The 72,089-nt window shown below is 39.6% G+C and overlaps 1 protein-coding gene across 1 annotated transcript; it reads right to left on the bottom strand.

The window, feature by feature from the left end:
* Positions 1 to 1,589: 1,589 nt before the first annotated feature.
* Positions 1,590 to 26,866, bottom strand: LOC139154903 (rab9 effector protein with kelch motifs-like). Its single transcript, XM_070730003.1, has 8 exons — positions 26,796 to 26,866; positions 17,155 to 17,376; positions 14,081 to 14,160; positions 10,980 to 11,058; positions 8,163 to 8,209; positions 6,535 to 6,655; positions 6,217 to 6,403; positions 1,590 to 5,124 (listed from the first exon to the last, which is right to left on the bottom strand). Exons 2-8 carry the CDS (start codon positions 17,336 to 17,338, stop codon positions 4,437 to 4,439), a joined length of 1,386 nt encoding a protein of 461 aa, XP_070586104.1. The 5' UTR covers positions 17,339 to 17,376; positions 26,796 to 26,866; the 3' UTR covers positions 1,590 to 4,436.
* Positions 26,867 to 72,089: the final 45,223 nt, after the last annotated feature.

Genomic DNA, 72,089 nt, shown 5'->3' on the forward strand with positions numbered 1-72,089 from the left:
CAAACAGCCAGTTTCCGCAGTCTGATCCATCCAGCAATTTACCTCCATGCAGCTTTAGTTTCACTTTCCATTTTAGCACGTGGGCTTGGTCAATCAATCAACTGAGTGTCAGGAGGCAGATAATCAGTGGCTTCTGCTAAGCAGGCTCTGCTGCTGTTTCCTGCAAGGAAGTAAATTGCTGCAGGCAAAGATCAGAGTAGGGGTGGATGGGTGAGGCTACATTTGGTATATAAGACGCACCCAGGTTTTCACACTCTTTGGAGGGATGGGGGCTAAAAAGGTGCATCTTATACTCTGAAAAAATATGGTAATGTGATATGGAAAACGGAATGCTATTACTATCAGCATCACATTTATCAGTGGGTAAAGTTTACTTGTACAGTGACATAGAATTACAGCTATCGCAACATAAAGAATTAAAAGCCTTTTGTCAATAAAACAGCCTCCAGTGCAGGCTTCAGGTCTCTAATGGGGCATCTGGAAACTGCCTTAATGTCTCCTGTAATTGATGAAAATGGACCAAAGCAGCAGATTCTTTTGCTTCGACTAATGAATACAAAATTGCAGTTTATATTTATTAGCAGCCATTGTTCATTGCCAAGGGACTTAAATTAGCTTCCATTGTTAACGTCAATCTTGTTTGATTGCTGAAGCTTTTCCTCCGGTAACATTAAAAGTTTTTCCTACAAATGCAATTTGCCTGCATGCATAAAACCAAAAGTCATTCCAGATTTGTCTCTTATTTCTTCACGTCACACTTGTCTCTCTGGGCAAAGATGCCCCAAGTGGAACAACACTAAAGCGTCTGTGATTATTGAGGCAGAACAGTTTGGATCTCTTATTAACACTAAGCATTAACATTCCTCTTGGAGCAAAATGTTCACCTATTCTCTCTAAAACAGAATGCATGTGGAGTGACCACAGAGCATTCTGCCATAACATTCCTGATGTGATTAATGTTTTGATTACAAATTCCTTTGTTCTCACATGTTTCTCCTAGTTGGACAAACTTACTATGAAGTATGTTAAGAACTTCCATTTTGATTGTTGTTTTTTTAAAGAAAAAACTCAGACTAACTACTGTATTTGTATCTTTTTAAACAATGTAGTTGCTCAAAGTATAACTTATTTTTTTTAAGTATTGGATGTATGAGTATATGTGTGTGTGTAATAAGTAATGCCAGATGTACAAATTATGCTAGAATGATTGCGCTAAACACTGTATAAGGGAACAACAACTGTGATTTGTAGGCCACTTGGAACCAATCATAAAAGTTGTAGCTTATTTCTAAATACAACGCAATTGTACAAAATATCTGCTTAAGTGTTTTTTCTTCTAGCAGAACAATGTTCTAGCTGCTGATCCATGAATGCTGACAAAATCATCCGCTTCCTTAAGGATATCCTGGTTTGGAGTAATATCCTGCTTTTCCCAGCAGAAGTGGCCTTACATTTCTACTTCCTGGTGATAACATATAAGTGAATGTTAACAAAAATAGCTGCAATAAGGAGGAGAAAGGAGGGCCCTATATTTGACTTTTCATCCCTAATGGGAACCATCAGCATACAAATGAAGAATCAACAACTCATCTTGTTTCCCAGCTGTAATGCCCCAGGAAAAATGTGTCTTACAACATATCAAGTATTCAGTCATCTCCAGCCAAGCTGCAAATCATTCAGCAAGCCTACGTATTTGCTTTTTTAATCCTTAATATGCCGCCATTACAAAAATCAGAAATACATATTATTAACAAAGTAATTAAAAGCACAGTGAATAACATATTTACAAAATTAAACTAACATAGTTTAGCTTGGATATAAAGATTCATGCAGTATAAAAATATAATTAATAAATATAACTTTTATAGCATATAAAACAGACATTTTCTTAAAAGAAAAAAAGTATCAAAAAGGCACCATGCGGGTTTTTCCTGATGCTGTATACACTTCATGATTTTTCTCCTCGAAAATTAAGAAAGCGTAACTTTCAAGGGATAATTTTCTCACACTGTAACGCATTTCATATAGACTGCAGTTGAATGAGTATTAGCAAAATCACTTCGGATATTGCTGTGATGGCGCAAAATAAAAATATAAAGGAGCAAATGAAATGCTTAGATGATTTTGCCGATTTCCAAAATGTTAAATTGGTGAATCTGGAAAAGGGACTATCAGAAAATCCCTAGAGCTCCTTAAGTATATCCTGGTTTGTAGTAATATCCTGCTTTTTGCAGCAGAAGTGACAAAAAGAAGAAAAATAGTGACAAATCTCTTTCATACTCATCACAGAAAATACATAGCCATGTCTATGAAATGACAGAATCAACCCAATGGGGATTTTTTTTTATGTTAAACTTTTACTTTTTTTCATGTTACATTAAATCAATAAAATACTAGGCCAGCTGAAAACCATTTTCCACTTTCTATTCTGCACAAACCGCATCTCCCTGGCCTGAAAAGCTGACCACCCATGTTCCACTCTGTGCCAAACTTCTCTGTTGGCTGTTTGCCAAAATCCTTCTTATTTTGGAAATGAAATATGTCTAGGCGTTGTGTGAACTACACAAGAAAAAACAACAACTAAGCATCACTGCAGGACATCAAAACATTTGTATGTGATATGCATAAGGCCCAGTTGTGCTTGCGGTTGCATATCTTGTAGGCTCCTGCCAGAATGCCTAATTTCACGCAGCTCCGCGGCTCTGGAACATGAGTGCAGGAGCAAGCGCAATTATGTTTCCTGCACCTGTGCAGGTAGCAAAATCGTGCATAGCGATGCGCATGTAGGTGCATTTTTTGCTTCCCCAAAATGCGCCTGCACGCGTGTTCCTGTGCACGATTTTGCTACCTGCACAGGTTCAGGAAGCATAATTGCACTTGATCCTGCACTCATATTGCGGAGCTGCGCAAAATTAGTTGCTCCGGCAGCAGCCCACCTCTGCTGGTAGGAGACAGGATAAGAGGATAAGTGTACCAAAGAGAGGCTTTATTCTGATGCCATCCATCAATGCATGGAATACTGCAATTTGAGTGGATGAATGTATTTTGATCATATTTGGAGATCAATTTCTAGGCCACTTTAAAGTTATGGAGGGTGTTGTAATGTAGAAGTAATTGCCTGCATGCTGCTACTCTCTGGGTTGTCAGAAAAAGCCACAACAACAATTGGAGAACCTTATTTCGATGTGAATTAAGATTCTCTGAACTCTGTTGCAACAGACACAAATACTTTTATAGATTTATAAAGTTATATTGCCCTGGAAGTTTAATTTGCATTGAAGGAGCTAATATAGGAGCTGATGAATTTCGTATTTAGGGGAAAGGCAATTTTAAATAGTGCAATACAAGCATATGCTAAGAAACAACCCCCCCTCCCCTGTTCAAATATTTCAACTGCAAACTCAAGAATACAGAAAGCAGGCACCTGGTTAGTCTGTTAGATAGCCAAACAATCTAACATATTTTAGAATCCACAAGATTATCCTACAGTGCAAATGCAAAATATTGGATTTGCTGAATAAATGATGGTTACGTTTTTCGTTTTCTTTGCTTGCATAAGCATGTGAGCCTGCCATGCCAATGCAGGATGCTGAACTGAATTACGATTGCCTAGCTTAGTCATGGGAATGATTTTGCTGCATCCTTTACACAGGCAATCTGCAAAGGGCTTTGAAATGGCACATGCACACAAAGAAATGAATGCAACCAACGGCTGCTGTTGCTGCTTCCCAATCATACTGCCTCATCTACATCTGAAAACAATAATAATAATAATTTATTGGATTTGTATGCCGCCCCTCTCCGTAGACTCAGGGCGGCTAACAACAATGATAAAAACAGCATGTGACAATCCAATAATAAAACAACTAAAAACCCTTATTATAAAACCAAACATACACACAGACATACCATGCATAACTTGTAATGGTCTAGGGGGAAGGAATATCTCAACTCCCCCATGCCTGGCGGTATAAATGAGTCTTGAGTAGTTTATGAAAGACAGGGAGGGTGAGGGCAATTCTAATCTCCTGGGGGAGTTGGTTCCAGAGGGCTAGGGCCGCCACAAAGAAGGCTCTTCCCCTGGGGCCCGTTTAGTCGACGGGACCTGGAGAAGGCCGACTCTGTGGGACCTTATCGGTCGCTGGGATTCGTGTGGTAGCAGGCGGTTCCGGAGGTAGTCTGGTCCAAAGCCATGTAGGTCATGACCAACACTTTGAATTGTGACCGGAAACTGATCAAGTTGTCTGCAGAACAAAGAGCTGGGGGGGGAGGGGGGGCTCACAAAACTAAATGTTTTATGGATTCCTGTGTATCTCGGGGTCATATAAAATGTGAATTTAGGTTTCGCGATACAATGGGTAATTAAGAACTGCCAAATGATTCTTCCTTAGAGGCTGACCTCACTGAGTTTAGGCATGTCTGCTGCCTCTTGATACTTAAGTTCTGTTTAATTCAATTTGCCAAAATGAGATTGGAGATGAACTGGACAGTGGTTTACCGCCAACAAGTAGCATCACAACAGAGGATTCACAAATGTCTCCACATTCATTTTTCGGAGTGTCCAAGCTTGACCCTCCGTCTGTTAGATCCATGGTGACAAATGCCTGTTTCTTGGCTATGTTGAGATACGAGGTTCTTTCTGCACACAGCAACTCTGCTGCCAGATCGGAATTCAATTCTGCACTGGATGTGGTTTGATAGGAAGTGAACCCTAGAGAATCCCTTGAAGACTGGCAAAATGTTTTCATTTCTATGTCGGAGCCACCCTCATTGTTGAGTATCTGGTATGTGGGCTCCTTGTGAAGATGCTCCAAGAAACAGGAGTGCTGTTTAGAAAGAGTCAGTAGCTTTGAACAACCTTTTTCTTTAGACTTCAAGCAACCAAGCGATCTCAGTGAGTAATCTTTATCAGCTCCTTGGAAACCAAATCCAGTTGGCAGCATCTGATGATACGCTTTGGAAGAAAGTGCCAGTGGGCTACACAATTTTATCCACGTTTGAGAGGGGAAATGATACTGCCACAAAGTACCGTTTGGGTTATTGCTGGAAAGGCCTCCGCCAAAGACTAGCATGGAATTTTCCAAGATTAAAGCCGAATGTCCCACCACTCTTGGGGGTCCCTGGCTGGAGGAAAATACAGTAGAGATAAATCAGCACAACAATGACACTTATGCTCATCAAAATGGGCTCAATGCTTCTCTCAAGTAAGGATAATGCATTGAAAAGTTATGAACCACTTTCTATAGTCCATCCCAAACAGTTCCCATAAGTTATGCATTTGGTTATTGTTAAAAAGGCATGTGAATATTGCCCATGCTCCTTCAATTGTCTCCTCTATGCAGTATTGGCTATTATGATTCATCTGTCACTTCAGGATTTTTTTTCCAAAATGTAAACACTATCCATTTATAACTGGGCAATGGCCAAAATAAAAGGGATGAACTATGTAATCAAAAATGTTTGCTTCTAGAAAAATAAGACCCTCCCTTCCAACGGTACCCGTATTAGAAACTTCAATTCTGTATCAGGGTTTTTCTTGCCTGTGCCTTCCCTTGCCACTCAAGTCCGCCTAGGACAGTGATGGCGAACCTGTGGCACGGGTGCCATAGGTGGCACACGGAGCCATATGTGCTGGCATGCGAGTCGTTGCCCTATCTCAGCTCCAGTGTGCATGTATGCCAGCCAGCTTATTTTTGGCTCACACAGGGCTCTGGGAGGGCATTTTTGGCTTCCAGAGAGCCTCCAGAGGGGATGGGGGAGGGCATTTTTACCCTCCCCTGGCTCCAGGAAAACCTTTGGATCCTGGGGAAGGCGAAATGCAAGCCTACTGGGCCCACCAGTAAGCTCGTGTTGGCAAACAGGCTATTTCCGGCCTCCAGAGGGCCTCTTGGGGGTGGGGGAAGCTGTTTTCGCCCTCTACAGGCATTGAATTATGGTGTGGGCACTTGTGCATACATGATAGCACACGCCGACACTTTCAGCACCCAAGGGAAAAAAGGTTCGCCATCACTGCCCTAGAACAATCTCCTCCCTGTTATCAATGAATGTGCAAACATCTTTAAATCCCAGCTAACATAATTGGAACGCTCACGGACTAATGCGTAAAAAGTTTAACTTGCATAACTCTAGGAAAAATTGGCAGGAGAGAAACAGTTGTATCTTCACCCTCTTAAACGCCTTTTGCAACTGCTAATGAAGATACATTCAAACACTTACCTTCTCCTGATACTGGACCAGTGGCTGGCTATAAAATCCCACATCCAGAAGTCCTTCTGTTCGCTCAGTCCCATTAATCCTCCAAACAAGTACATGCCATTGCCATAAACCACAGCAGAATGACCATGTCGGGGACCTGGGCTACTCCCATTGGATGCAGCTGATAGTCGGGCCCATTGTTTGGTGTCTGAAGGAAGATGATTATTAGAGTTCATTACCTTTTAAATAGACACAATACATTTTGGATGCTTCAAAAGGTTTTCCCTCACATCTCGCATTATATACCCATTAGGTGACTGCTGAGAAAGTTTAACTTACCAAAATGAAAGGTCCAGAATTCTTGGGAAGCACCTTTAATGTCAATGTACCCCCCATATATATACATATTGCTCCTGTAGACCACAGCACTGTGGCCCTTCCGATTAACAGGAACTTGAACCTAGAGATGGAGAGTGAAGACAAAATGAAGCAACCATCCTTAATTATCGTTGCCATCATGCCAATAGAAAGCAGGCAATATCCTTTCCTAAGGCATTCATATTGTCTACTTAAATGGAAGTCCTTTATGTCCTCCCCAGCAGTTCACATTTTAGCCACATCCTTCAAAAACAGTGCTCCTTTACAGTTTATTTACATTTATCACTACTCCCATAAAAAGGATTGAACATCTCCATAAATTAATGGACATGCATATGTATGTAGATATAAAGACATAGATGGATGGAAAACCGACAGATTAGAAAGAGACAGACGGGGAGAGAGAGGGGGGAGATAGGTAGGCAGGCAGGCAGGCAGGCAGACAGACAGACAGAAGATAGATAGACAGACAGACAGACAGACAGACAGAAAGATGATAGATAGATGATCGATAGAAAGAAAGAAAGATTAGATAGATAGATAGATAGATAGATAGATAGATAGATAGATAGATATGGATGGAAGGAAGGAAAGATAGATAGATAGATAGATAGATAGATAGATAGATAGATAGACAGACAGATGATAGATAGATGATAGAAAGAAAGAAAGAAAGAAAGAAAGATAGATATGGATGGATGGATGGATGGATGGATGGAAGGAAAGATAGATAGATAGATAGATAGATAGATAGATAGATAGATAGATAGATAGATAGATAGATAGATAGATAGATAAATTAAAACTATAGTTTGTGGAGGAGGGAGAAGAAATGTTTCCTATATCATACAGACTATGTTCTACTGCTAAACAGGAAGTCAAAACTCTCAAAATATACCTTCTGGCTAGTTCTATGGAATCATGATTGTAAGAAAAATAAAGGGATCTATGCACGTATGTTCCACCTTTGTTTTTCCCAGAGCCACATACAAGACCATGCCCTTTAGAGACTAGGAATTGAACGGGGCTCTCTTGGTTGGTCTGAGTTGAATTGTGGCAATGAAGATGCCTTCTGCTCCCTGGGTTTCTCCACATTTAATACAGGAAGTCTGGTGTTAGTTTAGTTCCAGCTGGTATAAGTAAGTTCCACCTTACAAAATACTAAAAAGCACAAGCTTTTGTGAACCACAGCTGACTTCAACATATGCACAGAGTAGCTAGTCTGATACAGGAGGAAGGAGGAAGGAGATGGGAAAGGAGAGTCGGGTTAGTTATGGGGAAACTCCAGTAATTTTAATAAGGAATTCAATCTGTGAAATAATTGCATGCATAAAATTAATTGCAGCCAGAGAACCATTCTTTTTTCAACATTCAGATTTAAAGAGATTCATTTCCAAACGTGATGTGTCAATAATGTGAATATCCCAGAAAACCCAAAACATCTTCACCTTAAACTTACCTTGCTATCTCAAGGCTGTGACTCATCCAGTCTGGAGCAGTTTTCAAAGTATGCAACTAAGCAAGCTATCTGATCAACAAAGCAACCGGTTTCAAGGAAGATTCATTATATTCAGTTGTGTATTCCTTACCTTGTCCGCTACTGCTGGGGGCCGGCAGGCTATCCACTTGGTTGCATCTGCAGGTGTATAAAATGTCAGTCATAGCATTAACCACAAGAAGGTGCTACTGTTCTGCCTTGCAGTGCTATGCAGGCACTAAAAGGAGAGATAGGCAGGAAAAGTTGCAGGCTGTATTTCGCTTACCAACAACACACAATATAAATACTCAAGTCAGCAAATTGCAATGTTTTCTTCATTACTGTTTCTAAACAGCAAGGCAAATATTACAATTTAGAGCTGTTCAGGTGTGCCCGGCATCAATTCCCACAATTCCCAGGTTTTAACCCTGCTGCTCAGTTCGAGAAAACTCCCTAATCTTATGTTCCCGGGTCTATTTGACCCGGACTGCAAATTGATCATTTTAGGTACTTATATTTGGTCTTTTTGAAAACTCTTTTCACCTGGAAACAAGTTTGAACATTTCTGCACACAATGGAATGAAAATTGAACTGAAAAAATTAATCCTTATTGGTTTATTTTGCACATAAATGTGCCTCCCCCCCCCCCCGTGTTTGTGGATTTTTTTTAGGTTTATAAGGCCGGGGGGGTGGCCCATTTGTGGCAAAAATAAACCAATAAGAATCATTTTTTTCAGTTCATTTCTATTTTTCTTATGTTCAGGATTGTTCAATTTAATATATCAAAACTTTTGGGGGAATATTCCTTAGAGATTTGTAGCCTAAAAAAAGTATAAATTGAAACAAAATTCAGAAAACATGGGGGGAGGGGCTTTTTGATAAAAATATAAGCCTCAATTTTTTCAGTTCAATTTTCATATTATTATGTTCATAAATGTTCAAACTAGTTTTCCAGTTGAAAAGGTTTTCAAAAAGATCAAATTCAAGTACCTAAAAAAATTCTTTTTGGTCCGGTCATATACGACCAGAAACAGACTCGAAGTGATGATTTTTTTTTGCCCAGAAAACAATTAGCCACCACCCCAAAAATATTGTTTTGATGATCAGCAATGTTAAATTGAGTAAATGAATGCATAAGATATTAAAAATATTTCGGATTTGAAGCCTGCGTAAATATAAAGTGAAAATGTTTGCAAGCAGCCAAAGGGGGGGGGGGTTATTTATGATTGTAAACAACCAATAAGAAACATTTCTTTCAGTTCATTTATATTTTTCTTATATTCAGAAATGTTCAAACTACCAATCCCACACCAACTTTAGTAAAATTGAACACATTTTGCAAGCAAAACTATCCATAAATTGAAAAATATTTCACAAAAACGGGGGGGGCACGCATTCTATCAGCAAAATAAACCAATAAGAATTACTTTTTTCATTTCAATTTTCATATCATTGTGTGCAGAAATGTTCGGACTACTTTCCAAGTGAAAAAAGTATTCAAATTGACCAAACATAAGCACTTCAAATGAAGTGTTTTCGGTCCGGGTCAGGGTGACCCGGGAACACAAGAAGTGTGACTTTTTCTTTTTCAGCAAGAAAGAAACCCCCCACCCCCCCAAAAAAAATTCTCATAGAGAGAACCCCTGAAATGATGAAAAGTCATGAAATTTCAAGTTTCAGATATGCAGGGAAAACTTTTTACAGGGACTCAAACTTGGCTTCACATACGACCCGAACTGAGCAGCAGGGCAAGTTAATATTAAATACTACAGGTTTGAAGCCACTGAAGGGTATCAATCTAGAACAGGGGTGTCAAACTGGTGGCCCATAGGCCGGATGCATCATGCACAGGCCACACCCACTTCAGCTCCGTGAATGGGGAAAATGTCACAAAATGTCAAGTGACGGCAACGTTGCCATGACGTGGCAAGTTTGATCTAGGAGTGTTAAACTCAATTTCATTGAAGGTCATATTAGGCTTGTGTTTGACCTCAGGGGGGGGGGAGCTAGGGTGGGCGTGGTCAGGGTGGGCGTGGCCAGCTTGATGTCACTCATGTTGGGGGCAGCTGTGGTGGCCCAAGCACTGTGCCGGAGAAAACAGGCTCCAGAGCCCCATTTTTGGCAGTGACGGCCTCCTGCAGCCCTCTGGCAGTGAAAACAGTGTTTGCTGTTTTCAGTGCCAAAGGGCTGTAGGAAGCCATTGCGGCCAAAAATGGAGTCTGGGAGTGCCATGAAAAGCCCTCATGAGCTCCGTTTTCCCTGCCAGAGGCACCATGGGCTGGTCCTTTACTGTTTCCAGGGCTGCCCCAAGGGCTGGATCTGGCTGTGGGTCTTGTGTGTCAGGGTTCCATACAGCATCTAAAATTAAATCAGAGTCCGAGGCAGAATATTCCTCAAAGTTCCATTAACAGAGCCATGTTGGCACATCTGAGTGAAACCTGAATCTGAATTCCCCCGGGGTTTACCTAGTTGAATGTTCAAGCTCTTGTCCCCACAGACTGCCCTCATGTAATTCCCCCTCCCAAATTCCCACAGTATAAAATGCAAATTAAAATACTATAAAGTGTGGCAGGCCAAAGACCCCAATGAAAATGACTTCAGCCTGACATTGAGTTTGATACCCCTGATCAAGGAGGTTAGGTCAAGTAAGCCCAATTTAGACAGAATAATTGTCTGGCTCAGCTTCTGAGGTGGGATGGGGGAGTTGTTGTTATTACTATTGTTGTTGTTGTTATTATTATAGTTACAGCATCTCCTTAGCTCTCCATCCAAGCATGCAAGAAGAGGAGGAGACAATTATTGGTTTGATATGTTAATCTTTCCAGAATAAGTTGTACATGAATAAAAATACTTTTGATACAAGCTAATACATATTTATGAAATACATGCATAAATATATCAGAAGGATAAAACGTGTCTTGTTTCACACCTGTGTCATACATCCATAGAGGATTTTTCTTCTGTGTGAAAGCTGAATCCACCATTCCACCAAAGATATACAGGATATCCTGAAAATACAATAATCATTTTCCAGTTAATCACATATGCGTTTTCTATAGTTCATTGCCATTCAGTGGGAGATTCAAACCGACGTCTGAAAGCTTCATTTCTTGGTTAAGCTTAGTACAAACATCTTCAAGCTCCTATATTTACAATATTTGAAGAAATCCACTTTGGAAACTGAAGAGGTTTCCTAGCTTCTTCTTTTGAGAACTCTTCTTTATAATAGTTGTTCTGTCGGGCTCTCTGGTAGACTCCTCCCAAAAATTCACAGGTACAAATTTCAGACACACACACGTTTGAAAATTCAAAACAATGTTCTTTATAATGAAAATTCACTTAAACCAAGCCCTCTTTTGGTATAGCAAAGAGCACTCCTCTCCAAACAAACTGGTAATTTATACAAGTCCCTTATCAGTTCTGAGATACTTAGCTTGCAGCTGTGAGGCAATTCACAGTCCTTTTTTCACAAAGTGAAACACCCTTTGCCCTGGTTTAGTTTCAAAGCGGGGGGAAATCAGCACATAAAAAGTCAAAGTCAGTAAAGCAGGCACGAAACACAATGATCAGATAATCCTCCACAATGGCCAAACCCACAGGCTGCTATTTCTAGCAGCCTCACTAATTACCACAGCCCCACCCAACCACAGGTGGCCTCATTTTCTGTGATAATAATCTCTCAGTTGTTGTTGCCTATGCATCGCTCTCCGCATGTGTGGCTGTATCATTAACTCTTGTTCCGAATCCAAGGAGGAGCTAGATAATTGATCTCCTTCTGAGCTGTCTGCCACACTCTCCTCCTCCCTGTCACTCATGTCTTCTTTTTCAGAGGAGCCTTCATCAGCAGATTCCACCGGGGGGAAAACAGGCCTGCAGCATGTGGATGTCTCCTAACTTGAAGCAGGGGGATACAGAGTAGGCCCATTATCAGGTGGAGGCACACTAGAACCATTCATTTTGACTAGGACTAAAGTGAATCCAAGATACACATTTGATCATGAAACTCCATGAGTGAATGCACATCAATCATTGTGTCAACCTAACTCACAGGGTTACAGAATCTCGAGTTCCTTCAAGAATGGCAGAATGCAAATCTATGCAATATATCCATAAGAACAAATAAGCTAATGAAATGCCAGAAAAAAAGGAAAACAATCTAAAGGTAGCCTTAGACTTGCCACTGGATGTTTAACAACCAAAGTTAAGGGTGTTTTATAACCCATAAAGCACTTCCAACTCCGCCTATCATAAAATATTATGTCAAGTTAAATGAATGGAATAAAAGGAGAAAATTAACAAGTGGAATTTTTGAGAGACTAAAAGAAAATGGTTAAAGAGGGGAAGGTTAGTGAAAAGGAGGAAGGAAAATAGGGTTCATATTAATAGATTTAGGGAAATTATATTAATATTATTAATTGTGGGTGGTTAATCAAGCTAAAGGGTTTTTATGTAAGATCTGAAGATGATACGTTTATAGTAAGCTAGAGCAGCAGATGGAATGTGAAAAGGTAATTTAGTTTAATTTTAAAGACAACTTCAATTAAATTAATTAAATTATGAAATGAAGAAATGCAGTGGTATAGAAAATTTGAGAAATGTATGTAGTGGTGAAGAAATAAGACAGTTAATTGAAGTTATTGTAAGAGATTAGGAATTTAAGGCAATTGGTAATATTAATTAAATTATTAATATTGATTATGTATTGAGAAGAAAATGTTAAGATAAATAAATATGTAAAGAGAATATTATGGCTGAATTTGAAAACACAGATGATGTAAAATAGATTATGTATATGAAAAGATATGTAAGATTGATCTGGACAACACTTTGTTCATAAAATATGTGTTTGTGGGGGGCACAAAAATTGTATTAAAATTGATTTTGTTTTTTTTTTAAAGTAAAACACTGTGTCATCCCTATCATATGGCTACATTTTGGCTCACATTTATTTTGATTGGAAGCTACTGAAGTTGATCATAAGATAGCAATAGCATTTAGACTTACATATCGTTCACAGTGCTTTACAGCCCTCTCTAAGTGATTTACAGAGTCAGCATATTACCCGCAATAATCTGGATCCTCATTTTACCCACCTCTGAAGGATGGAAGGCTGAGTCAACCTTGAGCCGTTGAAAAACAAACTGTTGAACTGCTGGCAGCCGGCAGTCAGCAGAAGTAGCCTGCAGTATTGCACTCTAACCCCTATGCCATCAAGAAGGGTGACATGACATGGTCATGTGGCCATGGGATACTGTAACTTTAAAAGTTCTACGACCAGTTTCAGTATCCCATGGTCACATGATCCAGGATTTGCAATATATTTTTGCCAGTTTCCAATATTATTTATTAGTTTCGGGGACGGAGGGACGGGACAGAGTCTATTTAGTAGAGTGGATTTGCTTAAGAACAACATGATTGACCATATGATTCAGAATAACAATCACATGATTTGCTTAATGACTATGGTAGAAATGGCCCGAAAATCAGTTCTAGTCACATGGATACCTCGACTTATAACTGCAATAATTTACAACCAAAACGCCAGTCCCAACTGTGAATCCCAGCGGCCGGTTAGGTCCCACAGAGTTGGTCTTCTCCAGGTCCTGTCGACTAAACAATGTCGTCTGGCGGGACCCAGTGGAAGAGCCTTCTCTGTGGCGGCCCCGCCCCTCTGGAACCAACTCCCCCCAGAGATTAGGACTGCCCCCACCCTCCTTGCCTTTCGTAAACTTAAAACCCACCTCTGTCGTCAGGCATGGGGGAACTGAGACATTCCCCCCCTTGCCTATGTAGTTTTGTGCATGATATGACTGTGTATGTATTTTATATATTGGTGTTTTTTTTCCTTTTTAGACTTTTTAATGTTAAATTGTTATTTTAGATTTTAATTATTAGATTTGCTACCATGTATTGTTTTTATCACTGTTGTGAGCCGCCCCGAGTCTGCGGAGAGGGGCGGCATACAAATCTAATTAATATTAATAATAATAATAATATTGTATAAAGCAATGCATAGCTACTATAGCTTGCCTGATAATCCACCATTGTGTGCTCTTCCAGTTCTTCCGGGCCATCGCTTGAATTGTCCAGTTCCTCCCATTCATTACTCACTGCAGTAGAAAGAAAGCATATGATAACAATCAAGGCAGCTTTTGGAGTAGCCTTTGCACTTGCTCTCTTACCAGCAGGATCTGCAAATCAAATCACATCCTGGATGAATGGGTTAGGGCAGTGATGGCGAAACCTTTTAGGCACCGAATGCCCAAACTGTGCATATGCGTATGCCCAAATTGAAATGTGCAAACGCGTGAATGTGAACATGTGTGGATATATATGAGTACACACATGCATGAGTATGCGCATTTATGGACATGTGCGCATGCATAGCAGAGACCTGAAGACCAGCTGGCAGGCCATCCCGACATCAGTAGCAGGGCAAGAGGTAAGGTCTTTTTCTTTCATGAGCTTCTGTTTCATCGGTCACAGGGAAAAAGAAGCTCACGAAAGAAACGCCACGGAGATCTGACGTGGGGCGATGGTGTGCATGCCAGCAGAGATGGCTCTGCATGCCATCTATGGCCCACGTGCCATAGGTTTGCCTAACAAGGTGCTAACAATTTTCCTGGCTTGCAGGATTTTTTCATTGCTACTCCGAAGTTTTTTCCCAGCCCTATGTCTTTGTAGGCTTGTTTTCATTGCTATTCCCTCCGAAAAAAGTTTTTTTTTTCCAGCCCTAATGAGAATAAAATAATAAATGAGAACCTCGAGGTTCGACTACTGTAATGCTCTCTACATGGGGCTACCTTTGAAAAGTGTTCAGAAACTTCACATTGTGCAGAAGGCAGCTGCGAGAGCAGTCATGGGTTTCCCTAGGTATGCCCATGTCACACCAACACTCCGCAGTCTGCATTGGTTGCCGATCAATTCCCGGTCACAATTCAAAGTGTTGGTTATGACCTTTAAAGCCCTTCATGGCATCGGACCAGAATATCTCCGAGACCGCACGAATCCCAGTGACCGATTAGGTCCCACAGAGTGGGCCTTCTCCGGGTCCCGTCAACTAAACAATGTCGGTTGGCGGGCCCCAGGGGAAGAGCCTTCTCTGTGGCGGCCCCGACTCTCTGGAACCAGCTCCCCCCAGAGATTAGAACTGCCCCTACCCTCCTCGCCTTTCGCAAACTCCTTAAAACCCACCTTTGTCGTCAGGCATGGGGGAACTGAGATATCTCCCCCGGGCCTATACAATTTATGTATGGTATGCTTGTGTGTATGTCTGTTTAATAATGGGGTTTTTTAATATTTTATATTGTAAATTATTAGATTTGTTATAAACTGTTTTTATTGTGTTGTGAGCCGCCCCGAGTCTACGGAAAGGGGCAGCATACAAATTTAATAAATAAATAAATAAATAAATAAAATAAAAGGATGTGCAGAAGCTGACCAGACTAACGACTCTAGCTAGATGAATACCTGGTAGGTAAATTTTCCTCCCCCAAAACTACGATGTGTCTTATACTCCAAAAAATACGGTATCTCCTGATAGCTCCCACCACCACCACTAGCTATCTGCAGAGGAATAGGTATAACATCAGAACACAGGAAGTGTTTGACATGAGAGAAGGAGAAGAAGAATTGGCTCAGAGTTACTCTATAGTGCTATTTCGGCCTTGTTCTGGCCTCATCAGCTAGCCATACCCTTACTGGGATTTCATCCTGGGGCTTCTGCCTTGTAAGGCAGAGAATTAATCTCTAGGCCACCAGATCTGATCCCTTCAGCTTTGTACCAGGGAGGGGATATATGTTTTTCTGTTGGATCACCCTGGTATATTGAAGGAACGTCACAGTTCCTTTTTGCCTATAGGCCCAACCCAGGGCCATTTCAAGGCAGTCAATTTATTCATAGCCAACAAACTATATTCTGTATGTATCCTAGTCTCCCTTAAATTTAAAAATTCAGCAAAAACATGTGATACATACAGAATATAGTTTGTTGGCTATGAATAAATTAACTGCCTTGAAATGGCCCTGGGTTGGGCCTATAAGCAAAAAGGAGCTGTGACGTTCCTTCAATATACCAGGGTGATCCAACAGAGAAAAACATATAGCCCCTCCCTGGTACATATATATATATATATACTGTGTTTCCCCGAAAGTAAGACAGTGTCTTACTTTCTTTTTACCCCCAAAAGCCCCACTACGTCTTACTTTCGGGGTATGTCTTACATTGGAAAAAAATTGAAAGGGTCGCGTTCCCGAAGGCATCTCCCCAGAGTCCAGAAGGGCAGCCGCGGGACAGGAGCCTCGTGAGCCCTTTTCCAAGTTTAACCTCAGGGCTCCAAGCGGCGTGCACGCGTGGAGCCACAGATGCATGTCGGGGAAGCGTGTGTCTGGAGGGGAGGAGCCGCTCTGCGCAGTTGGGCAGCCCCACCTGCCTGCCGGAAAGGAGGCGGGCGAAGGAGGGCGCAGCTCCGGCCGCTCGCCTCGGAGCTGGTCGGCCTCGCTGGCCGCTTGCAGCCGAGCCTCGGCAGGACTCGGTTGCTGGGACGAGCGCCTTCGCTGCAAGCTGCCGCCCGCTCGGCTCGCTTCGGACCAGCACCGTCCTTCGCTTTGCCAAGCCGGGGAAGAGGCGGTGGCGGCGAGGCGAAGGGCGCGCGGGGAGCTTGGAAGCGACGTCATCGGGCTCCCCCCCCCCGGCAATACCCCCGTGTTTCCCCAAAAGTAAGACATATGTCTTATTTTCGGGGTACGGCTTATATTAGCCAACCCCCCTGAAACCCCTGATACGTCTTACAATCGGGGGTGTCTTACTATCGGGGAAACAGGGTATGTACGAGGGAGGGGCTATATATATATGTCACATGTTTTTGCTGAATTTGAAAATTAAGGGAGACTAGGATAGCTCTATTTCGGCCTTATTTTGGCCTCATCAGCTAGTCATACCCTCACTGGGACTTGAACTTGCAACCTTTGCCTTGTAAGGCAGAGAATTAACCTCTAGGCTACAGTATCCAATCCCTTCGACTGTATGTATGTATGTATTTAAGTTTTGTTTTTAAAACTATTCAATAAAAATTATTTTTTAACAAAAACAGAGTGCACCTTACCTATTTTGAATCTCCAGAAATCACTCAAGCTAGTGTTTCTCCGGCCACCATAAACATAAAGGAACCCCCTACAGATGCAGCAGGCATGTTTGTATCGATCGCAGGGAGAAATTTTGCTCTGTTTCACTGGGTTCCATGAAAATGTTGTTTTCCTTTTCATCCCTGTGTTAGCTGGAAAACACATCCATGTGGAGATCACGTCCGCCGAACAGTAGCTCCAAGCTAAAAAGGAAACGCGAGTTAAAGAAAGGAGACAAGGAGGCAACCACAATTTGCTTATTAACTAAATTGGCATAAGCTCACCAAAAGTTACTCTGGGTGGATAAAAATGGCATATTTTGTAGACAATGTAGACAACCACATTAAGAATTAAATAATATTTTTAAAAAACTAAATAAACTGAAGTGCACAGATGTCAAACTTGCCACGTCACGTTGCCATCAAGTGAGGTTTTGTTATGTTTTCTCCCTTCATGGAGTTGGGGTGGGCATGGCCAGCGCGTGATGCATCTGGCCCACAGGAAACCAGTTTGACAGCCCTACCATAGAGGATAAAAATGGGCATCACAGTGGAACAATCTGGACGTATCTTCCTTTACATGATGAAAACATTACTCAGAGTAAATGTGTTGTCTACGATGTTAAATATGTCACATGAACGGAGAGAAGTTGAACCTGTTCATACAGTACAACGTGATTTATTATATCTAGTATCGCAACATGGATTAAAAACAGCAAATCCCAGGTACAGGAAATTAGCAACTCTGATTAATAGACCCAGGAAATCCCCTTTCAATGAAAAAAAAAATCAGCAAATACCCTGCTTTCAAATGAGAATATTTATATATGCAACCAAATTAAGGAAACAAATTTATTTCAATGAAAAGGCAAAATGTCCTGTTTCTTTTTTTTGCAGTGTATCAGCTTTTACTGGGATTTTAATCTGGGGCCTCTGCCTTGTAAAGAAAGATCTCAGCCATTAAGCTACAGGCTCATCTCCTGTATCAGCTTGTACCAGGGAAGGGTTGTGTGTGATTTTTTTGTCGAGTGTGTGTGTGTGTGTGTGTGTGTGTGTGTGTATATATATATATATATATATATATATACACACACACACACACACACACACACACACATACTGCATATATATATATATAACCATTATTCTTTTTATCAATAGGACAACAAATTAATTTTTACAGCGACATTACTTTGTGATGCAAAACCCCAACCTGAAAATTCACTCAAAATAATTGTTGTCTCCTGATAACACAATTAGGATGATCACCATTTCACTGCAAGTTGGGCCAAGATCAACCAAACATAATATTGGACATGTGAAAGAATTAAAGGGCAAAGGACTCCCTCAATGGCAAGTAGTCCTCGACTTACAACCCTAATTGAGCCCAAAATTTCTGCTGCTGAGATAGACATTTGTTAAGTGAGTTTTGCCTCATTTTATGGCCTTTCTTGCCACAGCAGCTGTGACCTGAATTTTCCATTGACTGTTTGTCAGAAGGTCTCAAAAAGTTATCATGTGACCCCAGGATACCATAACTGTCATAAAGCCATAAATACCTGCCAATTGCCAAGTGTCTAAAGTTTTGATCATGTGACCATGGGAATACTACAATGGTCACAAGTGTGAAAAACAGTCATAAGTCACTTTTTATAAATGCCATTTTAAATTCAAACAGTCTCGAATTGGTTGTAAGTTGAACTACAGCAGTTCTTAGAAGCCATGGGCTCTCAATTCTACAATTGTTTTTAAAAGCAACCCAAAATTCATAGTGCTGCAAATTCATGCGGCAAAGCAGCCATATTGTTATCCAATTTCAGCAACAGCATATTCTGATAGAGGGCTGGATTTTACAACCGGTTTTCTGAGTGCGCATTGTGTTTGAACTTAGCTCTAAAACTTGCATTCTACTGCAGTCCCGATGAATAAAACAGCTGAGGCGGGCAATCCGTTCTGCCGTGCCTATCAGCTGGTAGAAGATCATTCTGATCCTCAGAACAAACAAGTTCACTCTCAGCTGATCATTGAAGCAAGGGTTTCGCCCGAACCAGTCCGAACCAGTAGAATCCTACCCCTAACTTTGGGACAACCCATGAACTATAAGCTGCCAATCCCTGCTAAAAAGCAATGAGCAATAATTTGTTGCCCCCAAACATAACTTTCAAGAATGGGAGACTCATTTACGGGATTTATAATCTAATGGATGACTCCTCCTCCCACCCAATGCCCTGCCTGATGTCACATCTCTGCTTTTCAACTTGACTGACATCATTCTCTGTTTATCTTAGGGTAGCAAAAGACCTTGGGTGAATCATGGATGCTTAAAGTACACTACAATGGAGAAAAGTAAGTAAAACAATATGTGGGGCTTAAAAGATTCATTTGAAAAATCAAAGAGGAAGTAACAATTTTTAATTCTACTCCTATGGTGATCAATCAATATAAAAACTGACAATAGTGAACAGAATGAAACTATATCTGTGTCATATTTATTTATTTTGTCATGTTTATGTAGTGTATTTTATTTATTTATTTATTTATTTATTTATTTATTTATTTATTTATTTGATTTGATTTGATTTGATTTGATTTGATTTGATTTGTATGCCACCCCTCTCCGTAGACTCGGGGCGGCTAACAACAATAATATAAAACATCATGTAAATCCAATACTAAAACGAATACTAAAAACAATTAAAAAACCCTTATTTGTAAAACCAAACATACATACAAACAAACAAACATACCATGCATAAATTGTAAATGCCTAGGGGGAAAGAATATCTCAGTTCCCCCATGCCTGACAGCAGAGGTGGATTTTAAGGAGCTTACGAAAGGCGAGGAGGGTGGGGGCAATTCTAATCTCCGGGGGGAGTTGGTTCCAGAGGGCCGGGGCCACCGCAGAGAAGGCTCTTCCCCTGGGGCCCGCCAAACGACATTGTTTTGTTGACAGGACCCGGAGAAGGCCCACTCAACAGGTCGCTGGGATTCGTGTGGCAGAAGGCAGTCTCGTAGATACCCTTTTACGGTGCCATGAAGGGCTTTATAGGTGATGACCAACACTTTGAATTGTGACCGGAAATTGATCGGCAACCAATGCAGACTGCGGAGTGTTGGTGTTACATGGGCATTTTTGGGAAAGCCCATGATTGCTCTCGCAGCTGCATTCTGCACAATCTGAAGTTTCCGAACACTTTCCAAAGGTACCCCCATATTGGAGGTGATGACCCTTTGAGAGCTGTATGCAGCAAAATTTCATTTTAATGTATGCCAACTAGTGTACATTCAAAGTGATAACAAAGTTATTCTAAGTCTTTTAAGTTACAAAATTAAAAGAAGAAACCATGTTGTGTGAGAGTAGGGATGAAAAAAACCCAAGCTCATTCAGCATACAGGAGGACACAACAAAGTCACACAAGAAATACTGCCAGCTATTAAACTGCTGGTATAATTTTTCTTATGAAAGAAACAAATGGGATTATATTGGAGCCAACAATAACATAATGTACTAAGTCACCCCGTAAAACCAGTTCTTAGTCTGTATGAATACATTGGCAAGGCAACAATGGCCCAAAATGATCTAAACACACAAACCCACATATATATAAACCCGCATATGCCAAGACCTTCATATATATAAGTGTGTGTGTGTGTGTAGTTATAAATAGGGATGATCACATGATCCCAGGACAGTATAACTATCATAAATACGAGCTGATTGTGGAATGCCCAAATTTTGAGCATCTGGCTATGGGGATGCTGCAAAGGTTATACTAAGTGTGAAAAATAATTATGTCACTTTTTTCAGTGCTGTTATAATCTGAAAAGTCACTAAAGAAATGTATGTAGGTTGAGGACTACCTGTATTAGCAACTGTGATAGCTTACCATGAATGAATGGATGGCTGCAATTATTTTAAATTGAAATGTTTTTATACTGATTCATGTTCATTTTTGTTGTGAGACTCCCTGAGTTGGATGGTAGGTAGGTAGGTAGGTAGGTAGGTAGGTAGGTAGGTAGATAGATAGATAGATAGATAGATAGATAGATAGATAGATAGATAGATAGATAGATAGATAGATAGATAGATAGATAGATGATAGATTAGATAGATAGATAGATAGATAGATAGATAGATAGATAGATAGATGATAGATTAGATAGATAGATAGATAGATAGATGATAGATTAGATAGATAGATAGATAGATAGATAGATAGATAGATAGATAGATAGATAGATAGATAGATAGATAGATAGATAATTCATGCTTCTTTTCTTAGAAATATATGCATTCATTTATTTTGGTATCTTTCCCAAGGAAAGCTTTTCAGCTAGAAGAGAATTATAAGCTTCTTTTGAGACAGAAAATAATCTATAGTTCTTAAAAATAAAGCTGCTATTACATGTCATTTTGCACTGTTGTATTACATTGCACTTTACAATCTACTTAGCTAACATGACATCTCTTTTCAAAATAAAACTTTTTGGGGACACACTTCAAGGCAATTAATTGTTTTTCACCAATGAGCTGTCTGAGTAATAACTACTTTTAACTAATGGACAAAATAATAATAATAATAATAATAATAATAATAATAATAATAATAATAATGGAAGTGGAAAAGGTGGAAGGTGGGAAAGTAATATAGATATAAATAAGATTCTGACAGGAATTTCCACACACACACGCCTCCCATACACCCGGTGTGAGGCTGCCTCCCGAACACTGCCTCCCATACACTGGCTGCTGCTGTTGCTACTGCTGCCTCTTCCTTCCCATGCTGAAGGGCTCCCCTCTCCTCTCGCTCGCTCGCTTTGTAGCCGGCTCCTTTCCTTCGCTGTGGTGACTCCTCAGCTGCCCAGAGCAAAGGGAGCGTTTCTTTTCTCTGGGCGCTGGCAGAGGTTTATTCCCTGTCCAAGCATTCAGAGAAAAGAAAATGCTTTGTTCGCTCTCAACTGCCAAAGCCTCCTTAAAGGCCACCAAAAGGCTCCTCTGGCAGCCCAGATGGCCGGGATTAAAGGGGGAATGGCAGGAAACCGGCCGGGTCTTCGTGCCGCTCTCAAATTTCCTGGGAATTTTTTCCGGGCTCGGGTTCTTAAGTAGAAAATGGTTCTTAAGTGTTCTGCCGGGCTCTATGATATGAGTCTCCCGAAAATTCAAGGGTACAAATTTCAGACACACACACACACACTTGAAAGTTCAAAAACAATGTTCTTTACCACAAAAATTCAAAAGAAACAAAGCACCCTTTTTGTATTGCAAAGAGCACTCGTCCCAAAACAACCTGGTAGTCTATACAATCCCCTTAATCAGTCCTTAAGTACTTAGCTAGCAGCTGTGAAGAAACGTCACAGCCCGTCACAGCCCTCCTTCTTCCACGAATTGAAACACACACACTTTGCTCTGCTTTGGTTTCAAAGTCGTGAAAAATCAACAAACAGCAAGGCACAGTCCTGAAGAACAATGATCAGATAATCTTCCACAACGGCCCAAGCCAGCATGCTACTATTTATATCAGCAGCTCTAATTACTGGAGCCCCACCCAAACACAGGTGGCCTCTCTTATCTCCTGTAATATTTCCTCAATTGGTCTCTTCTATGCATAAGTCTGCACCTGCGTGGGTCTAACACTTCCTCATCTGAATCAACCAAAGATAATGGAGATTGGCTTCCTGGGCTGTGTGCCAAGCCCCCCTCTTCCAAGTCACCCCCACCTTCTTCTTCGTCTGAGGAAACTGCATTACCTGACTCTGTCGGCAATAAAACAGGCCTATAACATGTTGATGTTTCCCCTGCATCCACCTCCACATTCCTTGGGGCAGGAGCTGGGCCAGAGCCAACCACAACATTAAGTAGAGGCAAAAAAATCTTGAACAACCGTTTCTTATCTAGAAAAATTCTTAAGTAAAGGCGTTCTTAAGTAGAGGTACCACTGTATATATATAAAACATACATAAGCACATGCATACTAGGACAAACTGCGTATCTTTGGCCTCCAAAAGAATATACTGTATTGAGGTGATTAAAGTCAAAAGTTTTATATTATAGACAAGCACTAGGCAGTAAAGATTAGGATAGCCAATGGTGGGATTCAGAAATATTTACTACTGATTCTGTGGGCGTGGCTTGGTGGGCATAGCAGGGGAAGGATACTGCAAAATCTCAATTTCCTCTAGATCAGCTGGGACTCGGAAGGCAGTGAATAGATAGGTGCGGGGCCAGTCAGAGGTGGTACTTACCAGTTATCTGAAATTACTCAAAATTTCCACTACCGGTTCTCCAGAACTGGTCAGAACCTGCTAAAATTCACCTCTGAGGATAGATCAAGCAAACCACTTAATCCATCCATCACTTTCAGAGTTTCAGTATGTGATATGGCAAGAGATCCAATCACAAGTAAAACAGACCAGAGAAAAAAGACCAGGTTATTCTCCAGATAAGCTTCAAAACTGTTTTATCAGGAGCTATATTATTTGTTGCTTCTAAGGTAGAAAGATGCAATGGCGTAACAAATCACTAAGCATGATTCTTCCCTTTCTGTTCCTCTTTCTCTCCAGTTTTTTTTTATTTTTTAAAAAAATTATCAATTACTGTACATGCTTAATATAAAGTTAACTGGAACTACCAAATGTTTGCAAATTACCTCTTCTTATTTTGTATCTGCAATGCACAAGGGGGTGATAATAAATCCATTCAAAAGATAGGAGGCTTTTGAACCTAAAGTATAGATGACACTGTCTGGTTGCAAAAAAAAAAAAGGGAAATATTTAAGATGAACAATTCTAAAACAGGAGAGTGAAAAGGTTGGGCTTTCTTTGAATATCAAGGAAACAAAGTTCATGTCTATTAGAGGAAATTAGAGGAATTAAAGACAAATGATGTCTATAATAATAATAATAATATTTTCTAGGCTGCAGTACTGGTAAAGATAATTGTGCAAAACAGAAAGAATGGTGAGCAACAAGGAGTGCATATAAACTCATGAATAAATGTGCCATTTCAGACAAAGTTTAGAATGGTCAACATATACAGTACTAGGGCTTATATCAATGGAGGAACAAATTTAGGAAAATGATTTGCCTACTGCAACTCTGGAAGAAACTGCTTCACACTTATGGGACATTCCAAAGGACCAACCATTGAGTACTTGAGAGGAAATCAAGATCAGATATTCATTAGAAGCAAGGATCTCAATGTTAGACACATCATGAGGACTAGTGGTGGGATTCAAAATTTGTTACTATTGGTTCTGTGGGCATGGCTTGGTGGGCATGGCATGGGAAGGATACTGTAAAATCTCTATTCCTACCCACTCCAGGGGAAGATTACTGCAAAATCCCCATTTCCTCCCAATCAGCTGGGACTCGGGAGGCAGATTAGATGGGGGCTGGGCCAGTCAGAAGTGATATTTACCGGTTGTCCAAACTACTAAAAATTTCTGCTACTGGTTCTCCAGAATTGGTCAGAACTTGCTGAAACCCACTTCTGATGAGGACTGACAGAAAAGATAATGCTGGACAAGAATGGATCAAAGGAGAAGCCAACAGCACATGTGGCGGCTAGGGAGACCATGGGGAGCTATACGAATACACATTCAAGAGCTCTATAATGCAGTAAGAGGTGGGACAACTTGGAGAGCTTTTATCCATAGTCACCAGGAGTTAAGAACAACTCTAAAGCAACATAAAATTACATGTTTAGCCACATTGATAAATAAATTCTGTTACATGTTTAGCCACACTGATGGACTTCTTTATTTATCAAATGTATTGACCTTATCAAAGAGTAACTCCATAATATCTTGGGCAAGCATTATTTCTCTCTCACACACACACAAATTAGATAATTCTAATTATATGAAAGTAAAACTCTACCTAAAGAAAAGTTCTGCAGAATGTTAATAATCCTCAAACCCAAAAGACCAAGAAGGAGAGAGTCCAGCATGAATTTTAAAACCAGTTTGCAAGTCTATTATTACTGTATTTAACTTTCTTTTTTGTATTTCTGACTGACATGGTGTCAGATTTCCTCTTCAGTAAGTTAACAGTACATATTTCCCAACAGAGAGTAAATTCAGTGTTAATTTAAAAATAAACAGCAGATTGTCCTTTGCTCTTTCCTGAACAGCAAGACATTCTCAGAAAGTGCTTCTAGGCTTCCTCGGAATATTCCAAAATATACTTTGGACATATACTTTGAACCCAATAAAAAATGTGATGGCTGTAAAGGTCTCTGTGGATTTCAGCTCTGGAGCTTGTTTTTCACACCAGGCCTCAGCTGTTGAACATGAGAAGCAACAGGGGAAGTAAAGGTCATCCACTCGCTAATAAATGTCTATAGGCAGCTGTCACACACATCTAGGTTTTGGGTAGAGGGGTCGACAATAGGAAGTTGAAACTTAAGAGATACCCCAATACAAATTTGTATTTGCTTAACAGAGCACTGCTTCAACACCTCCCAGTGCTAGAAAACTACAAAGGCATGTTGCAAAGTGCAAGTAAAAAGGCAAGATATTGGAAGAAATCAGTGGTTTTTTCCTCCCATCATCAGCAGGATGGGAGCAAGCAGAAAAAGGAGGTGATTTTTCACGCTCAACCAACACTATGGAAGGGGCGGAACAGTCAGTTATGAAAGGGGGGGAAATGATATTACACTATTTCCTTTTTGAAAATTGCTCTGAAGTTGAAGGAAATGAAACTTTCTTTAACTATTCAAATACAGTAGCTCTCAAGGGGTGCTCTGGAGACCCCTGGAGGTCCCGGGGATCTTTTCAGGGGAATCTGCAAAATCAGATAACTTTTTTTTTTAAAAAAATTACTTATTTATTTATTTTGTCAAGTACGTATTGGTAGTATACAAAGATATAACAATGTTTATATATATGATATTGGTACTAATAATAGAGAAGCATTAGGCATACAAATCCAATTAAATAAAATAAAATAAATAAATTAGGACTGATATAACAATGTTTATATACATGATATGATATATATCATACATATACACATATATCATGTATGTATATATGTATATATATATATATATATACACACACACACACACACAGTATGACAGATGTAAGATATAATATGTATCATATACATATATATCATGTATGTATGTGTGTGTGTATACACACACACACACACACACACATGATATGACAGATATAGTATAACAATTAGGAAAGATATAACAATGTTTGTACATGATGTTGTACTAATGATAGAGAAACATTAGGACAGGGACCTTAGGCACCTGGTACACGCCTCTTGCCCTTACCGGTACTTACCTTATTTTAAAAACATTTCCATTTTTAATGTCTAATGCACTAACATCAATAAATCGTACCAGAGTCCTCAATCTTTTTCGAGAAGGTAAAGGATCTTTGGATTCTTTAGAATCCAACTGTTTTGACAGCGGCCTGGACTAAAAAGCAGCCTTCGGACCCCCACCCTACAGTTCAAAACTAATTATTGCAAGATCACAATATGCATCACCCTCTTGGTTAGGAACGGGCGGTAGGTTGGAGAAGCTACCAGGTCGATGGGATGCACCCACCCCCACCTCCATCACACACACACACCGATCTGATGGCTCGCGGAGGTTTGCTTACCTCTGCATAAAAATTCAGAGAGGGAAATCAACTTCGAAAAAGGCAGAAAAGCCGGGAGGCTACAAGAGCTCCGGAAAACAGAAAGCGTGAATAAAGCTCCCCCGTCTATCACGTTTTAAAAAGGGGTGGGGAGAAACCAAAGGCATTTAGTCATCGACGAACAGAAAGAATCCAGTTTTAAAGTTAAAGGGGGGGAGAGGACCGTGATTTTTCACTATTGCATAACCCCATCGCTACACACACACCCCTCCACAACACATACCGTTGCACTCGGTTGCCGCCCTGCATGCCCTCGGCAATGCGCTCGCCTCTCATGCCAACCCTTTTGTCGTTTCCGTGCAGGTTTCCGTCCCACCCCTCCCGCGAAAGACAGCCGGGCCTCTGCTTTCTCCCCCCCCCCCCCCGCCGCCGCTGAAGGAGGCGTTCGGATCCGAGCGCTCGCCTCCCCGCCGACTCCAAGGCCCAGAGCGGGACCACGTGGGCAGCGACTGGCTGAGGGGCGCGGGAACGCGCGAATTGGCCTTCTTTCCCTCCCACGCTTCGGTGGAGGGCGCCGTTCTATGCGCGCCCCTCCCCAAAGGAAAAAAAGATGTGGGCGCGTTTGAAAAGAGCGGGGTGGGAGGAAATGTACCGATTACACGGTAAAAAGTGTTGGCACGTCGGCATGCGCCCAAAGCGGGCCAACCCGCGTTTTTTGTTTGTTTGTTTGTTTGTTTGTTTCTGGGTAACGCGTCCTCTATGATTTGGTGTATGTCTCGGTAGGTCGTAAGAACCTTAGAAATGCGGATTCCTTTTCCCCAACCGTGGGAAGCACAGCGTACAAAATATTTTCCCTATCTTAGCCGGAGTTCACATGTCACGGAGCCCCCCCGCCACGCCTAAATGTGCTTTGCTTTTGGCGGTACATTTCTGTGGTAATAGCTGTTGTGGTTTCTGCCGTCAATCACTCGTTAAGCAACCATCCTTTTGTTTATTCTATATTATTATTTTATCGTTTATTTTTTAAGCATGTACAAGGTAGTAGATATTGGTATAAATACAGTATAAGCATTAGCAAAGTCGGTTCAGGTAAATTAGGCAGTAGGACAGGGACGGTAGCAGTGATGGGCTACCAAAATTTTTACTACCACACTGTGGGCATGGCTTATGCATTTTGTTTCAACATCTTTCAGTGCAAATTGGGTGCTCTGGGGTGGAGCTCCAAATGTTGCTACCAGTACTGCGTTCCTGACCGTACCCATAGGAGCCCATCACTGGACAGTAGGCACAATGGTGTGCTTATGCTCGCCCCTCACAGACCTCTTAGGAATGGGGTGTGGTCGGCTAGATTTTATTCATTTCTTTGGATTTATATGCCACCCCTCTCCGAGGATTTCGACTTACATAGTCTAAGGTTTTGGGGCAGGGGCAGGTTGTTCTTACCTGAATACCGGTGCATGTGTGCATCCCCTCACGAGATTTTGCTTCCACGCAGCGCAGGTAGCAAAGTAAAGTGAAAACTTTTTTTAAAGAAAGATGGTGCCGTGCGATGGATTGGTGAAGACTGCACCGGAGATGTCACGCGCAAATTGCACAATCCGCGGACCGCTATTAGAATGGAGCTCCGGGATGTACCAGTAGCAGCCCACCCTGGTTTGGGGAGGAAACCACAGAGTCAGGTAGTGCATTCCAGGCCTTGATAACTCTATTGCTAAAGTCGTATTTTCTGCAGTCGAGTTTGGAGCGGTTTACATTAAGTTTGAATCGATTACGCGCTTGTGTATTGTTGCGTTTGGGGGTGAAGAAATCATTGACAGATAGGACATTATGGTAAATGATTTTATGAGCTACACTTAGGTCACATCGAGAGGTTTCATTCCAGGAAAGGCTTTCAGCCACTCCGATCCTTAGTCATTGTTGATCTTGGCGTTTTAAGATATCTGAGGAGTCTTAAGACACTCGGAATTCAAGGAAGTCTTCCTTTTCCAAGTGAAAATGCTTGTGCATTCCTGACAGGCAGAAACTTGGAAGAAAGCCTCCACGGAGCTTGAGGCCAATAGCAAGCCTTTCCCAGTTGCCTTAGCTGAAATGCTGCCCATCCACAGCCTCCAGCTGGCATAAAACCTAGAGAACTAGGAGATTGTGATGGGTTTTTCTCTGATTAAACTTGCTTTTCTTTTTCTTTTGGCACAGAAACCCGCTTCCAAAGATATGTAGCATTTTACGGTTAAGTTACCCTTTAAAAGATGATGCCAAATAAGAGCAGTGACAAAACCTCACCCCTAGGAGAACTGCCAAGAAAAAGAATTTGAGAACTCTTGCACATCTCAAGATGTACGCCTTGTGTATGCATAGGTTTGGTCTTTTTTGTTTAAAGCAAGTTCCCTCAGTCTTTTGCAGCCTACAGGCACACTTTTTGTTTTTAAAAACTACTAAATGTGCCACTACATATGGTAATAGCTTCTCTGAAGCTGTGATTAATTACAACTTATTTGAAATTTCGCTTATTTGCTCAATCCACAATATAGCATTAAGCCATGATAAAAGCTTGTTTGGTTTGGGCTTAATGTGTTGTGGTTTGTAAACTCTCATTTATTTATTTTTTAACTTTGTTTATTGATTTTTACATATTAAAAAATAGATATAGTTCACGTTTGTCATTTACATTCTATTGTATTCCTCATTAACCCATCTATATACAATATATTTTATTCCAGAAGATAGGATAGGTATGGTAAGCAAAATAAATGAGTAGTAGATAATTGCACTTGCAATTATCTAGATGTACTGTAATCTCATTTATGGTATTACTGAAGGCATCTTGGCTTATTCAACAAACCCTGGTTTTGGTATCAGGCTGATGATATCTAGCTTTGCATGTCCACCCTTGGCAAATTAAGCAATGCTATTGGAGTCCTGTCCTGAGGCTTGAGGATATGGGGGTCTGTAGAGAGAACAACAGGCTCAACCCCAGCAAGACTAAGTGCTTTTGGGTTTGGGAGCTGTTGGTTACATAAATTTACCATATTTGGTTCTGGGTGTGGTAGCACTGCTCCAAACAGACTAAATTTGCAATCTGAGGCTTCATGGTTCCTGCTCAGAGCAGATGGCATCTGTAGCCAGAAGGTCCTTTGTGCAATTCCAAGTTGTGCCCTGGTCATCTCTCAAATAAACTACTGTAATACTATTATGAGGCTGTCCTTGAAGAGCATCCAGACACTGCAACTAGTAGAAAATATAACTATGCAGGTGGCTGTATGTCAGTGGTGAAATCAATTTTTTTTACTACAAGTTCTGTGGGTGTGGCTTGGTGGGCTGGCTGGGGAAAGTCTGCAAAATCTCCATTCCCACGCCACTCGGGGGCCAGCCAGAGGTGGTATTTGCTGGTTCTCGGAACTATTCAAAATTTCCACTACCAGTTCTTCAGAACCTGTCAGATCCTGCTGGACTTCACCCCTTTTATATGTACTTCCCGATCAATGCACATTAAAACTCTGCATTAGTTGTCCATATGCTTGTGGGTTCAATTCAAGGGACTAGTTATGCCCTATAAAGACTTGTATGGCATGGGATGGATTACTTGATGAACGACTTCTTCTTGGTTACATCTACCCATCCCATCACAACCAGCAGGAGAGGCAGCATATAGATGTTTTCTACAGAACGGTGTCATCTGACTGTATCCAGGAAGAAAGATTTTTCCACCCTACACCTTCCTGGAGCTCACCAACCCAGATCTTAGATCGGTCTTGATATTCCCAGTTTTAGGAACACATTGTAGAAAGTTACCACCCACCTCTCCTAGAAGAACGGAATGTTTTAGGAAATATTAAAAAGGCAGAATGTTACATTTCCCCTAAAAGAGAAAAGGAAATCTTAAGGGGGACAGAAACTAAAAAGCTTCAGTTCCCTACCCCCCCAGCAAATATTTGGCGCCCATTGAGAAGGACTGGGCCAGCCGATCTACAAAACAAAAGACCTTCAGCTCCAGGATGATGGGATTATCCTTCAGGGCAAAGTCATTCAGTCATAATGGAAACTATACAACAGCTTTGACCCCATGGGAGTCTGACAGCAATCAATAGAATACATGTCCTTGCCACAGTAACAGGAAACTCAAGGACAAGGCCCAAGAGAGGATATAAACATTCTCCACTCCATGTGTTCAATCCAGGACTTCAAACCCACATGGTCCTGTCCCTTATTAAACCATCTTTGTTTGCAGTGTCTTTCTCCCCGCTTGGAACGGGGATATTTCCAACAACACTGAAGACATGATTCTGCCACCATGGGCCGGAAATAGTGGGGAGCTGTTAGAATTAATATTAACATTACGGTTGATATTGTTTTAGTTAAATTTATTAGGTGCCCAACTCTGATGGCTGTGTTGAAATGATGCAAGATGAATTCTATCACTGTTGATTTTCCATTTAATAAATTGATTATGAATAGTTTTTATATATATATTGTGGTTTTTAAGTTTTCTTTGTTGGATTGTTTTTGTGAGTCACTGAAAGTCTCTTGTATAATGTAGGCAGCTGAACAAATTGAATGAATGAATGAATGAATAAATGAATGAGGAGATAAATAAAATAATGCTTAGCTATGTTTCTTTCAGAAAAAAAGAAAGAAAAAAATTCAAAGATTTGAAAAGCCTTGTGGTAACTAAACTACAACTTTATGCTGTAAGCCACCCTGAGTCCCCTGGAGAAGGGCGGCCTAGAAATCAAATTAATTAATTAATTAATTAATTAATTAATTAATTAAACTGCTGTAGTTTAATTGTTATTTATTAAAATAGTATATTTTTAGCATAACCCTAATTGGGGTTCATTCATGTGGATGGGAGATGAATTGAACAAAGTTTTAAGTCATACCATACTAAGATTTGGGGGGGATTTTCTAGTCTAGTCTACTTCAACGGGATAGCATTGTGCAAACCAGATTTTGTGGTTTGGAAGCCAAAAATAATGTATTAAATAAGTGCTGGTTGGGTAAATCAGGATTTGCTATAATAGGTAAACTGGTTTAGTTTTAACTGATTCTTGTACCAACCAGCAATAATATTCTAACCTGTTTATCTTTTTAACTTGCTTACAACATTTTTTTTTAAAGCCAAAATTGCTCTCAGATGCGCTCTGGTGTTACTTAAAGATAATACACCTCTGAACAAAATCTATTTCCTATAGGCAAGAGTCAGGTGGGGCATAATCAGCAATAATTCAGTAATTCTTTAGAAAGGTAGTGAATTCCAGGCGTTGATTACTCTGTTGCTGAAGTTGTATTTTTTGCAGTCAAGTTTGGAGTGGTTAACATTTAGTTTAAATCGATTTTGTGCTCGTGTGTTGACAGGATCAATCAGCTTGTGGAAACAGAGTCAAGAATTGGGGGGGAAGGGGTTTGAGTTTACTTTATTGATTAGGCCATGGGTCATATAAAAGTGCAGAGTTCCAAACACAAATTATTACTAAAATCCAATAAAAAGAATTTAAAATGAAATTAGAATAAAATACAATAATTTAATGTATAGATAAATAAAATTACATTTCAGCATCACCCCTATAACCTACTCCAATCAGTCTCACATATGCCAATCTCAACCAAACCATTTTGTTCAAATACTGTGCCATAATGAATGTTGATTTCAAATTCTGGCCGCACATAAGGTTTAATATGGGGTTCCCAATGGGTCATTCCTTTAGTATATGAGCTAAGGTATCTGTCTCTCATCCTCCTATTTAGGCCACAGTCAAATAGGATATGAGCCAGATCTTCAACACTCCGCAAATGCAGGGGTAGAGCAGTGATGGCGAGCCTATGGCATGCGTGCCCCAGGTGGCACGCAGAACCATATCTGAGGATACGTGAGGCATTGCCCTATGTCAGCTCCAACGCAGAAATTGTATCATCAGCATGGAGCAAAATGCTACAATATGCATTTAGGGTCATCGGCATATGTACTAAGGGATCCTTTATTAATCCTGGCAAGTCATTGATGTATAAAGTAAATAATAATGGAACTAAGAGACACTCTTGTTTTACCCCTTTATTTGTGTGAATCCTGTTAGTCAGAGCCCCATCAACCCCCTACTACACCTTCAAACAAGTACAGTGTTCCCTCGATTTTCGCGGGTTCGAACTTCGCGAATAGCCTATACCACGGTTTTTCAAAAAATATTAATTAAAAAATACTTCGCGGTTTTTTTTCCTATACCACGGTTTTTTCCATCCGATGACATTATACTTCATCACCAAACTAATAATTTTTGCAAATAAATAACAAAAAATAATAATTATTGTTAATAAATAATTATGTTTATAAATATCAGGATCACTAAGTGCCTTATTCAATGGTGAGTACCAGTAGTAATGGTGAGTAAATGGTTGTTAAGGGAATGGGAAATGGTAATTTAGGGGTTTAAATTGTTAAGGGATGGCCTGTGATACTGTCCATAGCCAAAAATGGTGTATTTACTTCCGCATCTCTACTTCGCGGAAATTCGACTTTTGCAGGCAGTCTTGGAACGCATTCCCCGCGGAAATCGAGGGAACACTGTACTTGCGTAAAGGGCATTACTCAAAGCTGGCAGTCTATGTTCTATTTTAAGATATGTGAATCTACTCCATAGTACTTCTCTGCTTATCATATCAAATGCTGCTGTGAGATATATAAAAGCAGCAAACTGATTTCCTTTTATAGGCAAATTTGGTAATTAGATGGTTCAAGACAAAGCAGTTATCTATGGAAAATTGGCTTTATCTAAAGCAGGGATGTCAAACTGGATTTCTTTGAGGGTCGGATGAGTATTGAAGTTCTTCGTAGTGGTGGGGAGATGGGACGGCTGCCTTCTGCAGCACCCTGGCGGCCAAAATGGGGCACAGGGGGGGTGTCTTGCCTGTTATTCTTTGTTTTTTGGGCCAAGCTGATATTTTGGGCTGATATTCACACTGTTATTCCTTGTATGAATATTAATAATATTCATGCTGGATTCCTGTGTATCCAAAATGGCACCATTCACCAGAGAGGGAGGGAGAGAAGAGGGGAGGGAGAGAGAGAGAGAGGCTTACAGAAGCATAGAAAATATTAGGAAAAAATTATATTTCAGGAGGAGGTAAAGATTGAGATGATGGTAGTAGTTACTGAGTGCTAATTTAAAAAGAACAAGGAGAATATTTCAGTTGCGGCTTTGAACAGCAGCACTGATACTGCAATGTTTCCCTGTATATTTCATGAGACTTCGTGAGCCCTGTATATTTCATGAGACTTCCGTATTTTACCTTGTAATATTTATCCAAGAAGAGAAAAAGGAAATAAAAAGAGGAAAGGAGCCTTTTAGGATATAAAAATCCCCTTTTTCTTTCTTTAAATATATTTCTACAAGAATTGCACATTACAATAAAAGTATGAAAGGTGTCAGAAAAAAGAAGAGAAAGAAGAAAACATGGGATTTTGACTTCTATACTTCTTTCTATCAATTGCCACCTTACTCTTTCCCCTCCCGCTTTAATCCTTGTCCACCCCCAAATCCATAAATGATCAGTTCAGTCTTTTTTTTCTTTTAGCAAAAAGTCCATATAAGGATTCCAATCTCTGAAAAAGTCTCTGTCGTTTTTTGTGACTCATAAGATCTTGTGAAATCATGTGAATAGAGCATAGATTTCCCCCTCCCCTTGCTGTATCAGATTCCTTATCATGCTCCAACTAGATATTAGAGAAGAAGTTTTAACCCTTAAAACAGTGCTTCTCAAATTGGGTGGGGGGTGCCAAGGGATACCAGGAGGGAGTGCATGTGACCCTTGGGAACATGCATGGTCCCCTTTGATGGATTTCCCCAGATGGGGAGTATTTTCCCAATTGCATGCTGCTTCGAGCCTGGAAGAGAAGGCAGCCAGGCAGGGCGGGGCAGCTGTGTTGGTTCTTGTTGTTCTTTGGTGGGCACTGCGGCAACCACGAACAGTGTGGCAAACCTGCTGCTGGAGAAGAAGGAGCATCCTCTGCAGCTGGGTGAAAGCTTCGAACGGCACCCTAAGGCCTCCTTCTATACCATTCACTTTGAGTGGCCGCCAGGCCAGTTACTCCAAAACATCATCTTGATTAAGCTGGTCTGGCCCCATGTCAAAAGAGGGCCCTAATCCTGGTAACCTGTGCCTGCCTAAACAAAAACAGGCTCCAGTGAATTCAATGTGACTTACTCCCAGCTAAGAGGGTAGAGCAGCTTTCCCCAGGCAATGGTTTGCTTGCAGCCTTCTGCCGCACGAATCCCAGCGACCGGTTAGGTCCCACAGAGTTGGCCTTCTCCAGGTCCCGTCGGCTAATCAATGTCATTTGGCGGGACCCAGGGGAAGAGCCTTCTCTGTGGCGGCCCCGACTCTCTGGAACCAGCTCCCCCCGGAGATTAGAACTGCCCCCACCCTCCTTGCCTTTCGTAAACTCCTTAAAACCCACCTCTGCCGTCAGGCATGGGGGAACTAAGACATCTCCCCCCTGCCTATGTAGTTTTTGTGTATGATATGATTGTGTGTATGTTTTTATATATTGGGGTTTTTTAGACTTTTTAATGTAAAATTGTTATTTTTAGATTTTAAATATTAGATTTGTTACCATGTATTGTTTTTTATCACTGTTGTGAGCCGCCCCGAGTCTACGGAGAGGGGTGGCGTACAAATCTAATAAATAATAATAATAATAATAATAATAATAATAATAATAATCAGTCCAATACCCAATAATACATAATGAAGGTTATAGTGGATATACTTGAAGTAAAACATATCAAGGAAAGTATAGAGGAGAAAATATAGGAATAAAATATACCAAGGAACAGTTTATGCATGGTATGTTTGTGTGTATGTTTGCTTTTAATAATGGGGTTTTTAGTGATTTTTAGATTATTAGATTTGTTGTACATTGTTTTATTGTTGTTGTGAGCCGCCCTGAGTCTGCAGAGAGGGGCGGCATACAAATCCAATAAATAAATAAATAAGTAAAATAATAAATATTAACACTAAAATTCCATTGGGGCCCAAATCGAAAAGTTGGGTGTGTGTGTGCAAAACATTTACTTTTTCCTTGAGGGGGCAGGTACATAACAGAAAATGATTGAGAAGCACTGCCTTAAAGGTTACAAATCCGTTTCCTTTCTATAGGGCAATGATGGTGGCACGCGGAGCCATATCTGGTGGCACGCAAGGTGTTGCCCTAGATCAGCTCCAGTACACATGCGTGTGCTGGTCAGCTGATTTTTGGCCTTCTTTTCAGCCTTTTTCACGGGGGGGGGCAGTGTGTGGGGGTTGTGCGTGGTAGGAAGTTCTGGGATTGTGTGCAAGCACGGAGGAGGGCATTGAATTATCGGTGTTGGCACGCATACACATGCTATTTTTTGGATGCACAGCCTTTTGGCACTCGAGCCAAAAACGCTTCGCCATCACTGCTATAAGGAAGAGAAGTCCTCTTTAAACGTAAAGGATGATTTTGCTCCTCGTGATCCTTCCAGACCTGGGTTTTTAATGTACTGATTTCCTTTACTATCTTCAACAAGATGCTTGCTGAAAAATGTTACATATTTTCACTAGGAATTCTTAAATAGTGTTCCAAAAAGAAACATAGTGGGGACTGTATGTCTCCACGCACACATACTGTATATACATATACATATTATACACATATAAAACAAACACATGCACATACATGCATGCAGTACAGTGGTCCCTCGATTTTCGCAGGTTCAAACTTCGCGAAACGGCTATACCATGGTTTTTCAAAAATATTAATTAAAAAATACTTTGCGGTTTTTTCCCCTATACCACGGTTTTTCCCACCCGATGATGTCATACGTCATCACTAAACTTTCGTTCACCTTTAATAAATATTTTTTTTAATAAACTTTAGTAAATGAACATGGTAATAATCTAAATGGTTGCTAAGGGAATGGGAAATTGTAAATTAGAGGTTTAAAGTGTTAAGGGAAGGCTTGTGATACTGTTCATAGCCCAAAATAGTGTATTTACTTCCACATCTCTACTTCGCGGAAATTCGACTTTCGCGGGCAGTCTCGGAACGCATCCACCGCGAAAATCGAGGGAACACTGTATATGCATACAGATATGTATAAACACTAAATACAACATAATCTCTGGGACGCTGCAAGAATTGTTAAGTGTGAGAGCCAGTCAAGCAAGGACAACTTGCATTGATTTCTACTGTAATGATGCATACATTTTATATACATTTTGTTCTATGCCAAAAAAAAAAAAGGAATGCTTTTTCTCAGGGTGGATTATAAGTATAAACTTGCATAGAATCTGTACCCAAATTACTTCTTACAAGATGTTGATAACATGTTTCTAACCCTCATGGCTTCCAGGCACAGAACGGCATCACTAGGCGGACCCAGGCAGGGTGGATTTGATTTAAATCAAGTTGATTTAAATCACAATTTAAATCGTGATTTAAAATCACTAGTAAAATGGCTTAATTTAAATCACCTTGATTTAAATCCTACTGTCAACTCTGCTGTGAAATTGTGTGAATGCATCAATACAATGCATGTTATCTCAGCTTGCAAAGCTTGGATTCATAGAATGAGTCTACCAAAAATGTAAATATTACAGAATATACAGCCCTAAACGTTACACAATTAAGCTCCATTTCATGCTGAATAAACTAAATTATTAATGTATCTTAAATAGAAAATGATATTTAGATAGATTTTTATTCCAAAAGCATTTTATTAAAATAAATTTAATAAAAATAAAGAAAATCTAGTTTAATTATTTTTAATCCAATTTTTTTATTTTTTTAAAAATCACTTATTTTTATCTACCCTGGGTCCAGGATAAAGAGTTATCTTATTTTTTTATTATTTTATTTATTTATTTGTCAAACAATTATAGGGTGATAATTTGTACAAATTAAACATTAGATAAGTAATGATAAAAAGTAACAAAAGAAGACAAAAGGACAGGGATGGTAGGCACAGTGGTGCGCTTATGCACGCCCCTTACAAACCTCTTAGAAAGGGGGAGAGGTCAATTGTAGATACTCTAAGGTTAAAGTTTTGGGGTTAGGAGTAGAAACCACAGAATCAGGTAGTGCATTCCAGGCGTTGATTACTCTGTTGCTGAAGTCGTATTTTTTGCAGTCAAGTTTGGAGCAGTTGACATTTAGTTTAAATCGATTTCGTGCTCGTGTGTTGTTGCGGTTGAAGGTGAAGTAGTCGTTAACAGGTAGGACATTTTGGTATATGGTTTTATGAACTATAATTAAGTCGGAATGGAGACGACGGAGTTGTAAGTTGTCTAAACCAAGAATTTCAAGTCTGGTGGAGTAAGGTATTTTGTTGTGAGAAGAGTAATGAAGGACTCTTCTTGTGAAATATTTCTGGACTCTCTCAATTGTGTTGATGTCAGATATGCAATGTGGGTTCCATACAGGCGAGCTGTATCCTAGGATTGGTCTGACAAATGTTTTGTAAGCTCTTGTTAGCAGTTCAAAATTGCCAGAGAAGAAGCTGCGAAGGATTAGGTTAACAACTCTTAAAGACTTACTAATGAATTAAGGCTTGTACTTGTACCTCATGGTTCTTGACAAATGCATCTTTTATTTTAGGTGCACTGAGAGAATATGCATCAAAGACAAATTCCTTGTGTGGCCAATAAATAATTCTATTCTATGGTACATAACTTCATGCTGACATATGGCCTCTCCCAAAAGTTTCCTGTAGATATTAAGGAACCTCAGTGTGGATCTTTTAACCCCCATCAACATTGGCAGGAAATGAACTAGATAATCTGTATCCTCCATGGTCCTTTTAAATACTAGGTCGAGTATCATTTTTGAGAAGGTTGGAGACTGGACAATATTCTGCAACTGTAACAGAGTAATATGTGCCTTTGTAGTTTAGTTTAGTTTATTAGATTTGTATGCCGCCCCTCTCCATAGACTCGGGGCAGCATACTCATAGGGATAGCAACTCATTCCCAGAAGGCTCCTACAATGGTAATTATCTGATGTCTAAGGGGCAACTAAAAACAGAGCCTTGACAGAAATACATTGCTTCTAGGGTCCTCTCCCCTTCATAGAAATTCAAAGGCTATAAAAAGATTTCTGTTCGCATTAGCATTTCTGTTCTGCTGAAGGGAGAAGGTATCCTAATCCTGTCAAACTGCTTTAATTTGCTTCAGAAAATGTAATCATTGCTCACTCCTTTAATGAGTATAATTCAGCGACATCCATCTTTTCAAGAACTGTATATAAATAGAAACATAGAAGACTGACGGCAGAAAAAGACCTCATGGTCCATCTAGTCTGCCCTTATACTATTTCCTGTATTTTATCTTACAATGGATATATGTTTATCCCAGGCGTGTTTAAATTCAGTTACTGTGGATTTACCAACCACGTCTGCTGGAAGTTTGTTCCAAGCCTCTACTCCTCTTTCAGTAAAATAATATTTTCTCACATTGCTTTTGATCTTTCCCCCAACTAACTTCAGATTGTGTCCCCTTGTTTTTGTGTTCACTTTCCTATTGAAAACATTTCCCTCCTGGACCTTATTTAACCCTTTAACATATTTAAATGTTTCGATCATGTCCCCCCTTTTCCTTCTGTCCTCCAGACTATACAGATTGAGTTCATTAAGTCTTTCCTGATACGTTTTATGCTTAAGACCTTCCACCATTCTTGTAGCCCGTCTTTGGACCCGTTCAATTTTGTCAATATCTTTTTGTAGGTGAGGTCTCCAGAACTGAACAAATGATACATGAATTCAGTGTTTTTTTTCCAGTACAAGGAGCAGGAACTGACTTTTTGCTTTCTTGAATTCTTCCACGATTGCATTTTGCTTTCTTGCATTCTTCCACTGTTGCATGCCAAAGCTTTAGATTTGTTTGGATTTTTTCCTTCAACAAGCGGGAAGTAGAATGTTTAGCCTGCAGAAAAAGATGACTGAGAACATAAAAGCTGTGCCTTGCTAGATCAGATCCCTGACCCATCTAGTTCAGCAGTCTGTTCTTACAGCGGCCAATGAACTGCACAAGAAAACCCATTAGGATCCCAGCAGATAGTTTTTCAGAGCAATCTAACTGCCATCAAGATTAGCAGTCATTAATCCTCTTGATGTCCATGAATTTGTCAAATCCTTTATTGAAACCAGCAACTCATCTTGTAGCAAATTCCCAAGTTTAATTATATATATATTAGTCTGTTCTGACTCTTTCAAGATTCAATTATGTTGGGTGATAGCTGTTTTTAGTATTTTGAGAAGGAGAAAACTACTTCTTCTTGCCCATTTATCCACATTATGAATACTTTTTATATATTTCAGTCATTTTTCCTCTCATTCTCTTTTCTTTCAGCTATCATAACAGTCTTCAAATATCTGAAGGGTTATCACGCAGCAGGCAATTCTTTATTGTCCCAGAGGATAGGATCAAAAGCAATGGATTAACCTACAAGAAAGTGGGGTCAGGATAGAAGATAGTCAATAGATGCACTGATTATAAAGACGTTAGCAACAAAATCCTTTGCACAGTAGGGAATTTTACTCTTGAGAAAAGACTGGATGGCTCTTAAAATTCCCCCAAAGAAAAGCATATAGAAAGTGAAACTTATCTTCTCTCGTACCAAGGTACGTCATGGAATTTGGGTTTAACTTATGGAAGGTAGATTCTAATTGAATGATAGGGAAAAAAAATCTTAATAGTGAGAGCAGCCCAACAGTTGAACCATTATACCAAAAGTTGGCATGTGCTCCTTCGACTTGATGTATTCAGCAGGTGGTCAGACAACCATGTCTTTGGAACTTGCTTTAATTTATAGTCGTACTCTGAATAAAGGTTGGACTCGGCTTAAACTGACTTTTCAGTGCTGTATTTCCATCTAGTACTAAAGTTGTCCTTGATATATTTCTGTAAAGCGTTATTTATTTGGCCTGGGGTTTAACACAGTCCAGTGGTGAGTTTCAGGTTTTTTTTACTACCAGTTTTATGGGTGTGACTTGGTGGCATGGCTTGGTGGGCATGACAGGGGAAGGATACTGCAAAATCCCCATTCCCTCCTGATCAGCTGGGACTCAGGAGGCAGAAAATGGATGGGGGGGCAGTCAGAGGTGGTATTTACTTGTTCTCCGAACTACACAAATTTCCACTACCAGTTCTCCAGAACTGGTTAGAACCTGCTGAAGCCCATAGAAACATAGAAGATTGACGGCAGAAAAAGACCTCATGGTCCATCTAGTCTATACTATTTCCTGTATTTTATCTTAGGATGGATATATGTTTATCCCAGGCATGTTTAAATTCAGTTACTGAATTTAATTCAGTACTGAATTTAATTCAGTTACCACCAGCAGACGTGGTTGGATTTACCAACCACGTCTGCTGGAGATTTGTTCCAAGGATCTACAGGTACTACTCTTTCAGTAAAATAATATTTTTTCATGTTGCCTTTGATCATTCCCCCAACTAACTTCAGATTGTGTCCCCTTGTTCTTGTGTTCACTTTCCTATTAAAAACACTTCCCTCCTGGACCTTATTTAACCCTTTAACATATTTAAATGTTTCGATCATGTCCCCCCTTTTCCTTCTGTCCTCCAGACTATACAGATTGAGTTCATGAAGTCTTTCCTGATACGTTTTATGCTTAAGACCTTCCACCATTCTTGTAGCCCGTCTTTGGACCCGTTCAATTTTGTCAATATCTTTTTGTAGGTGAGGTCTCCAGAACTGGATACAGTACTCCAAATGTGGTCTCACCAGCGCTCTATATAAGGGGATCTCTGACCTAATTGTCTCCTTGCTTTTAAACACAATATGCAGCCATGAAGATATGTAGTAAAGGAGACATTTGTGAGATCCAAGCCTTTGCATGCATACAGGTAGTTCTCATACAACCTGTTGTGTAGACCTGTGCCAGGCATCTCAGCTTCCCCAACCCCCTGAAGCAACTCTACCATGCTACCTCTATTTATTTGTTTGTTTGTTTGTTTGTTTGTTTGTTTGATTGATTGATTGATTGATTGATTTCTATGCCGTCCTTCTCGAAGTGACTCTCTGCTCAGTGGATGAATACCCTGCTTGGATTTCAGCGCTCTCGTCTCTTGGGGCTGGATGAAAGAACTCCCAGCTAAAAGATTTCAGCTTTGTGCCTACTGGCATGGAGCTGAAATCCTTTGTGTTGGCTTGGACAGAGCTGTGCCTGCTTGTATGAAGTTGAACTTCCTTCGGCAGGGAGCTCTGTACCAAAGGATTTTACCTCCATGGCCTGCTCTCTGCTGATTTCAGCTCCTCTTTTTTTAATCTCACTCTTAACAGTGCCCAGATTACACAGCATTGCAGTACTACTGGAAACACCATTTCTGAATCGTTGTGACTGAAATATCAAACAACAGAACAAAGATAAGAAGAGTTTATGGGTGAGCCAAGATAAAAAGCTCAGGCTTTTCTGAGACTATGCAGAAAGGGAGAACTCTTCATTTTATATAATTGAGATACTCTTTCTCCCTAGGCCTTTACAATTTTTAAAAAATATATATATTAATTTTTTCCTTTTTTTGTTTTTAAAGTACATAGTCATATTTATGGTCTTTACAATTTTATGCATGGTATGTCTGTATGTATGTTTGGTTTTTATATTAATGGGTTTTTAATCATTTTTATTATTGGATTATTATTGTACACTGTCTTATTATTGCTGTTGCCGCCCCGAGTCTCCGGAGAGGGGCGGCATACAAATCCAATCAATCAATAAATAAATAAATAAACAAACAAATAAGAAAGAAAGAAAGATTGCCAAATATTAAATAATAATTTGCAAATGAAATCAGGACAAATATAAAGGGAAATTGCTAATTCATCAATATATGGCTTTTAACGTCCTTTTTCTCAGACTGATTCTCTTCAAAAATAAGCAAGATGGAATAGATCGATTGAATTAGCTCTCTGGGTAGTTTGTTTCCATTGCACTATTTTTCTAAGGAAGTGATAATGTTGTCACAGTTGTTGCTGCTGGAATCCTCTGAGAGGCGTATTTCAGACCTTTCGGTTCCAGTTCATCCTGGAACTCCAGCCTTACAACTATGAGTAATGAAATTTTGGCTGCGAACCAGAATGGAAGTGGAAGGTGAAAAATGAGGACGCAGCACAAAACTGTGCCAAGCAAATCAGTGTGAATCATCCTGGTGCTGACATACAACTAGAAATGTAATAAACCACAAGGAGAGGCATCAAAGAAATCAGGTGTTAAGGAATTAAAACAGATTACTGTCACCATCCAAAAACTAAGGAAGGATATTGACATAATGCTGGAATAACTGCAGACACTTCAATTTGTAAAAATACATTTTGGAGTTGTGCCAATCTGTCTCGCGGATATTACCTATTGATTATTGCTTCTATTGTGTTCTATCAAAGTTCAACATATTCTACAACTTTAAGCATGCACCTAGCTATTTTAATTGCTGACCAAAGTTTGTTCTTCTCCATATTGGACTTTGCTCTTAATAATGATTCCTGGCATAGCTCCTAGTCATATGAGATAAATATAGATGAGTAACTTCCTCATAGTCAGAATTTTTTTATGGTAACATCATCATTTACCAATTATGTAAATAAGCCTTTTCTTTGGAGTGTAATGGTAAAGAAGTTCTGGGAATTAGTAGGTAGGACGTCAGATTGAATCAGCAGATTCAAACCAACAGATTTCAGGAAAAAGTTTGTCAAAATATGCTGTTCATTGAAATGTTCTACGCTATAAAGAATGACAGGGTTAATTATTTGGTATGAAGCCAATGTTTAAAACCCATAAAAACAGGTCACCTGATGTTATCAAAGAGCAACATTAAATGCATTTCTGCTGTACCTATGCTTGTTCTGAAATTTCCATTTTTTATTTAGAGACAAGGGCCTGTAAAATCAGGCCACATTATGTCATAGTACAGTATATATGTAATCATACTGCTTAAGTAGCAAATATCTTTATGACAGTAATGGAAGACTTGATGGCATTTTGGCATTTGCAGTCAAAGTGTGCTGTGTAGCTGAACAACTCATTTCCAGAGAAGGGTATAAAAAGAAGAAAATTTTCCATTCTGGCTTTTGAAACATTCACAATGATTCATAATGAATCTCCAGATGTTTGGATTAAAACTCCTACAAACATTTAGCATTTATGGCAACGTATCATGGAAACCGAGGTGAAAACAACTGCCTGTCTTGACATAAAAATGATCACAGATAGGTTTTTGTATCAAAAATTTTATAGAATATAGAATTTTCTGAGTCAGAAATAGCACACTTCAAAAATTAGCAAATAGTGCCAGTGCATGCACTAAATCAATCAATCAATCAATTTATCATCAGTCTGTCTGTCTGTGTGTCTGCCAGTCTGTCATCTGTCTTCTAACATTTAACATCTATTATTAAAATTAATTATGTTTCATATATTGCTCTCAAGGAATGCATTGAATAATGGTCTATGCCTGTTAGATTAAAAATTATAACCTGCTAACCTCTGCAGTCCAATTACACAATTGTTTTATTACTTTAATTTTATTTTAATTTTATCTTTATCAAATTCCTTAATACAGTTGCATGCAGAACATAATAAGATGTGCTGGAATGTACTACAGGTTCCCAGGAGGGAAGGAGTACATTCCAGAGGAGGAACAGACAACTCAATTCAGATAGTATGTATGAGAGTGAGAGGAAGATGAAGTTGCCTCCTCCCTAATAGTTCCCAGAGTATATGCTTTATGGAGTGGTTGCATGCTTTAGTTTGGCAAGATTCTGTTTTTAGGTGAGAAATAACAAAGAAATCTGCTTGGAAGAATCACAACATGTCTCTCTTCGTTTTTGGACCCTGGAATAAAACTGGCAAACAGTAAGATCAATATTCAATAACATTTTAAATAGACTGAAAGGCCTACCCTGAGCAAAGTATATTTATTAAATTTATTTATATTTATTTGTTTGCTTGCTTGTTCATTCTACTTGTACAATATATGGTCAATTCAGAACAGACTCCCAGCAGTTGAAATGAAAGCATCCATAACAGTAAATATATACAGTACATGGTAAATATAAATTTAAAAATTAATTAAAAACAAATCATCGTAAGAATGAATCATATTAATGACATTGTTTCATCTTACAAATGTTTCACCTTACGAACCTCTTCTTGGAACCAATTAAGTTCGTAAGACAAGGCATCACTGTATTAGCATTATATTAATATTGAGCTCCGGTGACGCAGTAGATATACAGTACTGCAGTATTGCAGGCAGACTCTGCCCACAGATTGGAATTCAATCTTGGAAGAGCTCAAGGTTGATTTAGCCTTCCATCCTTCTAAGGTTGGTGAAACGAGGACTCGGATTTTTAGGGTTATGTAAATAATGCTTACATTGTAAACTGCCAGGAGAGAGCTGTAAAGTGCTATGGGATAAGATGTAAGCCTAAATGCCATTGCTATGATTCTGGTGTAACAATCCTATTGCAGACTGAGACTCCATTAATCTGCCAGATTTTCAAAGTTATCCTGACCCCAAATACACTGTATATTGCAGTACAATCCAAGGAAGATATGACCAGTATATAAGCTAGGCAGGCTCTGTTCAGCTAGCAATGTGTAGTTAACAATGAAGTAACTTTTTCCCCACTTTCTTTCCTTCCTAAAACACTTCTGTCAATGTGTCATAAGGGGAAAAGAACTCCATCCTAGGGAATCCTTTTAAAAAGGAAGCACAGATGCAGCATTTTGTTCTGCTGAGCTGTATAAAATATAGCTTGTAAATATCCTAAAGTGGTCAGAGCTGGGCCAAGAGTGGAAGTTTGCTACAGATAGATAGATAGGTGGAAAGGAAAAGAAGGGAAGCCAATTGAAATCTCATAGAAACATAGAAGATTGACGGCAGAAAAAAGACCTCCTAGTCCATCTAGTCTGCCCTTATACTATTTCCTGTATTTTATCTTAGGATGGATATATGTTTATCCCAGGCATGTTTAAATTCAGTTACTGTGGATTTACCAACCACGTCTGCTTGAAATTTGTTCCAAGCATCTATGACTCTTTCAGTAAAATAATATTTTCTCACGTTGCTTCTGATCTTTCCCCTACCTAACCTCAGATCTCCCAGCTTCCTGGTCCCTCTTCTTTTTAGAAAATAATTGTTTTATTCCCCATCTGAACTCTGAGCTTTTCCAAAACTCAGCTACATCAATAAACCAGGGAACCCACTGGACTTGGGACTCTTCAAGCCAGGTGACAGGGCAGCATCCTTCACTGTGCCTGAGGACAGATGACAAGCTTAAGGGACACGGAGTAGGCTGTGTGATAATGATAACCCCGTTGTCTCAATCCAGAGGAACCACCAGAGCTCTCAAGAGGAAGAGCCTGTCCACCTCTACATTCCAGCATGTCTCTGACTAATAGACCTGAACAAACTAATAATAGAGACTCACAGATGCTCAGTGTTAGCCATGTGTTTACTTCGATTTTGACTGCATACCTCAAATCCTTATTTAGCTCTGTCCAGTTGCTAAAGTAAAAGGAATCAAGCAGAATCCATGATTTTTTTTAAAAAAGGGGTGAGGAGGCATGCCACCTTGAATTAAGCAGGAAGATAACAATATTTCACAAGATGAGTCCTTCACTCCTCCTCTCGCAACAAAACTTGCTTACTCCACCAGACCTGAAATGCTGCGATTAGACAATTTACAACTATGTCGCCTCCAATCTGATCTAACTGTAGTTCATAAAATCATATACCGAAATGTCCTTCCTGTTAGTAACTGCTTCGTGTTCAATCGCAACAACACACGAGCACGTAATAGATACAAACTAAATTTAAACCGTTCCAAACTAGACTGCGGAAAATACGACTTCAGCAATAGAGTGGTCAATGCCTGGAATTCACTATCTGACTCTGTTGTTTCTTCCCAAACCCCAAAATATTCAACCTTAGATTGTCTACAGTTGACCTCTCCCCTTTTCTAAGAGGTCTGTAAGTGGCGTGCATAAGCGCACCATAGTGCCTACCGTTTCTGTCCTGCTGTCTTATTGTCTTTATTTATTGGGTTTGTATGCCGCCCCTCTCCGTAGACTCGGGGCGGCTCACAACAATGATAAAAAACAACATGTAACAATCCAATTAATAAAACAACTAAGAACCCTTATTATAAAACCAAACATACACACAAACATACCATGCATAACTTGTAATGGCCTAGGGGGAAGGAATATCTTAACTCCCCCATGCCTGGCGGCATAAGTGAGTCTTGAGTGGTTTACGAAAGACAGGAAGGGTGGGGGCAGTTCTAATCTCCGGGGGGAGTTGGTTCCAGAGGGCTGGGGCCGCCACAGAGAAGACTCTTCCCCTGGGGCCCGCCAAACGACATTGTTTAGTCGACGGGACCCGGAGAAGGCCGACTCTGTGGGACCTTATCGGTCGCTGGGATTCGTGCGGTAGCAGGCGGTTCCGGAGGTAATCTGGTCCAATGCCATGTAGGGCTTTAAAGGTCATGACCAACACTTTGAATTGTGACCGGAAACTGATCGGCAGCCAATTCTTCTTTTATCTGCTAATACATGCTTGACGAAGTAAGTAAGTAAGTAAGTAAGTAAGTAAATTTCATCTTCCATCTAAGCACCTATTTCTGGGGATGAAAAGGTGTGGTGGAGGAAAACTATGCACGGTGCTTCTACTTACCCCTTCAATACTTTTGGCTTCCATTTCTTCATTGCACATTAGTAAAATCATGGGCATATTGGATAAGAAATTATGGGAGTTGGAATCCAAAGTATGTAGAAGAACCCAGGATGCCGTGTTTATCAGGAAGTCAAAAGGCCACATTAGACCTGATGTTTTAATGCTATCAATATGTATCTTTAGCAGCCTAATTACACCCAACCATCACTGCACCTCTATGTTGTTGGCAGTTGGAAGTTCTGACCTCCGTACATCTTCCATTTAGATGGGCAGGGAGGTATTTTTAAGAGTTTACAGCCTGTGTCAGTGGCACATCCAACCCTTCCTCCATTTAAAAAAAATAAAAATATTTGAAGAGACTTTTATTTTTGGAGTCTTTAGTGGTTTCCAAGCTTTCTTGCAGATGTTTCGTTATCAATCTGGGTAACATCATCCATACTATTGCCACAGTTATTCTCTTCTGTTGGTACCTGCATTTAGAATAGAATAGAATAGAATTTTATTGGCCAAGTGTGATTGGACACACAAGGAATTTGTCTTGGTGCATATGCTCTCAGCGTACATAAAATAAAATATACATTTGTCAAGAATCATGTGGTACAACACTTAATGATTGTCATAGGGATCAAATAAGCAATGAAGAAGCAATATTACTAAAAATCTTAGGATATAAGCAACAAGTTACAGTCATACAGTCAACATGGGAGGAAATGGGTGATAGGAATGATGAGAAAAACTAGTATAATAGAAGTGCAGATTTAGTAGAAAGTCTGACAGTGTCGAGGGAATTATTTGTTTAGTAGAGTGATGGCGTTCAGAAAAAAACTGTTCTTGTGTCTAGTTGTCTTGGTGTGCAGTGCTCTGTAGTGACGTTTTGAGGGTAGGAGTTGAAACAATTTGTGTCCAGGATGTGAGGGGTCAGTAAATATTTCCCCCGCCCTCTTTTTGACTCGTGCAGTATACAGGTCCTCAGTGGAAGGCAGGTTGGCAGCAATTGTTTTTTCTGCAGTTCTGATTATCCTCTGAAGTCTGTGTCAGTCCTGTTGGGTATGTAAAAAGGTGGCGATTTCCACAAGTTAAGCTTGAGTGAAGTGAATGGGTTTTCTCATTTTCTAAGATGCCATATAAAAGTCATTGATCCCTTGTGCTTCATCTCTTTTCCACTTCTCAATGTAACCAATATCTTGGAATGTCCTACCTCATTAGCTAAAAGTTGCTTGCTGGGACATTTTCTTTAATAAAAGTACCTGTGCCAAAAGAATCCTAATGCAATACCACTTGAGACTTATATATCACTTCATAGTGCTGTACAATCCTCTCTAAGCAGTTTATAGAGTCAGCATATTACCCCAAACAATCTGGCTCCTCATTTTACTGTCCTGAAAAGATGGAAGGCTGAATCAACCTTGAGCTGGTGAGGATTGAACCCCTGGCAGTCAGCAGAATTAGCCTGCAATACTGCATTCTAACCCCTGAGCCACCATGTCTCTTTTATTACCCCTGATGATGTTAACCTTTACAATAAATGTGCTCTTTCCAATTGGAATTCTTATCATGCTACAAACTTCTGCTTGTGGCTGGCCAATAGGCAGGAAGCTAACAAACAAACAAACCCTTCTAAGGTCATTATAATGCATTGTTTTATTCTTTGATCACAATCGTATAATTGGTTTTAATCTTGGATTGTTATACTTTTGTTTTAACCCAAATTACAGATGTGGGAAGTTGCATGGTGCTAAGAGTCCATTGATTGGAGTGACCTGTAGGTTCTATAAGTAAATGAATGAATTACAAACATAAAGATGAATTGAAAAATAGTAGGATTGTGTAGCACATCAAAATTATCTACGGTATTAAAAATGTTTCAGAAGATCAGGGTCTTGGATGCTGCTCCTAAATACAACGCATTAATGTAGCTAGATCTTTTTTGGAGCTTGCACAGCAGCTGTCCCTCCCTATAATATTATAGACATTTATTTATTTATTTTATTTTATTTTATTTATTCAATTTCTATGCCGCCCTTCTCCTTAGACTCAGGGTGGCTTACAACATGTTAGCAATAGCACTTTTTAACAGAGCCAGCATATTGCCCCCACAATCCGGGTCCTCATTTTACCCACCTCGGAAGGATGGAAGGCTGAGTCTTCCCAAGTGCTATTGTATTTCATTCATTTGAACTCAGAAACGAAGAAACTCAGAAAAGTTTTTGAATTCAGAAACAAACCTGAAGCCACAATGCTAACATTCACTGCATTATTCCAGAGGGTGGCTTGAGATCCTCCCCCCAAAGAAGTCATAAATGTATGGATGAGGCATTTGATGAGATGCCTGTTAAAACAAAATAATAAACTCTTTAAATTGTGTTGTTGGAGAATAAATGGCAAATCAAGCTAAGGATTTTCTTTCACTTAATTTGAATTGCCAGGGCTGGGACTTTTCCCATAATATGACTTCAGACAAGGCTTTAAAAGCCTTAATTTCATTGAAAAAATACTCTGTATGCAAACTGGGCCTATGAATTCTCCTCCTAGGAGGAAATAACTTTAACCTAGATAATAAATAGGTGGAACAGTGTTACCAAGCCTGAGAGTTAAGAAGTTATATTGTGCCCATAATTGGCTATAATGATTGTTTTAGATGGCTGTGTTAATAACCCTGTTGCTGTTTTATATTCATTGTGATTTCATGGTATTTTGCTTGCAATTTATTTATTTATTTATTTGCTTACTTACTTACTTACTTACTTACTTACTTACTTACTTACTTACTTACTTATTTACGGAAGGCAAGGAGGGTGGGGGCAGTTCTAATCTCCTGGGGGAGCTGGTTCCAGAGAGTCGGGGCCGCCACAGAGAAGGCTCTTCCCCTGGGACCCGCCAGACGACATTGTTTAGTCGACGGGACCCGGAGAAGGCCAACTCTGTGGGACCTAATCGGTCGCTGGGATTCGTGCAGCAGAAGGCGGTCCTAGAGATATTCTGGTCTGATGCCATGAAGGGCTTTATAGGTCATAACCAACACTTTGAATTATGACCGGAAATTGATCGGCAACCAATGCAGACTGCGGAGTGTTGGTGTAACATGGGCATACCTTGGGAAGGCCATGATTGCTCTCGCAGCTGCATTTTGCACAATCTGAAGTTTCCGAACACTCTTCAAAGGTAGCCCCATGTAGAGAGTGTTACAGTAGTCGAATCTCGAGGTGATGAGAGCATGAGTGACTGTGAGCAGTGAGTCCCAGTCCAAATAGGGCCGCAACTGGTGCACCAGGTGAACCTGGGCAAACGTCCCCCTCGCCACAACTGAAAGATGGTTCTCTAATGTGAGCTGTGGATCAAGGAGGAAGCCCAAGTCGTGGACCCTTTTTGAGGGGGTCAATAATTCCCCCCCCCAGGGTGATGGACGGACAGATGGAATTGTCCTTGGGAGGCAGAACCCACAGCCACTCCATCTTATCCGGGTTGAGTTTGAGTCTGTTTTAGACTCAATTTTAGACTCCCATTCAATAATTTCAAATGTAAGACCATATAAACTGCAGTAATAAATTGAATAAAAATTGGACAGTTGATTCAATCAGCCATTTGAGTTGCTCACACATATCATGATAACCTAGACTTTTCATCCGTCATTTATCAAATGAGCTATGTCTTCTATAGGAAGTGTCATTTTCCTTGGTTGCATTCCAGTGCAAGTTGAAGCATAATAAATATCTGATTCAGCAGGCCCTGCATATCTGCTTAAATGACTCATGCTGATCCCTTGGAAACGAACAACATACTCAGCTGTAGATGGTGCAATTGTGTGCTTTGGCTTGTTTAAGCAAGAAAAATTATTTAAAAAAAATAGAAGTACAGTCATACCTCATCTTACGAACCTAATTGGTTCCAGGGGGAGGTTCGTAAGACGAAAGGTTCGTAAGACAAAACATTGTTTCCCATAGGAAACAATGTAAAGTCAATTAATCCGTGCAACCAAAAAAAAAACCCCGCAAAAAAACCGCTGCGGCCCGGCTGTCACCTTTTAAAACCCGAACTTCCGGGTTCGGCGTTCGGGAGCCCGCCGAGAAGCCCCCAGGCTGTTTTAAAAGGTGACAGCCGGGCGGTGGGGCTTCCCAGGAGTCTCCGAATGCCGAATGTGGAAGTTCGGGTTTGGCGTTCGGCTTCGGGAAGCTGCTGGGAAGCCGCGCGGCTGTTTTAAAAGGTCACAGCCGGGCTGGGGGGCTTCCCAGCAACCTCCCGAACCCCGAACTTTTACTGAGCTTCCGGGTTCGGGAGGTTGCTGGGAAGCCCCCCAGCCCGGCTGTGACCTTTTAAAACAGCCGGGCGGCTTCCCAGCAGCTTCCCAAAGCTGAACACCAAACCCGAACTTCCGCATTCGGCGTTCGGCGACTGCTGGGAAGCCGCCCGGCTGTTTTAAAAGGTCGCAGCCGGGCTGGGGGGCTTCCCAGCAGCCTCCCGAACCGAACCCGGGGTTCAGAAAAATTTTGCCTCTTCTTACGAACTTTTTTCGAGTTACGAACCGGCGTTCGGGAGGCTACTGGGAAGCCCCGCCGCCCGGCTGTCACCTTTTAAAACAGCCGGGGGGCTTCCCAGCAGCCTCCCGAACGCCGGTTCGTAACTCGAAAAAAGTTCGTAAGAAGAGGCAAAATTTTTCTGAACCCCGGGTTCGTATCACGAGTTGTTCGTAAGACGAGGGGTTCGTATCCTGAGGTACCACTGTATAGTAAAAGTATCCATTGGAAGTGATATCAAATCCATAGCCAAATGTAAACATGTTCGCAGTCTGCTTTGGTTGCCGATCAATTTCCGGTCACAATTCAAAGTGTTGGTTATGACCTATAAAGCCCTTCATGGCATCGGACCAGAATATCTCCGGGATCACCTTCTGCCGCACGAATTCCAGCGACCGGTTAGGTCCCACAGAGTTGTCCTTCTCCGGGTCCCGTCGACTAAACAATGTCATCTGGCGGGACCCAGGGGAAGAGCCTTCTCTGTGGCGGCCCCGACCCTCTGAAACCAGCTCCCCCCAGATATCAGAGTTGCCCCCACCCTCCTTGCCTTTCGCAAGCTCCTTAAAACCCATCTCTGTCGTCAGGCATGGGGGAATTGAAATTTTCCCTTCCCCTAGACTTATAGAATTTATACATGGTATGCTTGTTTGTATGAGTGGTTCTTTAAATTGGGGTTTTTTAGATTATTTTTAATATTAGATTTGTTTACATTGTCTTTTTATTGTTGTTAGCCGCCCTGAGTCTTCGGAATGAATGAATGAATAAATAAATAAATAAATGTTCACCTATGCATTTATTCCTCCAATCTATATGTAATCTATTGTTGTTTTCTTATTTACAATGATCATGGTTTGTAGAATGTAACAGATAAGTACAAGATGCTAGAAGTAACTTTAAGAGGTTGCAGCAGGCCATTGGTTATGCTGGCTGAGACTGATGGAATTATAGACAAACTTGGAAAATTCCAAAATTGGAAGACTACTTGTATGCCATTTGTCTGTATTTTTATGTTCAGCACTATAATATAGACATACCTAATTTGGGGGAGGGGGTACTCGTAATTGTATCCCCTTCAAAATGCTATCTCATAACTCTGGCATAACTCCAAAAAATAGAAAACATTTTATGAGGGGACAAACTAGACCTTCCTTCAAGACAATGACAGAAGGCAAAAAAGAAACCTGATCAATAAGAATAGAAGAAGCATTTTTACAAAGGAAGAGAGATGCTACCCATGTTCATTCAGGTTAAGTAAGGTCTGCATGCAATTTGGGTGGGTCTATGACAATCTGACATGGCCAACTCACTGTGGGACCAGAATTACACTAATATCAAAGAAATGCTGGAATAGAATCATTAAAGAAATGATGCAAAAGGGGGGACAAAATGAAATGTGAACGACAAAAAATATATTTTAAAAAAATATTTTCAATCATTACATTCAAATTGTCCACATCACCACATGTTAAATTGTCATGTGGTGATTTCACTGCGACAAGTTGGCCAGAGTCAATTTTCCCATTTCAAATTTAGGATTCACTACATGAAAGAGTTGGAGCAAAAGGCATATTTCCTGATGTATTAAAAATCAAAGTCTAAAAAACTTTGGATAAAGTGTTCCCCAATATTGCAGCCGACAACTAAATTTCTGTATAGCTGAGAAGTTTCAAAACAATTTTTATTCACTTATCAGTTTCTCTGCTTTGTATGAGGCTTTATGAAGCCTTATATTTTCTCCTACATTCACGAAAAACGAAGTCAATTGAAAACCAAAAGATTCCAGCCACTATAGACACCTGAGCAATCACATGTCACTCAAAACACAATCCCACTTAAAATTGTTTCCACATTAATCAAACTAATCCGTTACTGCTTTACATTTCTTCTTACCCTATACTGCAGAAAATCAAGGTATAGAAACTATATAACAATATGTAGCAATAATTATCCAGATTTTAAGCACTGGGCATTTATTTATTTATTTATTTATTTATTCAATTTTTATGCCACCCTTCTCCTTAGACTCAGGGCGGCTTAGAACATGTTAGCAATAGCACTTTTTAACAGAGCCAGCATATTGTCTCCACAATCCAGGTCCTCATTTTACCCACCTCGGAAGGATGGAAGGCTGAGTCAACCTTTAGCCGGTGATGAGATTTGAACCGCTGACCTTCAGATCTACAGTCAGCTTCAGTGGCCTGCAGTACAGCACTCTACTTGCTGCGCCACCCCGGCTCCTTTAATTATCTCTGTGTCTGTTTCCTTATAATACAATAATATAGAGCCATTCAGAGACAAGTACATACAGTAAATATATGATGTCATTTCATGAGGTTTCCCTTCTCTCATTCTGTTCTTAAAACTCTTTATGTAAAAACCCGGCCGCAGTAAACAAGTCAGCTGCCAAGCCTGAACACTGGACAATTTATGGGTTGCATCTGCCTGCTTCATTCAGTTCGAAAAATCTAATTTTTTTTTTTTAAAGTCAGTTCAAAATAAAATAGTGAATGCAGACACATCAACACTGCTTAAGACATAAGGAGGAAATTTACAGGACCAAACAAATGTAAGTCCCTAAAATGAACTCAAGCAAATTGTTAGGCGACATCTTGTTACTCCACATACACATAAAATACACAATGAAATCTACATACATTTTTAGAATTCCAAGATTGATCTACTCATTAAATAAAATTTATATGGCCACTCAATTGACATTCAATTCTGGGGGGAAACCAGTCAATAAAATAACCACATGGGCAGGTGTTTTTTTTAAAAAAAAAATAGTGTGTGTGTGGAGCAACAAAGCAAACAGCAGTCACCCTAAATAGGTTTTCCTATAGGTAGGCCCAAAGTTTGAAGAGCGAGCTGGATCTTTAGCCTTATGGAAGGCTAGTTGGGTCACTCAAATCACAGAGGACATGTTAATCAGAGAAAACAGGCTTGCTGGGCAGGATTTAATGGAAAGCATTTTCAAAAATAGGTAATGTTTTTGCCTAATGTGGAAAGTGGATTAAAACTTTGATTGCCAAACAATAAAAACAATAAAACATGATACGTTTTGAAATTATGCAGCATACCTTTGAAGTGTACAGTTGAAACTTGAAAAATTAGAATATCATGCAAAAGTTCATTTATTTCAGTAATGCAACTTAAAAGGTGAAACGTAATATACGAGAGACTCATTACATGCAAGGCAAGAGAGTTTAAGCCATACTTTGTCATAATTGTGATGATTACGGGGTACAGATCCTGAAAACCCCAAATCCCACATCTCAGAAAATTAGAATATTACGTGGGCTCAATAAAGCAAGGATTGTACATAGAACAATACCAGACCTCTGAAAAGTATATGCATGCAGTACTTGGTTTGAACCCCTTTTGCAGCAATTACTACCTCAATGCAGCGTGGCATGGAAGCTATCAGCCTGTGGCAGTGCTAAGCTATTATGGAAGACCAGGATGCTTCAATAGCGGCCATTATTTCTTTTGCATTATTCGGTCTCATGTCTCTCATCTTTCTCTTGGCAATGCCACATAGATTCTCTGTAGGGTTCAGATCAGGTAGGTTTGCTGGCCAATCAAGCACAGTAATCCCATGGTCATTGAACCAGTTTTTTGTGCTTTTGGCAGTGAGTAGGTACCAGGTCCTACAGGAAAATTGAAGTCAGCATCCCCATAAAGCTCCTCTGTGGAAGGAAGCATGAAGTGCTCCAAAATCTCCTGGTAGACCAAACCTTTGCATCTCGCTTGGGAATCAAGGACCCAGAGTATGGAGGAAGAATGGAGAGGCACACACAGCAAGGTGCTTGAAGTCCAGTGTGAAGTTTCCACAACCTGTGTTGATTTGGGGAGCCATGTCATCTGCTGGTGTTGGCCCACTGTGCTTCATTAAGTCCAGGGTCAACACAGCCATCTACTAAGCGATTTTGGAGCCCTTCATGCTTCATTCCCCAGACGAGCTTTACGGGGATGCTGACTTCAATTTTCCAGCAGGATTTGGCAGAACTATCGTGCCTTACATGTAATGAGTCTCTCTCATATATTACGTTTCACCTTTTAGGTTGCATTACTGAAATAAATAAACTTTTGCACAATATTCTAATTTTTTGAGTTTCACCTGAATATATACTTATACTTAAGCAGGTATGTAATGTAAGTGTAAGAAAGCATGCAGAGGGAAAATCAATTTAAACATGAATTGTATTTTGACGCTCCAGTTGTAGTGTTTTAAAATTCATCTAGTGCCATTTTTAAAAAAATATTTGTTTGTTTGTTTGTTTGATTTTTATGCTGCCCTTCTCCTTACACTCAGGGCGGCTTACAACATGTTAGCAATAGCACTTTTTTTAACAGAGCCAGCATATTGCCCCCACAATCTGGGTCCTAATTTTATTCACCTTGGAAGGATGGAAAGCTGAGTCAACCTTGAGTCGGTGTTGAGATTTGAACCGCTGACCTACAGATCTACAGTCAGTTTCAATAGCCTGCAGTACAGCACTGCCTGCTGCGTCATCCCGGCTATTTTATCTGACATGATTCCCATTTTGTGGGATCTATGATACACTTGATATAAACAAACAAAGAGTCTTACTATTTGTATACCAAACTTGTTCACATTTTGCAGCAAAATAATACTGGTTAGATTCACTCTAAATCAGCAATTATTCCTCAGTACTATTGGGATTGTCCAGAAATTTTACTCAGATTAAAGTCTATCTTATTTCTATGGCTACAGAGAAAACAAGGCACTAGTCTGTATCTCAATGTAACTGATTTCTCAGTCATTGCATTTTGGATTGCACTGCTGGATTATATACAATTCTGTTTAAGAGCTGCAGTCCCATGGCTGCAATCTGTGCACACTTAAATGACAATATATTCCATTCAATTCGCCAACGTGTGTATAGAACAACTAGAATAGCTCATTATTAAGCAAGTATACAATAGTTCATCATTTCCTAAGTTAGAAAAAAATAGATATGTATAAACATCTAAGATTGTGGGAGTTATATCTTAAAACTTTTAATTGTTCCTCATATAGGCTTAGTTTCCAGTCTCTTACCATCTTGTTAGTTCTCCTCTAAACTTGATCTAGTTTTGGATGTCTTCTATAGGCATGTATTCTAAATGGTGTCTCTCCATAAGTCAATTACTTCCTGTGACTTGGCTTTTATGCTCCTATTAATACATCCCAAAATAGCATTTAGGTCTTTATCATTTGCACCACACTGCTTGCTCATGTTTAACTTGTGATTGACAAGGACCCCCGGATATTTCATATGTACTACTACAACCATTAGTCATGCCAGCCACATGACCATGGAGACATCTTCAGACAGAGCTGGCTCTTCAGCTTAGAAATGGAGTTGAGCATCGACTTTAGAGCTGGAAATGACTAGCTTGCATGTGTGTGGGAACCTTTACCTTACTACAACCAAGACAGGTTTTCATTATTCCGAACATACTTTTCTTATTAATATACATAACTTTACATTTCTCGCAGTTAAACTCCATTCTACTTTAATCCAACATTTAAGCAGGCTTAGAATCTTCTCTGTATATATGGATAACCAAAAGGAAAAAATAGTGGATACCGATTATATACTTCACTAGAAGATAATTTGAAATTAGAAGATGACTTATAACTTTCCTCCTCATAAGAGAATTTAAATTTAAATAATATATATTATGTTATTTGTTGATTGTTATAGTTATTATTGTTTAGTGTACTTAAATAAGTAATTAACTATATTACTATGATTTTTTTTGTTTGTATGTGTCAGTTTTGTCTTGTTTTGATTTATGGATTTGATTATCTCATATTTTTGTAAATGTGTATATATATATTTTAAACCAATAAAATTTATTTTTTAAAAAAATAGAATCTTCTCTGAAGTATTTATTAAGTTTATTTGCTGCCCATCTCACTGCTGAAGCGACATTGCATGGCTTACAAAATGATAAAAGGAGAGATAAAAATAGTTAAAATTAGTAAGATTTAAATAGAGACTAAAGTATTAACTGTTCCAGTTTTATTTCATTTGTAAATCTCAAAGACTTTCCCTTAAATTCCTCATATGAGTCACTGATAAAAGTGTAGAACAGCAAGGGGACTGGAATAGAACCCTACACTATTCTACTTTCTTAACCAATATAAGATGTTATGAGTTTTCTCTAGGTGTCATCATCGAATCAGATATGAATCCCTGTAGCTCATACTGTATTTACCACTTTATTAATGATGCTATCCTGAGAAACGTCACAAAATATTTGCTGAGGACAAGGTACATTCCCTTGAATGTAGAGCAAGTAACAATAAAAAATCATATATGTATCTCAGGGTTGATTTGTGATGTTATCTGAGTTTAGTTGTTTGCTTGCAGATGTTTATTACCCAAATGGGGAAACACCATCAGTGCTCATGAGTGTGATTAGCATCAGTGCTAATTTGCTTTGCTCCTCAGGTGGGTTCCTCCCGGTTTGGATCAGTTCGCCCAAATCAGGAGCAACCTGCTGGTGACATCACGATGACATCACTGAACTGGATCGGTCGGTGTCGCCATATTTTTTTTTAAAAAACACATTCTGCACTTTCTGTGCATGCGCAGAAGAAGAGTTTCTGGCACTGCCCATGCATCGCTATCTTGTTTTTGGCTTTTTAAATTTATTTTTTTGCTACTGCGCATGCATGTACGCACAAAGTGCATGCGCGCCCACACGGCGCGAGAGGTAGTGAACCAGCAGCAAGGTGAGTGAGAACCCACCCTTACTTTCCTCTCTTTTTTATATGTTAGCTTGTCCTGCCAGAGTTTTTTGTGGTTTCCTCCTTGCTAGTTTCTTGTTTAGGCCTTGTTGTGTGTTGATTGTTTGTTGTTAAGCTAGTAACTTTTATCAGAAAGGGATACTCCGTCATGATTTGTTTGTGACAAGCTCAAGCTCTTGTTAATTGATGCTATTTATTTATTTGTTTGTTTATTTATCCGCAGTCTGCATTGGTTGCCGATCAGTTTCCGGTCACAATTCAAAGTGTTGGTTATAACCTATAAAGCCCTTCATGGCACCGGACCAGGATATCTGCGAGACTGCCTTCTGCCTCACAAATCCCAGTGGCCAGTTAGGTCCCACAGAGTTGGTCTTCTCTGGGTCCCGTCGACTAAACAATGTCGTCTGGCGGGACCCAGGGGAAGAGCCTTCTCTGTGGCGGCTCCGACCCTCTGGAACCAGCTCCCCCCAGAGATTAGGATTGCCCTCACCCTCCTTGTGTTTTGTAAACTCCTTAAAACCCACCTCTGCCGTTAGGCATGGGGGAACTGAGACATCTCCCCCTTGCCTATGTAGTTTTTGTGTATGATATGATTGTGTGTATGTTTTTATATATTGGGGTTTTTTTTATGTAAAATTGTTATTTTTAGATTTTAAATATTAGATTTGTTACCATGTATTGTTTTTTATCACTGTTGTGAGCCGCCCCGAGTCTACGGAAAGGGGCGGCATACAAATCTAAATAATAATAATAATAATAATAATAATAATAATAATAATAATAATAATAATATTCAGTCCAATACCCAATAATACACAATGAAGGTTATAGTGGATATACTCGAAGTAAAATATATCAAGGAAAGAATAGAGGAGAAAATATAGGAATAAAATATATCAAGGAACGAATAGAGGAGAAAATATAGGAATAAAATATATCAAGGAAAGAATAGAGGAGAAAATATAGGAATAAAATATATCAAGGAAAGAATAGAGGAGAAAATATAGGAATAAAATATATCAAGGAACGAATAGAGGAGAAAATATAGGAATAAAATATATCAAGGAAAGAATAGAGGAGAAAATATAGGAATAAAATATATCAAGGAAAGAATAGAGGAGAAAATATAGGAATAAAATATATCAAGGAAAGAATAGAGGAGAAAATATAGGAATAAAATATATCAAGGAAAGAATAGAGGAGAAAATATAGGAATAAAATATATCAAGGAAGGAATAGAGGAGAAAATATAGGAATAAAATATATCAAGGAAAGAATAGAGGAGAAAATATAGGAATAAAATATATCAAGGAAAGAATAGAGGAGAAAATATAGGAATAAAATATATCAAGGAAAGAACAGAGGAGAAAATATAGGAATAAAATATATCAAGGAAAGAATAGAGGAGAAAATATAGGAATAAAATATATCAAGGAAAGAATAGAGGAGAAAATATAGGAATATAATATATCAAGGAAAGAATAGAGGAGAAAATATAGGAATAAAATATATCAAGGAAAGAATAGAGGAGAAAATATAGGAATAAAATATATCAAGGAAAGAAGAGAGGAGAAAATATAGGAATAAAATATATCAAGGAAAGAATAGAGGAGAAAATATAGGAATAAAATATATCAAGGAAAGAATAGAGGAGAAAATTATATCAAGGAAAGAACAGAGGAGAAAATATAGGAATAAAATATATCAAGGAAAGAACAGAGGAGAAAATATAGGAATAAAATATATCAAGGAAAGAATAGAGGAGAAAATTATATCAAGGAAAGAACAGAGGAGAAAATATAGGAATAAAATATATCAAGGAAAGAACAGAGGAGAAAATATAGGAATAAAATATATCAAGGAAAGAATAGAGGAGAAAATTATATCAAGGAAAGAACAGAGGAGAAAATATAGGAATAAAATATATCAAGGAAAGAACAGAGGAGAAAATATAGGAATAAAATATATCAAGGAAAGAATAGAGGAGAAAATATAGGAATAAAATATATCAAGGAAAGAATAGAGGAGAAAATATAGGAATAAAATATATCAAGGAAAGAATAGAGGAGAAAATTATATCAAGGAAAGAACAGAGGAGAAAATATAGGAATAAAATATATCAAGGAAAGAACAGAGGAGAAAATATAGGAATAAAATATATCAAGGAAAGAATAGAGGAGAAAATATAGGAATAAAATATATCAAGGAAAGAACAGAGGAGAAAATATAGGAATAAAATATATCAAGGAAAGAACAGAGGAGAAAATATAGGAATAAAATATATCAAGGAAAGAACAGAGGAGAAAATATAGGAATAAAATATATCAAGGAAAGAACAGAGGAGAAAATATAGGAATAAAATATATCAAGGAAAGAACAGAGGAGAAAATATAGGAATAAAATATATCAATGAGAGAATAGAGGAGAAAATAAAATATATCAAGGAAAGAACAGAGGAGAAAATATAGGAATAAAATATATCAAGGAAAGAACAGAGGAGAAAATATAGGAATAAAATATATCAAGGAAAGAACAGAGGAGAAAATATAGGAATAAAATATATCAAGGAAAGAATAGAGGAGAAAATATAGGAATAAAATATATCAAGGAAAGAACAGAGGAGAAAATATAGGAATAAAATATATCAATGAGAGAATAGAGGAGAAAATATAGGAATAAAATATATCAAGGAAAGAACAGAGGAGAAAATATAGGAATAAAATATATCAAGGAAAGAATAGAGGAGAAAATATAGGAATAAAATATATCAAGGAAAGAACAGAGGAGAAAATATAGGAATAAAATATATCAAGGAAAGAATAGAGGAGAAAATATAGGAATAAAATATATCAAGGAAAGAACAGAGGAGAAAATATAGGAATAAAATATATCAAGGAAAGAATAGAGGAGAAAATATAGGAATAATATATATCAAGGAAAGAATAGAGGAGAAAATATAGGAATAAAATATATCAAGGAAAGAATAGAGGAGAAAATATAGGAATAAAATATATCAAGGAAAGAATAGAGGAGAAAATATAGGAATAAAATATATCAATGAGAGAATAGAAGAAAAGAATAGGGATAGAAGAGATGAGATATGAGATACGGGAGAGACAAAAGGCCAGGGGACGGGAGGCACACTAGTGCACTTATGCACGCCATTACTGACCTCTTAGGAATCAAGAATAATCTTCTTGTGGACCATGCCCATATAGCTAGAAAGCTGACAGATCTGTCATCCTCCATGTAACCCTCTTCCTCCTCTTTTTTTTGCAGATACAAACCTTTGATCTCCCTGAGTCTTCCGGGTCCTCCTATTCTCAGAAACTGCACATAGCTATCTCTTTAGTCCCTTCAGAACCCCAGGTTTTATTTGATTTGGCCTTGAAGTTATTAATCCATTCAAATTAGTTAAGTGGTCTTCTAGGCCAGCGTTTCGCAACCGGTGTGCCGCGGCACACTAGTGTGCCATGAGACACCGCCAGGTGTGCCGCCTGGGCGGGGCGCTGCAGTGCCTCCGACCTCTCGGCTCCTGCCCGATGCCGCGGTTTCTGGCGCTCTCCTGCTGGGCCCCAAAGAAGGAAGGCAGGAAGAAGGAGAGCTCCATTCTTCGCGCCTTTTTCCCGCCTTCCTTCTTTGGGGCCCAGCAGGAGAGCGCCAGAAACCGCGGCATCGAGCAGGAACCGGGAGGTCGGAGGCACCGGCACGGCAGTGCCCCGCCCAGCTGAAGCTTCCCTGTCGTCGTCGGCACACCTGGCCGTGTCGTCGTCGGCAAGTGTCCTTTGGGGCCTGGCGGGAGGGCACTGGCGGTGGGAGCGGGAGGGGCGGCTGCAGCGGCGCAGGCAGTCGCGGGGAGATGGCGGGGGGCGGCTAAAGCGGCCCCGGGCACCGTTCCCTGTAGGCTTTTCCAGGGGCGCGCCTGCCGGATTTCCCTCCACGCGGCTGGGGACACGGATCCACCGCCCTCGCCAGCCCGATCTCCCTCCACCCGGCTGGGGAGGTGGATTCGCCGCCCCCGCCAGCCCAATCTCCCTCCAGTGGCTGGTGACGCAGATCTACCGCCCTCGCCAGCCTGATCTCCCTCCGTGGGGGGGTGGGGGGCGACGAACCGACGACCGGGGGCTGTCCGTCCGTGTTGGGTGGTGCAGGGCAGGCACAGGCAGCCCCAGGGGAGAACAAGGGAGGGAGAGAAAGGAAAGAGAGAGTAAGGGAGGGAGAGAAAATTGAATGAAGGAGGGAGAGAAAGAAAGAGTAAGAAGTAGAAAGGATAGAGAAAAAGGAAGAGAAAGGGAGGGGGAGAAAGGAAAGAGAGAGAAAGGGAGGGAGAGAAAATTGAATGAAGGAGGGAGAGAAAGAAAGAGTAAGAAGTAGAAAGGATAGAGAAAAAGGAAGAGAAAGGGAGGGGGAGAAAGGAAAGAGAGAGAAAGGGAGGGAGAGAAAATTGAATGAAGGAGGGAGAGAAAGAAAGAGTAAGAAGTAGAAAGGATAGAGAAAAAGGAAGAGAAAGGGAGGGGGAGAAAGGAAAGAGGGAGGAAGGGGGAGAGAAAATTGAATGAAGGAGGGAGAGAAAGAAAGAGTAAGAAATAGAAAGGAAAGAGAGAAAGGGAGGGAGAGAAAATTGAATGAAGGAGGGAGAGAAAGAAAGAGTAAGAAGTAGAAAGGATAGAGAAAAAGGAAGAGAAAGGGAGGGGGAGAAAGGAAAGAGGGAGGAAGGGGGGGAGAGAAAATTGAATGAAGGAGGGAGAGAAAGAAAGAGTAAGAAGTAGAAAGGATAGAGAAAAAGGAAGAGAAAGGGAGGGGGAGAAAGGAAAGAGGGAGGAAGGGGGGGAGAGAAAATTGACTGAAGGAGGGAGAGAAAGAAAGAGTAAGAAGTAGAAAGGATAGAGAAAAAGGAAGAGAAAGGGAGGGAGAGAAAGGAAAGAGAGAGAAAGGGAGGGAGAGAAAATTGAATGAAGGAGGGAGAGAAAGAAAGAGTAAGAAGTAGAAAGGATAGAGAAAAAGGAAGAGAAAGGGAGGGGGAGAAAGGAAAGAGAGAGAAAGGGAGGGAGGGAAAATTGAATGAAGGAGGGAGAGAAAGAAAGATAGGAAGGAAAGAGGGAGAGAAAGGAAAGAGAGAAAGGGAGGGAGAGGAAGGAAAGAGATGAGAGAGGAAGGAAGAGACAGAAAGAGAGGAAGGAACGAAGAGAGAAAGAAAGAGGGATGGAGAGAGAAAGGAAGGAAGAGAGAGAAAGAGGGAGGGAGAGAGAAATAGAGCGAAAGGGAGGAAGAGATATTTTTTTTGTCCAAACTTTTTTTAGCGCCCCCCCCCCCTCCATGTTCCCCAGGATTTTGAAAATATGAAAAATGTGCCGCGGCTCCAAAAAGGTTGGGAAACACTGTTCTAGGCTTTCTTTGCCCAGCCTCAGCTGCTTTTCCCTTCTTCATTATTGGCACACTAAGCCATCATTGTCTGTAGAGTTGAGCTATTACAATGAGCTGGGTGAGGAGGTGGGGGTAACTGAAAAGGCTCATCTTCAAATGGTGCTCTAATGCAGCTCTTAACCAATGGGCAGATTCCACATGGAACAAGTGATCTCAGAGGCATCAGATCCCAAGCCGTACAGATGCTTGAACTGCTCCCAAAAGTTTACTAGCAGTTATTTCAGTTAAAATATATACATATTAACAAGGCAAATTGATGCACAAACTGAAGCTGTACGATGGATAAAGGCCCATCTAGGTATGACTTCTGTCTGATTTTTCCAGAAGAAGCCATACACCCAGAAGAACATTCAGATGGTGTGTCTGCTTTTTGCAGAGGAATGCAAACCTGCCTAATGTCACAGATAAGCTTACTCTGGAATCTTAATCAAAGCCACTCCATTTTGCTACGATAATAAAGATAGGAAATAAAATAAAATAGTCTATTTCTCCCCATTCAGATTCCAACAGCATCTAGCACTGGTTCATAAATTTAATGAGATACCCTATTTAACCTAGAATTATGTTGTGGAAAGAACCTACAACCCTTATCTGTATTAATTAAAAAGGCATTTGATGGGGGGGGGGGAAAGCTGTGTTAACATTGGTACTTTTGTGGAAACTGCAGGGAGCAGGGAAAAGGGGAAAAACTAAAAGCACCCTAAATTCATAGAGGCTGTAGTTTTGAACTAAAAAACTGGGTATCTCCAACATACTGTCAATTCCTCATCTCTTGAATTCACTCCACCCATTTCATGTACTTATTGTGTAAATAATAAGAATAACCCGGCAATGGAATTCCCAACAGTTTCAAGTTTCAAGTTTTATTGGATTTATATGCCACCCCTCTCCGAAAACTCGGGGCAGCATATAAAACTCGGGGAGGCCTAACCTGGCTCCATCCTTACCAATTAGAACTGCCCACTCATAAAGGAAGGGAATCATTGAGAACAACGCTCTCAAGCATCAAACCATCACTTGTTGATCAGAAGGATACCAATATTATTAATGCGAATGAAAGCAGATTAGATGTCCAGGAAGATTAAGCAGGTCAATCAAAAATCATTAAAAGAGACCAATGTTCCCCCATGATCAGACCTAAATCTTTACTAAAAACAATCCATATAATCAACATATCTGTAACTGCTGGCCTAACATCTTCTCAACAACTTTCCTTTAAAAAAAGGAAAGTTGGAGCCAGGCTAAGAGTTATCCAAAACAGCTGGTCAAGGAATGAATGCTTTAATCCAGGGACCCCCAAACTTGGCAACTTTAAGACTTACGGATTTCAACTCCCAGAATTCTCCAGCCAACACAGGCTGCATCCCTTCTTTCTGCTAGCTGCATTTTTCTATCTTGAGTTAAAAGCTCTGCAGATGCTGAGTTTACTCCTCACTCATGTTTCAATTCTTCTACCCATCCAGAAATATGTGAACCATTTTAAGTCTAATTGTGAAGCCTAGGAAATGCTGATACAAGGATGGAGTGGATAGTGTTTACTTAGTAATGGGAAAAAGTCTTTACTTTAGCCCTTTTTTAAGGTCAAAACTACAGCCTCTATGAATTTAGGGTGCTTTTAGTTTTTCCCCTTTTCCCTGCTCCCTGCAGTTTCCACAAAAGTATCAATGTTAACACAGCAAAAACCCAGATTTTTTTCCCATCAAATGCCTTTTTAATTAATACAGATAAGGGTTGTAGGTTCTTTCCACAACGTAATAATTCTTTCAGACACTCTAAAGCAGCTGAGGGGGGAAAATGGATGGTTAATCTACAGTACTATAAAAAGGAAAAACTTCCCATTGCTCAAAAGCACTATCAGAGGAAGCTTGCTTAATCAACCAACAACAGATATTTAACGCTTCACAGAAGGGAAATGGTTGCAATTTCCTTTAAGATTTTTCTAAAGGATTCCAATAGAATTATTCCCAAAGCCTGGCCAAATTTTTTGGCCTCTTAAAAAAAACCAAAAAAACGTATTCTATTTTTCTTTAACAATAAACAGGAAATTCCAGAATATCCCACTGTAACTCTTTCCTGCGTCAGACTTCCCATACAGATCGCTGTAACAAAATTATGTCTTATAAAACAAACACAGGATTTGCCAGTATAAATTCATCTCCACCTTGTATCAATATTATATTTCTCCCCCTCTCAATTCCACATTATTAGCTGGAGAAGTGTACATAGTGATATCAACATAAAACTGACCAATGTTATGGTTTCCTGACAATTGCTCAGAATCCGTTTCGGAATGAGCGGCATATAAATGGCTGACAATTGGTTTGCGGTCACAATTCAAAGTGTTGGTAATGACCTTTAAAGCCCTACATGGCATTGGACCAGAATACATCCGGAACCGCCTTCTACCGCACGAATCCCAGCGGCCGATAAGGTCCCACAGAGTTGGCCTTCTCCGGGTCCCGTGGACCAAACAATGTCGTTTGGCGAGGCCCAGGGGAAGAGCCTTCTCTGTGGCGGCCCTGGCCCTCTGGAATCAACTCCCCCCAGAGATTAGAACGGCCTCCACCCTCCTTGTCTTTCGCAAACTACTCAAGACCCACCTTTGTCACCAGGCATGGGGAAGTTAAGATATTTCTTCCCCTAGGCCATTACAAGTTATGCATGGTATGTTTGTGTGTATGTCTGGTTTTTTTTATAATTAGGGCTTTTAGTTGTTTTATTAAATTGGATTGTTACATATTGTCTTTTACTATTGTTGTTAGCCGCCCCGAGTCTGCGGAGAGGGGCGGCATACAAATCCAATAAATAAATAATAAATATAAATGAAATAAATAACTAAATAAAATTATTATTATTATTATTATTATTATTATTATTATTATTATTATTATTATTATTATCTGGCTCTTCCAGCAGGGCTAGGGCTGTTGATTGAGTGAGACTTAGATCCAGCCATGAATGATGAATGATAGTGAGAGTGGGGTGGGTGGGTGGGTTAATAGGGTTTTTAATTAATGTTTTTCTGTTGTTTCTTAGAATTGTGGTTTCTTAGAATCAATTAATATTTTTATGTTATTTTAACCATTGTTTTTGCTTGTTGGAAGCCGCCCAGAGTCCTTCGAGAGTTGGTTGGCATATAAGCACAATTAATAAACAAATAATAATAGAGCTGTATCTGGGAAAAGAGGCAGTAAAAGCAGGTTGGGAACCTTTGTTTCATGCTACTATAGTTTCCCGCAATTCAAATCTGGGTGGAGAGCACTTTAATTCCAAGAAAGGCTCAATGAGTCAAACAGCTGTATTTATATTTACTGAATCATCTCCAAAACTCAAGGCATGTTATTTCAGTAGAATATGGGATTTTTTTTTTCTTAGCACATCACAAAACCTGATCATTGCACCACAGGTTGAAAGAGGAAGTATTATATAAGTTTCCAGCTGTCACTCCTGTCTAATAAAAATATCCATGTGGCAAAAGAACTAGTAATCCTGGAAGAGGTAGTTCTTAAGCCCGAAAGGTCTCTCATCTCCTTCCTTGAATTGGTGGCAGCATCTTTCGGAGCTGTTTCCTTTTCATTTGTCACAATTATTTTATTAATAATTAAATTATTTCCCCTCCCTCCACCTAGTAACCACTCTGTATTTACAAATTACCAAACAAGCAGACAGAGTGGTTGGGAGGGCATGGCTCAAGTATGTTTTCCTGCTCCTCAATTGGTCAACTTCTGCTTTGGCTTCTGAAGGGTTCTCAGTGTTTTAAGGTCAGTGGTGGTGATGATGGACTGGATGTGTCAAAGCCTAAGTAATAACGAGGGAGTGGAGAACAGAGTTGGCTTTTGTTTAAGGTTCACTCATCTGACCTAAAAGCTCTCTCTGTGGTGCATGGGAGATCTCTGAAGAATTCACAAAAGGCCAAAGACACAACTGCTGATTCAGAGTTTTGGGTAGCTATTGAAATCCAACGCAAACAAGACATGATTATAGCAATCAGCATCTGCCTACAAGGCTCACACAACAAAAAGCAACCAGGAGTTACTCAAAGGCAGGTGAAGGTCCTAGCAAAGCGGATGGGGGAAGGAATGAGAGATTTGCAGGTATTTCTACTCTTATAATAGAATAACAGAGTTGGAAGGGACCTTGGAGGTCATCTAGTCCAACCCTCTGCTCAAGGAGATCCATATACCATAGAGCCTCGATGGTGCAGTAGTTAGAGGGCAGTATTGCAAGCTACTTCTGCTGATCACTGGCTGCCAGCAGTTTGGCAGATCAAATCTCAGTAGACTCAAGGTTGACTCAGCCTTTCATCCTTCCAAGGTCAGTAAAATGAGGACCCAGATTGTTGGGGAAAATATGCTTATTCTCTATAAACCGCTTAGAAAGGGCTGTAAAGAACTGTGAAGCGGTAAATGTAAATCTAAATGCTAACTGCTATTTCTGACAGATGGTTGTTCATTCTACTTCTTGGAAGCTTCCAGTGATGAATTCTGGGAGTGGAACTACATTCATCTTCATGTACCCAAGTTTGAGAAAAGCTGAGTTAAATGACAAAGAGACGTTTGGGAAGCAGAGTGACATTACCCTTCCTTGTCCGATCTCTGTGCAAAATAATTTAAAATATTCATTTTCTACTCTAAGTATGGACAGTAGTTGGATGCTAACCAGAAAGGAAGAGACCAAGATTCTTGCCAATAATTAAGGTTCTATGCCTTTTTTTAATGTAAGAAATTATTTAGAATGCAGGGAAAAAGGGATAGGAGAATGCCTATAATAGATGCATTTTCCATTCTTTTCAGAATTCTCTGGCTCTTTTTTTAAAATTCGATGCAGTTCAGAAAATCCTGTTTTTTTTCTTGTTTAAACTTGTTTAATGCCCACTCCTTTTTTAAAGATATTACAGGATAGCCTCAAAAGCTTTACTTTTAATACCCTGTTTCCCCCAAAATAAAGACATTCCCTAATAATAAGCCCAATCAGGCTTTTGAGTGCATGGAAATGCTTATTTCAGGGTTCAAAAATATATAAGACAGTATCTTATTTTGGAGGAAACGCAGTAACTACAGTTTAAGAAGCCAGGTCTGAAGCCAGGGTTTGATTTTTGCTAGTTCTTGCTATTTATAATTAAGGATGCCGTGGTTGTAGTTGCAATGACTTATAATTCAAATAATGCTACGGTTAACATAAAATCAACTGGTTAAAATTATTTTCCCTTTTGAAATATGTATTGGGAATAGGTGAGCCTGGGGCATATTCTGTAAATAAACTGTTATTTCTGAAATCTGACTGATTGTAAAGGAAATATATCCAACATCATTTCAAAAGATGGACAGCATTCTAAATGATTTTTAGATGTTTCCAGATATTACTTTTATTAACTCAAGTTTAACACTACCTCATCTCAGGCTGGGTTTATACAACATGTTGAATCAAAGCCAAAAAACATGGTGTATCAACATGATGTGAGAACCCTTTCATTTTAAATTGTGGTTGAATAGTCAATTACAATTTAAACAGTAAAGAAACTTGTATTTTAGTCCATACATAATTTCAGTGACTCAACTATCCAGAAAAGGATTTTTCTTCTTCTCTTCATTAGAAATCTGATATAAAATGTAATGAATTTCTCATTTTTTTCTCAGTTTTCGCAAGTTCCTATCTGCTGACAACTAGATAAAATAAAAATAGAACTTTTAAAAAGCATGGGTAGTGTCCTTATCCTTATTCTTCTGCATTAATCATAATGTGCAATTATCTTTTGGACAAAGAAATACTGCCAAGCCCGCAAGCTCTCACACTTCAAATTTCAGTTAACAACTTGGTCAAGTCAAAATTGTCAGTCTAAATCTCTGACCCATCCATTTTCAAAGTGATTCGTTTCATTTTTTGACACAAGTGACCTTTTTTTCTTTTTCAGTCAGAAAATGAATACTGATGTGCTTGTCAAAAGGCATTAGCACATTGGAATGAAGCACAAGTAAAAGGAGTGAGAAAAAAACCCAAATGAAAAATCTTGCCTGGTCAAATGAAGTGTTTGAGCTTTTGCTCAATTATTCCAGTTTTTGATACATGGAATCATTAATGAATCAATTTATGTGTTTGCACAACATGTTTTTTTGCATGGAGATTATTTTAATCTGAGAAAAAAAATAACCACTTCTCAATAGTGAATAATCTCTAATGACAGCCCAGAATTCCCAAATACACAAAAAGGCAACATGGCAAACAAGTACATAGAACTGAACTGGCTTTGGAGGAAAGAAAATCTATTTAGTGCAATTTTGGTAACAAGTTTCAAAAGGTAGTGTAGGCTGGGAATTTTGACATGATGTCATGGGCATTCTCACAGAACAACTGTTCGAAATCACCCATTTACCAGAATTCTTCTCTCAGCAAAACAGAGGCAGTTGTTTTGCTACATGCTATTTCTCTGTTCATTTAAAAAAAAAAAAGTGGGGGGGGGGTTTATAAGAAGAAATGAAAATCAAGTCCATATGGAGAGAGCCAATCTGGTGTAGTGGTTAAGACACCAGGACAGAAACTGGGACATTGTAAGTTCTAGTCCTGCCTTCGGTACAAAGCCATCTGGATGACCTTGAGCTACTCCTGCTCAGCCTAAGGAAATCGGCAAAGGGAAACGAGTCTTCGGAGAGGGGCGGCATACAAATCTAATAAATTGAATTGAATTGAACTTCCAAACCATCTTCCAAGGAAAGGACTAGCCAGGAGTCCACACTGACTTGAAAGTACAATAATGAAAATGGAGATTCCCAGAAGCCAAGAAAAGAGTTATTGGACATATTGCTACACAGGACCACTACAATACAGACTTCACGTTTAACAATAACACATAAAAAGGAATCTTTTCTACTATGGAGTTATTTTATTATTGCTGACTTTTCAACCAATGTACTGATCTTGACTTTTACAAACTGATACAGCTCATACTGCTAATGTAATAAATTTATGCAATTATTTTGATTCATAATGACACAATAAACTACACACTAGCTGCATAACATGCTAGGTTAAAATGTGGTTGGTTATTTTGTGTTTGGAATATCATCAAATGCTTCTATTGATGCAGAAATCTGAAAGGTTTCAAAGGAACCTTAATCTGATTAATTACAGCATTGCATTCTAATAATCTGGTTAGTTTAACCATGTTCTGCTAAGTAAACCATGTTTGGTTTCACACATACTAAATCACAAGCCACTGATTACAAGCCATAATGGCTGGTTTCACAGAGCATGCTATGCCAAACCTAGATAAACCACATCATTGTTTAATGCAATGTTTGAAAGTAGTCAGCAGCACAATGAAGTTGCATTTCAGGTCCAGACAATAGCAAAATCACTTAGACTTATATATCACTTCATGGTATACACAGGCTGTATAATACAGCCCTGCCTAAGGGGTTATAGGGAGTCAGCCTTATTGACCCAAACAATCTGTGGCCTCATTATACCCACCTTGGAAGCATGAGTCAACCTTGAGCCCAGAATAATAGCTTTCAAGGTCTATTTTTATTAATTTAAAACCAAATTCAGCAAAACATATTTGAAACTGGTCTTATATAGTAGAGATATCCACAAGAGAAGCATTGTAGCCCTAGCTAGAGCCTCTAAAAATGCCCCATTAAAAATCCTGCTAATTGAAAGCCTAAGATACAGTACATAGTGCTTTACTTATACAATATGTGCTAGTGCTTTACTATTGACATAATTAGCTACTTAGCACTTCAGCTTCTAATGAAATGATAATTTCAAAACAACTGACAGATTTCTACCAGATATAATTGATTAAGACATAAGAGCTGATGTGTTAATAGGTGTGAATATGAGAACCCCCAAGTCACTTCAACATTAAAGAACAGCCCGGCTATGGAAGTTTAATAAATAAGGAAAACCCAT

The sequence above is a fragment of the Erythrolamprus reginae genome, chromosome 1 (assembly GCF_031021105.1).
Source record: "Erythrolamprus reginae isolate rEryReg1 chromosome 1, rEryReg1.hap1, whole genome shotgun sequence".
NCBI classification, from domain to species: Eukaryota; Metazoa; Chordata; class Lepidosauria; order Squamata; family Dipsadidae; genus Erythrolamprus; species Erythrolamprus reginae.

Excerpts from the sequence above, each read along its gene's own strand:
- LOC139154903 (XM_070730003.1), bottom strand. The coding sequence starts at position 17,338 with ATGTGTTTTCCAGCTAACACAGGGATGAAAAGGAAAACAACATTTTCA. Across the intron at positions 11,059-14,080 it reads ACACAATGGTGGATTATCAG|GATATCCTGTATATCTTTGG; the intron begins GCAAGCTATAGT and ends TTGTATTTTCAG. Across the intron at positions 6,404-6,534 it reads ATTCTGGACCTTTCATTTTG|ACACCAAACAATGGGCCCGA; the intron begins GTAAGTTAAACT and ends ATCTTCCTTCAG.